This window comes from Sitophilus oryzae, unplaced genomic scaffold, assembly GCF_002938485.1.
Source record: "Sitophilus oryzae breed Bouriz unplaced genomic scaffold, Soryzae_2.0 scaffold_1393_pilon_pilon, whole genome shotgun sequence".
Lineage (NCBI taxonomy): Eukaryota > Metazoa > Arthropoda > Insecta > Coleoptera > Curculionidae > Sitophilus > Sitophilus oryzae.
The window spans coordinates 2,234,440-2,306,528 of record NW_022146052.1 but is presented as its reverse complement, the minus strand read 5'-3'; the positions used below and the strand labels follow the sequence as shown (position 1 = coordinate 2,306,528).

Genomic DNA, 72,089 nt, shown 5'->3' with positions numbered 1-72,089 from the left:
ATTGTCCCAATAGGTGAAAATCAGAAAACTCTAATATATGGGCCACGTAATGAGAGATACAAGATACAAGCTTCTACAACTAATCATCCAGCGTAAAATAATAGGGAAGAGAAGCATAGGAAGAAGACGGATATCGTGGTTTCGAAATCTCAGAGAATGGTTCGACAGTACATCAAACGACCTGTTCAGGGCAGCAGTCAACAAAATATTAAATTAAAAATTAATAAAATTACACCTTTTCAAACCATAAAGAGTTATCGACAAGAATGTTTTAATTTAATATATTCGGCCGCCTATATAGCGCCTGTGCCGTAAAGCAAATAAAACGATAGAACAGCTGAAAGCAGAGAATGTTTTGAAATTGTTATGTTTACTAGTTTCAAAGTGTTTTAAGTTTATGCAATTCATTTTTATTTATAGTTTAAGAAGAAAAAAAAACGCTTTAACGAAGATTGCCTTCCCAAGTAGATATATCAGTCAAGAATCAAGTCTCTAAAACAATAAGCCAACAAAAGCAAACTTTTACCCCACATGCCGACATAAAAAAGGTACAATAATCTTAAGAAGGCGATTTTACAAAGATAAATTTTGTTAGTAAATATGTACATTTCGTGAGTGTTTAAGGAAATGGTTAGTGAAAAAGTTAGAAATGGGAATATTAGTTTTCCATGTTCTGTGACATGTACAGATATGGCAGGACTTGCACGTTAAGAATATAATAAATAATAACTTAATGACATAATATTCTATTTAAATATCAGAGGTAAGCTTTTGCTAATTTATTATGTGGGATAACAGTGCTGGCGGACATCATTAAACAAGAAACGCGCCTTTGCAATACCTTTTAGATGGCGTGTAATAAATACGAGTGCCATTTAAGTAAAATTTTAAAATTTTCAGTTTAAAAATATAATTCCTTAAAAACGTGACAGCATCGGTAGTAGATTAAAATTAGAGGAACAAATTACAGAAAAATCCGGTTGCTCTCAATTTTTTTTCACAAAAAGTATTTATTTTAATTTTCAAACTTGAATAACTCGGTTATTTTAGACTTATTTGAAAAACGGTAAAGAGAAAATATCTACCATCCCTAAAAATATCCGCTCTTATTTAAGACTCATCCTGTATATTTTTTGATTCTTGAACTCTACTCGAAATTATAAACACGTTTTGCGTATAAATTGATTCTGAAAGAACAGGACAACTTCAGGACAGTAGTGATGGGCAAAACTGTTATTTTTAGATAACAGTTGAAACTGTTATAGTTATTTATAAAAAACAGCTTAAAATAGCAGCTTAAAAATAACATGTTTCTTTATTTTACTGCTAAATATCTGAAAGAGTATGAGACGCTCACCGCCAGGCGTATTAACGCAGTTGCAAGTTGCAACAATGACGGGCTCGGTGGTAGTATTTCCAGGGTGTCAAAACATTTCTAAATATCGATTGTTATCTAAAATACCTCTCTAAAAACGGTGGTTATTTACAAATAAGCGCTGTTTACAAATTGCGATATAAAAAAAGCCAAAATTCCGCCACTCGTCTATACCTGCACATTGCGATCTACCTACGCCCTGCCCCTCGATCCGCATAGATCCTGAATTGCGTAGCAGTGTACAGGGTGCATCTCACTCGACGGGCGAGAAGCTCTTAGTTATGATTTTACCATTTGCGGTCAAAAATAGCAATATAAGAAAATGTGTAGTATATTCTTCATAAGTAAACCAACTACACACTAGAGTTCGAATTAATTTTACACTTAAACTAGCGTGTACCCGCGACTTCGTTCGCGTCAAAATTAATAATTTCTAATGGTGATGATAAAGCAAAACAAGAATTTCCATTGACATACAAACTGGATAAAATTTTCTCACATTTGCCAAAAATAAGCTTTCTAACGTCGAGCAGTTTAAGCAGAATCGTGGTTAATCAATTACTCAACTTTTTGGAACACCCTGTATGATTTTTTAAAAAATTTCAAAATATGTAAAAAAAACAGAATAAATTATGCGTGTCCAGGCGTTTTCCCGAAAGACTAACCGTTTTTTAAATAACAAATATTGTAATATTTGAGGGGCGTTTTCACCCTGTTGGAATTTGAGATTCGAGAAACCCCTCCTTATTGAACCTCAACCCCACAGTCAGTCCGTTTGCAAAAAATCAGCTTTAAACGTCCAGCAGTTTAAGCAGAATAGTGATTACTCAATGGTCATATTTTATGAAACACCCTGTATATATTTTTAAAAAATCTTAAAATATGTAAAACAACATAATAAAATATACGTGTTTTTAAGAGTTTTTCCGAAAAACTCACCGGTTTTTAAATAAAAAATATTCTAATATTTCAGAGTAGTTTCACCCCCTTAGAATTCGAGTTTCGAAAAATCCCTTCTTATCGAACCTCTACACACTAAAAGTCAATCCGTTTTCCAAAAATCAGCTTTTTACGTCAAGGGCTTTAAGCAGGATCGTGATTAATCAATGACCAGATTTTTAAAACACCCTGTATACATTTTTAAAAAATCTTAAAATATTATTCTGAAAATTTTTCAGAATAAATAAATACCTAAATATTGAAACTTAATAAGTAAGTACTGAACCATACAGCGCCATAATATCTCGACCTCCGCCCGTTATGCTCGTAACAGGTTGAAACAGAATGTATCTAAAACAACTGATGGCGTTATTCCCCAACCTGTTTCGAACCTCCATCGACAATCGACCGATGCAGCAGCGTTCCTTTCCCACACCGATTATCTCGATCGCCGCCCTGTTATGCTCGTAACAGGTTGAAAAACGACATATCTAAAATGACTGCTTCTCCAACCCGTTGCGAGCCTCCATCGACAATCGACCGATGCAGCAGCGCTCCTTTCCCACTCCTGTTATCTCCACCGCCAGGCGTTATGCCCGCAACTAGAGATGGGCAAAAGTAACCGGTTTTTTGAGTAACCGGTATTTTCCTCTAAAATAACCGGTTATTTAAAAGTAGTTTTTTTTTCACCAGTTAACCTAATAACCTTGCATTACGTTCAATAACCTATAGCTGGTTATTTTTTAAAAAATCGTACTTGTTTAAAACAAGTAACCATTAAATATTAACTGTTTGAATCGTAAATTTCGAAGAAGCGAACGGCACCGATCTTCCAGATATTACGACGATAACGGGAGATCCCGCTCCCACTCCCAAAACGAAAATATAATATCTATATCAAACATCAAATGTCAAAATTAAATCAGGCATCAGGCGAACCCTGATGATAATAATCAAAACAACGGCCGAATGGCCCTGACAGGTCAGGCCGTAAAACAAAGTACTAATGGCATAGACTACTACTAGCCACCAGCTAGCCAAGTGATACGAACCTAACTTCAAATAGATTCTCTAAATTCTATATTTAAATTTTAACCGACTTTAACGGATTTTCAACGGTTCTTCAAATGGTTTTTCCATGGTTTGGCCCAGTTTCACCCACGCTTCGCCGTAAATATATTTTATTTGTAGTTTGAAGTCTCTCTTGAAGCTTAGACTAAAGAATACAAAATTGAAGTTCAAGTAATGAATGAAGATAATATTTCATTAACTATTCATTCAGTCTTCTTATTTTTCTTTGGTATTTGATTAAAATAACTTGGTTGTAGATTGTAGAACTTGTGAGTTGTGTGGTTTATTTGAACGTTAAGTAATTACTAGTTTTAATATCATATCCATGTCTACTCAAAAAAGTGAGGATAGCATTTTTATTTAAATTCATTTTGTACATATACATACTTACATTGCTACAATCTCTATTTAATCATGCGATTTAACTAAGTTTATTATCTAAATTTGAAGTAGACCTATGGAGTGTAGAGGTAAGTAAACCTATAGGAAAACTAAATATTTAGTTTTGCTATGTTAGGTTATTTGAATAACCGGTTAATTTGTGTCGGTTAATTTTGTCAAGTTATTATTTTTTAAAGATAATTCCGGTTAACCTGTAACCGGTTTTTTACCAATAACCGCCCATCTCTACCCGCAACTGTTTCAAAAAACCTGCTTCTTTTATATCCTATTATTTTTAAGCTGTTGTAAATACGACCATCGACGGTATCGACCGAAGCAGCTACGTTCGCCGCAGCGCTTTCCCCACTCCGTTGTCCGTTGTCTCGCCGCCTGTATCGATAGTTGACGAAATAACATGTTTTCCATCCATACTAGTTGTTTTTTGGAATTGCTTCGAGCAGCATAGAATTTCATGGTGATGTAGAGCGCCGACTTCGTTTTTCGTTTCACGAGCGGCCGATCTCTACGTGTCGTTATTTTATATCTGTTATTTTTTAGAAGTAGTAACGGTTGCGTTATGTTATTTATAAATAATTGTTATAAAATAACAGATAGTTAAATAATAACCCATCACTACAGGACAGTGTATACCAAAAACTCATCAGGATACTATAAAAAAGAAGTACAGGCCTTGTCCGGGTTAAAAATTACATGTCTATACCGGTAAAAATGATCGGACTTGTTAGTGTAAAATTTTATTTTCCGGACTGAAGTCAGGTATATAAAGATGTGTTTTACGGTATATCATGAAATAAAATTAAGTTAACTCACTGTCATTATATACAGACAAAAACCGAATTGTTGAACCGGTGCTTCGAAAACAGCGAGAAATAATGTTTACCCTTCCGATGACAATCTGATACAGTAAATTTCGCCAAACATAATTCTGCACTTTATTTAAAGTAGCGGCCGCAGAACAATAGAGAAATTAACACGGAAACGGGCGTTATTTGGTAAAAGATGTCGCGACGTGCACACAAATACAAAAACAGTTCGAGACCTCGGCCATTGTTCGGCCGAAATTAAAGGGCTTCTCGCCACAATGCGATTATATCTTCCCTATCTAATAATAAAATATGAAAGCGGTAAAATTGTCGTTTTACAATGAGTGTCTTAGTGGTAGGTATTTGTGTTCTTTATATCGTTTGGGTGGAATTATTATAGTCTCTGCGAACTCGTTATTTTTATCGTGTTCTTTATTCTACATTCAAATATGTTCAAGAATATTATTAGATTTCGATCATTTATTAACCATATGATGGATTTTAAAATTGCGCATTTTTAAGCATAGATAAGGGAGCACAGATTGAAAAGTGCCTATAAGGAGAATATAGATACTATTAGGCGCTGTTCTTGCAGCGGACGTGATTTTCGAATATAAAATGAGTGGAAGGGGGATTAATCACCGCGTCGTTTCACAGTTCACACAGCAGTGTTTAAGTTTTTGAGTGCCAGTTATAATTACGTGTTTGTGTAAATAAAATTTAAGTTAAAATGACAAAATCGCAATAATAACTTTTAAAAAGGAAGCTTTAAGGTATTTTTTTCAAAGGGGGCGTTTTAGATTTTAATATATACCGGGTGCGTCTCAAACGTAGCTCACCCCTATAACTTATTTGTTTTTTTCAGATAAGAAATGAGATTTGGTTGATGTTAGGATATGACATAAAAATTAGGATTGATTAACGACTTCAATTATTTTTGGTCACTTCCTGTTTCACCGAAAATAACTAAACTTTTGATTTTTAAATGGCACCATCGGTATATTTCTACTTTATTCAGTAGAAAATGACACTTTGAATTGGACGTCAATGAAACTCGATAAAAACTTTGAATTGAACAACATCAACAACATTGACAACATGTCATATGTCTCTTTTTGATATTTTCGTTTAAAAAAAGTAATTAAAATTTCAATCTAGAGTGTCATAACAGAGGAGATGATAATGAGTGTGTTAAAAACACTAGTTTTAAAAGATGCCCAAATCGTATTGTTAATCGTATCTCAATTTTTTCAAATGGAACATGGGTGGCTCATTAGCATATTTGGAAAAAGCATTTTTTACGAATAATTTGGTATATCACACACTTGGTATTTCAAATCAAAATATCGTTATGAACCACATGTTACAATTTCAAATAAACCATATGCGAATACGTCAAAAGTTGACGTATGATATTCTATTCAGAGTGTCATTTTCTATCAAATAAAGTAAAAAAATATCGAGGGTGTCATTTAAAAATCAAAAGTTGTAATCATTTCCGGTGAAACAGGAAGCGACAGAAAACAATTGAATAAATACGTCAATTAATCCTAATTTATGTCATATACTAACATACCAAATCTCTTTTTTTTTATCTGAAAAATTAAAAAAGTTAATGGAGTGAGCCACTTTTGAGACGCATCTGGTATAAGTATAATTTTTGAAGATTCTGACTTCACTAAAAAAATATTTGTGTCCTTGTTTTCGCTTGTTTTTAGCAACCCCTCATCGCCCTATAATGGACGCGATCCAATACAATAATAATTATAAGTTTTGGCGGAAAGTCGAGCATTCTGTTCTAAATTTATTTCCTTTAAGTATCTATATTTATAAGAACGTAAAGAAGTCAAAATTATTTCTTGATTTACTAATTCTCCAATACAGTGTGCCTTACAAAAAAAAAATAAAAAAGTTATAAACATTTGTACGGAAATTACTAAATCCTGTAGCAAACATGATATTTCAGTCCGGTAAACTAATTTTTACAGCATAAGTGAGATGTTTATGTCAGAATTTTGAAGCGAATGCTATGAAAGAATTGCTATTAATTGCGCCCGATTGACATACGTCCCTTTTTCGTCTTTTTTTTTTCTTCGAATAGAACATGCCATTTTTTTCAAACGTCACCAATAACACAAGTTTACAAATTCGGGTCAACTTTTGGACCCGAGCAGATGAGAACGACTGTTAACGTTATTTGATGCCTTGAACTCAGATCTTCAATCCATTTGTCAAGATTGACTAGTTTTCGAGTTCACACATGGCCGTAGCACTGCGCTCTTATAACGGCCCTGGTAGTTGCTGCACGGTCAGTTGACGACATTTCATTTGGATTTGTATTGTGATTGTGCTGCGGAACGTGTGAAAATGCAGAGATAACGTTGCAAAGTTGATTCAAAGCATAATGATCATCTTTATGTGAGAAAGGTGTGGCCGAATCGTACCCACTATGAGCCAGGACTACAAAATGTGTCCTCTGTACCACTTGTAAACCCACAGGACGTTTTACTGCCACCTCTTCACATTAAACTTGGCCTTATTAAGAACTTTGTCAAAGCGCCCAGTCGCGAAGGACCAGCTTTCCAGTACTTAACTAAGTTGTTTCTAAAACTGTCATACGCAAAAATCAAAGAAGGAATATTTGTCGGACCTGATATTCGAAAACTAATGGGTGACGCAACGTTTACAAAATGTTTAACGCTTGATGAGGCAGCAGCATGGGCATCGTTTCAAAGTGTTGTTCACAACTTTCTCGGTAATCATAGATCCCCGGATTACAAGCAAGTAATCGACATTTTGTTGCAAAATTACCACAAGATTGGAGCTCGAATGTCTCTCAAGATACATTTTCTGCATTCACATCTTGATTTTTTCCACAAAACTTGGGCGACACGAGCGACGAGCAAGGAGAGCGGCTACAGCAAGATATAGCGAAAATCGAAAGGCGATACCAAGGATTTTGGGACGAAGGCATGATAAGCGATTACTGTTGGACTCTAATCCGTGAAACAGATCCCAAGCAGTATAAAATACTCAGTTCAACCTCTGCTCATTTCTGATTTATATTGTTTAATTCTATAAATGACCGTTAACGGTCAAAAATAGTAAAATAATGGATTTATTGAATATTTCGAAAACTAGAACCAATCTTAAAAATGGACTGCTGATTCGGATTCAGCTCCAAAAATTATCTTAGAAATTGCTTTTAGTTGCTCAGGTCTAAAACCGTGTATAGTTGTGTAATTTTTTAAATAATTTCAAACGTTGCAACTAATATTTAAAAGTAATACCTTGTAAATAATTATACAGGGTGTTTCCAAAAACACGTGCCATATCTCGTGGGGACATCCTCATGTAAAAATGAGATTTATTTTTCATTAGGAGACAGAAATCGACAAAATATCATGATAACTTTTAAGCGGCATGTGTAGGTCGTTTAGACCTACACAATTTTGCTAACAAGAGGAAAAAGTTAGTGGCGCACATGTTTTCTTTTAGGAATTTTAATTTTTAAAAATATTCCAGTGATAACCCCTAAGCATGTCCCTCAAACTGAAGACTTTCACCCTCCGTTTCTATGAAACAAAATCGAATCGGTCTTATGTTGATATGATAAATAAATATTATTTTTATGTGAGGAATCTCCCCACGGCATATGGCACATGTTTTTTGAAACACCATGTAAGTATATCGAAAAACTATGGTTACACACGTTGAATTTGACACTTTATAGCAGTTTAATAATGTATTTTTGTGGTTGGTAAAAGTGCTTTACTTTTATGCCTAGGTAAGGCGCGGAAAAGTGAAATAGCAAAAGCGGTTCCGCCGTTTCTACGGAAAATTCAAATAAAATAGTTCCAGCCCTGCTCGCTAGATGGTAGTACAATTATTTTTTAAGTTAGTAGTAGCTACTAGTTATTGTTAGGGGCGTTAAATCAGATTTTTTTGTAGTTTCCAAATGCCCTTGTCAAAGATTTTTGTCGTTGTCATAACACCAATCATAATATCAAAACGATCTTCAAAGTATAATTTTTATTACTTGGGTTTTAATTAGAGATTTTTTATATGTGGTCCTAAAATATAATGTAAGTCTTTTAATTTTTCACTCATTTAAGTGCCTATTTATATTTATTTAATACATTTACAAAGCTTTGGCTGCACTACGTTGGTCTTGTTTTATTATAATAAATGATGTTTATATATTTGACTTCTATTTTTTGTACGTATAAATTTGACTCTTAGACCATATTTTTTACACAGCACATTGTAATGTTTCGCATTAGACAGTTTCAGTTTTTTTCTTGGTATATTCTTTGACCTAGATAGTAAATGACTTGATATTATCAATAACGTAGCAAAATTAATATTTTCGTCACATTAAAAAAAACATTATTTCATTCAAAAACATCACATTTGTTTCAAACATTTAGAAATGCTTTTTCATAATGAACAGAATTATTTAATTGAATACATTAGTATTCTTATCAATTATTCAAACATAAAATGAAGCGAAGCTAATCTTGCATGAAAGAATAATGTGGCAATTAAGAATGGACGATCAATGAATCCGTCTCTTAAGATATATATTAGTTATTTAGTTGGATCGAAGCTCCTTGATGTCTGTTTGTCCTCATCTTTCCCATTTCTCTTCTGATTGTCTACCGAAATTGACTTACATAGATATATTTTATGCTGGTATTTGTCAAGGCACTCAATTGTTAGAGAATTCAAGAGAAAAATTGAAAATAATAGTATTTGCAGACTTAGGTACTTAATACTAGTACAAATAGATTTGTCTACACTAGCCCCTTTTATTAATTATTTTCAGGTAGTTTGATTTGCTTTCAATTGAATTAAAAATTACATGAAGGATAACTCTGTTTCTCTGTACTACTTCTCTTAGGTATTTGTCAAATTGATCAATTAAAAAAAAAAAATCATGTTTATAGTCGTACTAGCTAACCTATAAAGTAAACAGTGAAGTGAAGTGAAGTGACAGCTTTCTCGTCAGTCTTGTGATACTGATATTGATCGAGCTTATGATCGAAAATTATTGAGATCAATCGATTTGACAGGTTTTGTTATTTGTTTTTTATATTTGTGTTTACATTTGGAAGTATTTTCTATAAATTTCAATACATTTCTATATGTTAATATGCAATTTTTCTACTATTTTATAATTTTTTTATAATTATAATGTCTAGTATGTCACTGATTTGCAGTGGATATTAATTATTACAAATAAACTATAACGTGAGTGACGTGAGCGATTTAGGAGATTTGAGGAAGATGGCGGAGTTCCAAACCTAATTGAAGACTTGAAGTAAATAATGTTCTAAGTGCCAAAAAATCGAGTTGTCATGTTTTATTTGTAAAATGTTCTAAGTTCCATAACCAACAACATATATAAATCGCTAAGTGCCATGGCTATTAAACTGTATTAAAAAAAATCTCAACAGAGACACCGTCCGTTCTTATACATTGGTTATATAACAAAAAATGTTGTTTATATCAAAATATTGATTTTGGCACTTAGAGCATTATTTACTTCAAGTCTTCAAATTTATCTATCTGTATATTTTTTTCTTGAATGTTTCGAATAGTTTAAATAGTTATACTGCTAATCGGGGCTCAGATGAATCCAATCAGAGATCATTAAAATCGGTCTGCTCATTATTGAGTTATAAATTGTGTAAGTAACCCAAATTTATTGTATTTATTTAGATTTTAAGTGAAATTTGACTTGTATTGAGTTTTAATAAAAATTATATAAAGAATATCCTGTTTATTCTTACTAAATTGCTCTGGGATATACAGCATATAAAATTGAACATTTAATAAAAAATAAATGATCAAAAGCCTGTTTTAAACGCCCTGTACATTGTTCGCGAAATAGCGCGAAGTGTATCAAGATCGAATAGTAAAGAGGGATCTTTCGTATTTCCTCGCCTAACTTTGTCTCGTCTCGGCTTGTTTTTATTATAAGAGGAAATATCACTTTACTATTCCACATTGACATATTTCGGGCTATTTCGCGAAAAGTGTTGTTTATTAAGTTATTATAACATTTTACAATTGTTTTTTGACAAGATTTTTTCCAGGAATTTTTATTTGTATCGAATTTGTATCACCCTGTATCCGTCACGGCATCGCCCTTTGTTGTTTTTAACCAGTCTTGATTGGTTTATTTCAAAAATGACAGATCATATTTCAAAATGATTGGAGTGACGGAACGATGAACGACGCACGGATGCAGATATGTAGAACTCGATTTAAGTTTTTGACTAGTCATTCGCCCTTGTTTCTTAACTGCAGCCTACTGAGGTGTTCGTTGAGGAGACCTAGACAGTGTACTGTTAGAAAGACCATCCGAAGATTGTTAACTGGTATAGAGCAGTTTCTGTGGATCTGCCGGCTCTATTTGCATGCTGACTATCGTGCAGTGGTTTAACCTTTAGATGATTTACTCTAATAGGGTTGTCGACTACTTTCTCCATCGTTTTTAATATGAACGATGTGAGGCTAATAGGTCTAAATGATTTAGGGTTAGACCAGCCAGTTTTGCCTATTTTGGGTATGAAGATTACTTTCGCTCTTCTCAAGATGATTGGTATATATCCCATCGCTAAGCTGCTTCTTGTAATGTTTAATAGATGGTGTGTAGTTACCTAGTCGCTAGACTCTTCTTTAGAAGGGCAGGAAAAATCCCACACACGATAGGTAAATAATAATAGATTTTAGTAGAGAGAGAAGGTCAAAAATTACTGGCTTAAAAACATTAAAATTAAAGTTAATTAACCAACTTTCAAAGTATAGAATTTAGTAAGTGTTTTTATAAGTTATTAAAATTATTATTAATAAAATATTTTGTTTTATTTACTCCTGTATAATATTAAAACTTTTAAGTCAGTACATAAGGTATATCGATAAATATAATAATAAATGCAGGAAGTTTTTTGAAGTTTGAAAGTAAGAAATAGTTCTTTTTAATCGATTTTTTGTATGTGGTGTTTTGTTAAATATACATCCTTGTTTATTTTGTTTTAACACACGTCGTTATATTTTTTTAATAAATTAACTCGATTAGATTTTTTCAGTTTTATACAGATTTCATAACATTTTGAAGTAATCATTTATCAGTAAAATTCTAAATATCTATGTAAAATAAAATAAACTACTTTGAAATTAAAATAACAGACACCTCTATCGCAAATGCCTTGTCAGACCTCACCATATATTGAAATGAGTTCCATTTCCATGCCTCCCATTCTATTCCATAATGAAGAGACTGGAACGGTGCCTTTAGGCTATTTGACTGAATATTACTGTTTGCTTGTTGCAATTTTGAAAATTTTCTTAGAACATCTAAAGCATATGAAAGTCTTGTCAAGTAAGCTGTAGCATATAAATGCGTTTCCAAATCGTTCTTTTTATATTTTGTTTTAGGATATATTCAGGAAATGTATATTAATATCTACGGGGTATGTTTGAGTTGTACATAAAAGCACTAAAATTATATCTAATTGGATTTTACTTATTTAGAAAGTTTCTTTTGTAATCCGTATATCTCTAAAAGCATTAAAAAAGATAGCAACAAACTATATTTTTAAAACAAGAAAAAAATTGTTTTGCAGCATCCAGTTATGAGGTGTTATGGTGTTTCCCCATTGTATTCATTCTTCATGCTTTAAAGTTAACTCGCCAATTACGTTAAATATCAAACTTTGTTTTGACCATCGACCGGGATGAAGATAAGCCATGATTATATACGAATGTCAAAATATGTCGATTTTACAAATAGCAATATCATTTTGTACAATATGTACAATATGTAAATTTTCAAGCAGGTAAAGAGAAGTCAAAAATTGATGTAAAAGAATTGCCATAATTTGATCAAATTTTTCAATCGATAATTTGTTTTAGCATCAGTACCAATAAGTAATCCTGAAATCCTCTAATACGTAGTATATACTAGTGATGGGCATTATGATTCTTTTTAGTGAATCGAATCACACGATTCAATTTCGCATATTGAACCGACTCCTACGATTCTTTCATTTGAACGAACCACATGCACAATTTACGTTTCATAAAAACAAGAATCGTAACTGGCACTACCGGCGATAATTTGGTAGGACAATTAATTAAGGGAACAGAAAAAGAAATATACAGTTCTTTAATTTATTTTTCAACACTTTGTGACACTGGCGTAATTGAATTGATTATTTTACCAATAATATTAAATTATCATTCCAATTTATATATATACTATTTATTAAAGACTGGACTGAAGAGATGGACTGCCAACTGTCTTTCCATCTTTTTGGAGGTCTTCCCGGCTGTCTCTTACCCATGGGTTTACCTTCAAGAGCTATGTGTGGTAGCCTGTTTTCTTCCATGCGTTTTACGTGTGCGAACCATTGTCATTTTTTTACCTACCTCATCTCAATACATCCTGTATTCCACATTGTTGTCTGATATTTGTGTTTGAAATTCTGTCTCTTCTAGTCTTCCCCATTATGGTTCTTAGGTTCTTTATTTCAGCGAATCTTAACATGCTTTTGGTCTTGTTTGTTTCCTCGCGGATTTCTATGCCATATGTCATTATTGGTCTGATGCAGGTATAATGAATTTTAATTTTGTTGTCTGTTCACATGAAGGGGTTTATCCACACTATTTGCTTCAGACATCCTGATGGCCGTTGCTCTGTTTATCTGGCTTCTCAGATCTTTCTCTGGATCATGGTAGTGCGACATATCTATTCCTAGGTATCTGAACTATGATACTTGCTCAATAATTTTGTTTTCTACTACCAGTTTGCATCATATATCTACAAAATAAAACAGTATTTTTATAACCACCACTGTGTTGAATCCAAACGAAAACCGGCATGTGTGTGTTTTTTTTTAGTAATAAAATAAATCTGCCCAACCGACAAAAAATGCTTGCAATGGCGAAAAACCTAGACCTATTTTAGGAAATTATCTTCTACAGCCAATGTTTAATTAGGCAACTAGTGGCTAAAGCTAAAATATACCTGGGCACCTTGTACATGTCTTTCCTGTTTGTAATTACTAAATAACTTGAAATGATCAACTCAAGATTGAGCTTGTACAATTCCCATTAAAATCATCATAAAACTTGTTGCTATGTAATACAAGACCTTATATACGCTACGTAAACTTTTTATTAAGTTAATTTGAAAACGAAAATAAAACCTGCTCCCATATAATACCGTTCTATATCGAGAACTGCCTTTCCCCCCATTTAACATGCAACGTTACAAAATCACCTGTAATAAAATTTTCAACCTCGAATCAGAAATTGCCTTGCATGCGAACAAATACTAGATGAGTTTTATACGGGAATGCAATAGTAATATTTTAATAGGTTTATAATTTGGGGTTATTCAAATAGGAGCAGTAAAATCGGAATGTTCTTTTACAAGCAGCTAAAAATTGAGGCGTTTGTAATATATTATATTGCAGACAAAAATTATTTTCCTTAACCGATGACTCCAATATCTTAAATGTTATTTTAAGACAAGGTAGTAATAAGTAATCCACTTTTAGCATTTGGCTTAAAAGTAATTTACTTTAAAAATGTTTACACCTCATTTGTTGGAATTATTTTTCTTGCAAAATTTAAATGTGAGAATTTTTTGTTTTTCCCCTGTTCAGCTTTTTATTATTATTGGATTTATGCAAAGTGTCTAAAAAAATTGTGTGTGCACTATGTGCGCATATTTGAAGTGTAGCTTGTTACTAACAGCTATTAAACTGAAGAATATATATTTTTTATGAATGCTTTTTATAAACTTCAAAAAAATTAGAGTTAATATAAAACCGTATACTATTCTAGTTTTATAATCTTATAAGGTTTTTTAATTTTTATTAAAAAACGTTTATTCACTCGGCCTGATATACAACTGATATACAGAGAAGACCAGGCTACTAGTAACATAGCAAGTTGCCGGGCGAATTTACGTTTACCCGTTTTGTGTTCGTAGTCGAGAGTCACTGACGGCTAGTCGGCTGGTCAGGCAGTACGCAGTTGCAGTTGTGCTTGAACGGGTCGGTCGTGACAGACTAGGAATATGACGCGAGGAGTGCCGTGTATTTATTATTTTCATTTTATGTGTTTACCTTCACTTAAGGTAACATTTAAAATAAAAATACTTAAATATTTGAGTGTGTTTACAAGCCAAAACTAAAAATAAATAAATTCTCTAAACCCAAAAAAACTATAATATTACTCTAAATAAAAAAAAGTTATAACAAGTGTTCAAAAAGACTACCTTCTTGTGCTAGACAGAAGCCTAGGCGGTCGTAAAATCCCCGTCTGACATTGGCTAACATATTAGGGCTGATAGTTTTATAAAGTCTCTCGTATTTTTACTTGAAGCTCATCCAGATTATTAGCCCTATTATGACCATACACTTTGGATTTTTCATAACCCCAAAAAAAGAAATCATTGGGAGAAAGATCTGGTGATCTAGCGGGCCACAAAATAGTTCCATATCCACTAATTAAACGGTTGGGAAAAGTATTGTTCAAATATTCTTGAACAATACGGGCATTGTGGGCAGGGCAACCACCTCAGCAATTTGATTACTTAAAAACGTGGGATTTTGATCCGCTGTAGCACAAACGAACACTTGCTTTAACTCCCGTTCTTCACTAATCAACACATCAGGCTTTTTGTGTTTTTGTGGGGACACGCACCCATGTGTTTCAAAATTATTAATAACTCTTGATATAGTAGATAAAGATGGAATTGGCCTATTTACAAAAGTTTGTGGAAAAATTGTTTGTATATCCCGATAAGACCTATTTTGGAAATACCATTTTCCAATTTGAATTTTCTCACGAACTTCATAAATATCCATTATTTTACTTAAAAAATAAATTTTACAGGAGAACTGTCGCGAGAATCTACGTATTCGTTTTGGCTATTAAAACACGAATAAATACAAATTCTGAAACATTCTTATCACATATCGACCTATTTTTATTTTATCGCATTTTTTCTTCTGCTTTTTATGCGGCGGACGGGTATACGCTAATTCGTCCGGTTCTGCCTATGTTACTACTACAGTGGTCCGATCGGTATACTATATCACTCGGCCGGATAGCCTGGCAGCTGCGGCCATTAAACCAAAATACTACTACATCTATAACTCTGACTACTACTAACTGCTTCTAACCAACAATTTGTTTTATGTGGTCTGTGGTCTGTTTCTGTTTAAATATTTTGTTCATTATTCATGTTGGGGATTTATTTTTAAATTAATGTTAATCCTTAGGCAAACTATAGAATATGTATTTCTTTTACGCAATCAAAATTGTCACTCTAAATTTCATATAACCAAATTTTCACACTAAATCGCTGTCTTTTTTATAATAATATTTTATCACTCTTACATGATTACAATTTTTCTATTGTAAAATTTTATTGATACGCCTTTTTTTGTGTTCTGAAATGTCCATGTATGTTTTATTTTATTTGTAATTTTAATGACGTAAATTTTTATGAATTGATTTGTATTGTTTGATATTTTTTTATTATTTGTATATTCTTGTGCTTTTGTTTGTTTTGTAATGGCTTTGTCGATGAAGCTATTTTGGTTTTTTTGTAAAATAAAGCGTTGTTTATTTATATTATTTATTTATTTATTTAGACAGATGTCACTTGTCTTGTCATTATTCAATTTATTATTCTCACAATGTTGTTAACAAAAGTTTCATCTTAAAAAAAGTTTTAATCAATCACAATTGTTTTTCTCCATCATTTATAGGATTAATAATACAAAAATTACAGTTCTATTACAAACAATTCATTATTTATAGTGATTTACTACTGTAAATAATTTTATCATATTATACAAATATTCTCGTTGATTATTGGTTTCAAATAAATATAACAGTGTCCTCCAATGAAAATGAGAGTTACTAACTCTAAATTCTAATTCTAAGCTGGCAAATGAGCTAGATGCTTTATCTAGATCGTTATTCAGAATCCAATGACATTTAGAAAGTCATTTGCAAATGTTATGATAATATTGAAAAGACGATAATTCTAGTATTCTATTGAAAACTTAAAAAGTGTTAAGAGAATATCACGAGGGATATGACTAGGGCTATCTTTAGTGTAATAATTTTTTTTAAAGGTACATAATTATAATTTTAGAACACGTCCATGAAAATGTAAGCACTAGTTGATTAAAACAAGTATACTATTAATATTGATTAAATTATATTTATCCTCACAATATATTTCTATTTAATGTTTTGGCCATGTAATGGGCACTTTGTTTATTCAGTTATTTTTTCGAACTGCCTGAATCCATTTTTGCTTTCGATCAAAGCGTTGTGATAAAGCTGAGAAGTTGTAAAATTTGGTTCCGGGAGAATTGTATTGAGTGTTATTGCACCCATCAGCCAGGCAATTATGGTCTCCTTTTCGTTTTGACATTTTTTCGGCAATTTTAATATCATTTCAAATTGTCACAACATAACGCGTCATCCAGTTTGGATTCTTTTTCACTTAACTCTTAATACCCGAAACAGCGATGTAACACAAACTTTGAGCCTGAGAATTTTATAGTTTCAGTAACTGCACTAGTCAAAACTAAAATACTTAAATATATGACAAAGACAATATTTCAAAATTATCTCAATGTGATCAACAAAAAAAGGAAAGTTCTAATTCGTGCCATACTGAGCGCTGCTGTGTCACGAAAAATGTGTATGTAGTTCGGTCAAGTAATGAATCGGAACAATCAATTCAATTTGCAAAATTTAATTGAGTGATTCGATACACCTAAATGAATCGTAATAAATATTACTATTCCATAGTAAACATGCACAGTCGGTTTGCCATTTCCCTGATAAAATATTAGCAATTCTCTAGAAAATCTCCATAGATGTAAAATAAGTTAGAAATAAGCCCCTGTTTATTCACTAAAAATCTGGCTATCAATAAATCGAATTCGACTAGTTTTTCCCTCTCCAGACAACTTCTGTCTCATTCTATTTCCTCGCTCTCCCTCACTTCTCCATCCTTTTCTATCCTTCTCCGTCCCATTCCTGCAGTCTTCGAGTCTCTTTTGTTATTCTTATTAGCCCGCGGCGTATTGTACGAAGCGCCGTCGACTCAAAATTCAACAGATTAAGTGGCGCCAACGATGACGATGTTTTGCTTTCGTTTTCGCCAGCCGTATCCCCGCTTTTCCTCTATTGTCCGCCTGTGTCTATATGTGTGGAACTAGGACGTTTTATTGTTATATGGCTAACTTTTCCCCAGCTTTGCCAAGACTAATAAAAGTTGATGGAAAAAGGCGATGAGAAAATATTAAATATCAACAGGGTTCTTGTTGAACTTCTGCCATTCTTTTTTGTTTCTCTGGCCTCGGGTCTGCCTATAAAAAAAGGAAAGCGAAGAAGTTTAAGCAAAAATTGTGGGGTACTATAACGATACTTTTTTAATGGAATTTAAAAAATAATTAAGATGGTTCAGTGTAAATGATTATAAAGAGATTGTAATGCTGAAGTTGATAGTAAATTTCTTATTTTAAATCTGTAATCCTATTTTTTATTAGATTATCTATAAAATTTTATGAATTCTGATAACAAAGACTCTATACCTAAACCGTTAATGAGAAATTGTTTTAAAATTTTCAGAGTAAAAAACTGCCTGCCAAAAAAATGTATATAGTCTAACCATCAAATTTAGTGATTACTACAGCCTACCTGATCTAACCAACTGTGACATAAAGAAAAAACATGTGGCTATTTCAAAAACGGAATTGCCCGAATAATAATGTTGGCCGTAGGTGTCATAGAGTTGAGCCATTAAAAATATTTCATAAATAATTTTTTTATAAATAGAAACCGGCTTTTTTTATTTCACTAGTGAAAAGGTTCTTCAATTTCTTACTTTTTGATTATACATATTCCTATACCTAAAATAAATCGTTTTATGTTATTTAAGATTTAGTTTTAAAATGTATAATTTAATCAGTAGTAGCCTCTGACCAAAGCGCATTTTATTCTTTCGAGAGAAATGTGTTCTAGGTAACGTTGTTACGTTACCAGTCCCTTCTTTTGCGTCAAATAACACACAAACATAAAAGTGACGTGCCTAAGTTGGCTTAAAAAAGGAATAATGTGTACTATTACACAAAATAGGAATTGTGTTAACACAATTAAAATAATTACACAAAAGAAACTAAACAAAATACGAGAAGCGGAAAAGGGGGTCCAAAAAACCCCACATATATGCCCATTCCCCGCACCAAGCTCATCAGACCGAGGGCCGGTTTCGGAATAGCATTTGAGTACAAAACGTACTACTATGACGAGTGCTAGACGCTCTACGCCATCTATCTTGATTGTCACAGCTGCCGCTAGATGGTGCAGGGAATGGGCAAATATATATATATTATATGTGGGGGTTTTTGGCCCCCTTCTTCCGCTTCTCGTATTTTGTTTATTTATATATATACCCTACCAAAACCTTCTTAGCTCCATCTACGGTAACGTGGATGAAGCAAGCACAAAAGAAACTGTTACGCGAATGCAAATAATAACTGACATTTAGTAGGAATGGTGTTAAAACAATGCCGCACCTGTGTTTGTTCCTTTAAAAGACACAAAACCATTATTGTGGAATGCATAGTGTTAAGAATAGTAGAAACTATGTTCTTAAACTCATAAAGTTCATTTGTACCTCGATTTGTACATCACGGAAAAGAGTAACTGGACCTAAAATTTGTATAAACGGTCACAAGTAAGTTCTGCGTAACGCTATAGGCATTTTAATCAGTAGTTAACTCGCACAGTAGAAATTAATCGATCCAGATCGAGAGAGGTTTATTTAGTTTTGTTTTGATCTGTGTAATTTAAAATATATCGCCATCAAATAAGAAACCCGTATGTTCTGCGATATTATAAAATTACCTCTTCTTCTAAGCACATAAAAGTAACAGTTTCGAAATATGTATGTGCAACTGGTCGCATGAATAAAACGCAGATACGTAGATGTTACTTAAATTTGATGAAGTATTGCTCACTGGGCTGTTTTAAAAAATCAATGTTACCGATCGTCAATTCCAAGATAATTTTTTGTCGTTTTTTTTTAATATACGGTATATATTATTAATAATATGAACTATGATATAACTAAAGCGAAAATACGAGATATAATTTTAGATTAAGATAGATTTTATAAATACACTTTATAAAATGTAGCAAAACAAAATCAGAAAAAATTTTAAGCAACAAAATTCAAATAATTAGTTTTCTGGCAGAAGGAAATAAATTGTTTGACACTTAATATCAAACAAAAAACTTGATATCAAGAAAAAATATACGTTCTAAAATTAAATCTTAAAAATTAACCTAAAAAAGATTTATTTTTGTTTTACTCAAAAAGTAACAAACTGAAAAACCTTTTCATTAGTGAAATAAAAAAAAAGTTTCTAGTCGAAAAAAATAATTTATGATTTTTTTTAATCGCCCAATTTCATGACAGCTACGGCCAATATGATATTTAAAAATTTAATTTCTGAAACAGATAGCTACATGCCTTCTCTTTATGTCCCAATGACTGCAGTGATCTCTAAATTTTACGTTTAGGCTATATTAATTTTTTTGACAGGCAGTTTTTTTCTTCTAAAAATTTTAAGTATTTTTTCTCAAAAAAGGTTAATGTTAGAATTAATAAAAAGATGAATGCATAGAATTTTACGGAGAATTTAACTGTGTAATAAAAAATGGGGGACTTATTTAAAATAAGAAAGTACCTGTCAACTTCCGGTATTTCCGAAAGTTCCACCTTATTGAAAATATTTTAATCAATAGATCTCGTTGTGAATCAATCATGGGCAATAAATATCCGATCTAAATATTGTAGTTCTCTAGCAACTTCTAAAGCACGCTCAGCCGGGGACACCCAGTTTAGTAATTCTTAATTGTAATGCCACGGCATAGAATCTAAACGGAAACCAGCTTTTTAATGTTTTTTCCGCATATAAATTTGCGTAACAAACAAAAAATCGTCAATGATTTTAGGAGTATAACTTCCCTTTAGAAGCAAAAAAACAAAAATAAAGTAAAGTTATTTAAAATGTCTTAATATAACTAGAACTTGGGAACACTTTAACGACTTGTTTATTTATAATTTTATGTTTTATATTGTAACATAGCAACTCAACTAGACAAAAAACAAATAAATTTATAAAAAATAGCTCTGTCTAAAAAATATTATTTACAAATAATTTATAATTATAAATATTCTGTATTTGGATATTTTATATTTGCAAAAATAATAAATATGCAGTAATAAATTTAAAACCGTTATTTAAAAACAAGCAATTTATTTCTCCACATAACCCTGCATGATTTATACAATTGTTTTATATTGTATTTTGTTCTCTACAAAGCGTTTATAAATCACAAAACGTCACAAAAGGACTGAAACAGGCATACACAAAAATATTTTTTTGCTCAGAATCCTTTATATTACATTTTCGGCGTATTTATGTTTTTATCCGTACAAAAATCCGATGGACAAAAAATAAAAAGACGAACGTAATAAGCTCGGCTATCTTCTAGAAAAATACCGAAAACGATAAAACGAAATCCGATTCTTTATATTATAGAAGTTTTATTTAAAAAACTGTTTAAATCTTTTGCTTGAGGGTCGACTGCTGGTCTCTCGTATATCTATACTCGACGAGTCGGGGCTATCGAAATCGCAACATTTATAATACTTGAAAAGTTGGCAGTCATCGCCACTTGTGCTTTTCCTTTACTCATTTCATATTGGAAACGATATCTAAAGGTCGACCCACACGGTCGGATCAATTTAAACCGGGTCAAACTTTTATTAGTGCTGAAGTTTATTGCGTTTTTCATAATATCGGATTTTGTGATACGCATTTTATAATATTACGTTATTTGGTTTATTTTATAATGTATCGGTTTACAGCATAATCAATCACCAATTCACTATTTAATTTATTTTTATTGAAGTAAGTATAAAGATGGTTTAAAAATACAGGGTGTTCTTTAATTACATGCTAATATTTAAAGGGGTGATTCTTGGCGCTATTTTAAGAAATAAATGGAGATCATATGAATGTATCTCCTAAACTACTTAAAAAAATCATAATAACTCCAAGGATATAATAGATCTTGCACATACAAGACATGTATCAAATTTTATATATACCAGGTGGTGACACCCCCTATAACTTTTTCATTTTTTAAAATAACGATATTTGGTATGTTAGTATATGACTTAAATTAGGATTGATTGAAGTATTCAATTGTTTTCGATCACTTCCTGTTACACCAGAATGACTACAACTTTATTCGATAGAAATCACATGTCAACTTTGATATTGAGAATCATCACATGTCAACACTTTTGATATTTTTGCTATAAAAAATCGCATTTTAAATTTCAATCTAGAGTGCCATGGCTGTGTTAAAACACTAATTTTTAATCATGGAGCCTTGGAAAAATATATTTTTTAATGTTTTTTGTGTCTTGTGCTGGCCGGTTAAAAAATGCCCAAATCGTATTTTTTATCATATCTATTTTTTTCAAATAGAGCGAGGGTGGCTCATTAGCATATTTGAAACAAGATTATTTTTACGAATAATTTGATACCACATGCTTGGAATTTCCAGTCAAATTGTCATATATGTTCAAATAAATGCAAATATGCAATGTTCATATACGCAAAACTGTCATATGTCAAAAGTTGACATATGTCATTTAAAAATTAAAAGTTTTACTTATTTCCGGTGAAACAAGAAGTGATCGAAAATAGTTGAATACGTTATTTTTTCTGTATTTATTTATGTATCAATTCTGATTTATGCCATATTCTAACGTACACACGTTGTTTTTTATGTAAAAAATAAAAAAGCTATAAGGGTGTCACTTTTCAGAAACACCCGGTATAAATACATGACAGTTATTATGATAAAAAGTTTTTTTAGCAAACTTCCCCCTTATATCTCCAAAGTTACGTTTACTACATACATTCATATGATTTTTTTTTCTTAATATAGGTTTAAGAATCTACCCCCAAATATTAGCATGTCATTAAGGAACACCCTGTATAATATATAAAAGATCATCTTTTACATTAACAAAAATTGACTTGAAAAATGTAAAGTTATGTTACAAAATTTTATACAACCTAATAATTGTATATAAATTCTACCTATTTTGAACCCTCAGTAAATTTACTTTGAATTTTCACTATGTGGTCCGTCGTTTTTCATACATAGTCCTAACTATTTCGCAAGTAATAATGAAGTTAATCCTGAATATAGTATTCAGAAAAAAAAGTGATTACTTTTTAAGTGAGATAACGAATAGTTTGAATAAAACTAGCAATAATTTCTAAACTTCATACAAAATATTGGACCACCATAGAAAATCCTGATAACTCTATATTGCCCTTGATAACAAAAAAAGCTTAAAATAATACAAAATATTTTTTAAAGAATATTTATGTGATAAAGTTGTGTTGTTTGAAATTTTGAAAAAAAAAAGATTGCCATACCTTACTAGCATCTACATATGAAGGGTTCAGAAATGAACGGGATCAAGCCCTAGAAAAAATTATGAGAAAATGAGAGTTAAAGTTTTTTAATGTTACTTAATTAAAATAAAACAAGCTGGAGAAGAAAACTTGACACGATGTTTTATTATATATTTAAACTGTATAAATGCAACCTAAAGTAACTCAAAATACAACTAAAGTAACTCAAAATACAACTACAGTAACTCAAATTACAACTGTGGTCACTTTTAAGAATGTCTATTTATACTTTTGACTTGAACCATTTTATCTCTAAAAATATTTGAAATTTTAGATATAAATTGGTTCAGCGGTACATTCTTCTTTGTTGAGGTATTTGTTGACTTCACATTGTCTATTAATAGTGTTTTCTTCGATTTTTATAAAAATATGGTATATAGGCGGGATAAAGGGGAGAAGATCTTTCATGTGTACCTTTTAGAGTGTGTTACGTTACGTCTATATGAAATGATAAGATTTTTCTTCCTCGTGCAGTTTTATTCAGACCAACAATATGTCAGATATCTAAGTAATTGTAAGAAAAAAGCCTAACTTATTGATGTAGTAATAGTGTAAATAATGATTAGTCAAACTATACTTTTAGAATCGATATAATCAGACCTTTCAGTTGGCTGATAATCTGATTTACTTGGCGCAAATGGCTTAAACTTTGTTTCATTATCATCCATTTTATCAAAAAAATAATTATTTTAGCTCTAAACATTAGCACATGTGTTAAAATCGCGCACAGCGTTAAATTTTATGGACTTGGTCCAGTTCACTTCTGAAAGGAATCAATAGAATATTGAGAAACCAAAGAGAAACAGGCTATAGCTGCTTAATGCGTGAAGTATGACTTGATTCATTTCTCAACTGGAAAAAAACAATATTTTATAAACGTAAAAAGACGATTGTCTTAAAATAGTAGGAAACTGGACTTGATCCATTTTAATTCTGACCACTCCATATGCCGGAGCAATACGTTTATTTCTATTTGGATGAGTTGTGAAAAGCATCTTTTATAATTCGATGCCACAAAGCTTTTGAGACCCACGTCAGTATTTTTCTCTTATTTCTAACTAAATTATGCAAAAACTCAGCTACCCACACGATTAAATATCAGCGACACGAGAGTTAAAAGTCGTAAACACTATCATGGCTAATGAAAAAGAAAATGAAGCTATATACCGGGGTTAAGTAGACCGTAAGTCACAACGACCAGCTAAACGCGTCCCTTTATCACCGTTTCCACGCTCGACTAAACAGGAGCTTTTATTAGAACTCGCACCGCATATAGTGTAGGAAATCCTTTATCGGGAGAACATAAAGCGACAATCCTAGAATATAATCAACATTTTTATGAGGCCGGAGCCCCGAAGGCCACATAAAGAGCGAATATCCGAAAATGACGGATGGACACAATCGAAGCGGAGCCGTTAAGCCTTCGACACGAAGGCCATTTCGGTAGACAGGCTGCGTTTTATGACGGATAAGGCCCAAATAGAACCCATCTGGACCGTCGTTCCTAGTTTTAGTGAGCTATGCGACTTTAAACTTTGATGGGGAACGTCATTATATCGTTTTGCTTCCGGATTTTTGAATGATTTCCGTTTCTCCTCTTTTAAATTGCAGTTTCAATTTCCGCTTCATATTTTGCTTCAATAACTCTATTATATAAAACACTTTGTATCGTGTATATTTTTACAGCTTAGATCCATCCAAATATGTCATTACAACTAAGTTTAAAAATAAATTTGGGACCAGAGATCTTTAAACCGATTACTTCAGAGTGGTAAACAATAATGAATTATGTCATAATATATATTCTGTGACTGACACTATCTTCAATTTTGAAAAATTTGCAACGTTTCATCAGCTTTCCGTATGTAAGAAGAGCACAATGCGTTTATTAATGTACTAAACAAAGAGAGAATAGTAAAAATGTTGCCAAATCAAGAGTAAATAGAGACGTGGACAACAGATTCGTTGCTGTCGACCGGTCGACCCAATCAGTACTTTAAATTCTCGGGAAGAGGGTACGTCATTCGTTCAGCTTCACGATTTATTACGTCTCGTGGTACTTTATTTGTTTATTTCTTAACGAGTCATTGTAATTTTTCCTATTACTTGTAATTTTTTAAGTACAAATTAGAAACATTTGCGCTTTGGTAAAAATAAGTGGAATTTAGTTGGTGTTCGAGAGTGGTCGATTTCGCTATTAGAACTCTGAATTCAAAAATCCATATCTCGAAATCCATTAGAAATAATTGATTGTAATTTTTTTCAAAAACTTTCGTAATAATTCCGCTATATTTTCTTCACAGACAATATGCGAAAATCTTTATAAATAAAGGTTACACAATTGCTGAAAATTGCAATGCACTAAAAGTAAATGAATGGGGTTTTAAAATTTTTGAATGAAAAAAAAACTATCGAATTTTTCTTATTTAAATATCTTGTAAAACAAACTTCAAAATAAAAAATAAGTTTCAATATCTAAAGTAGTTCTTGAGTTATAGCGTGTTATGTGTGTAACGTAGCTCTTGGATGCCAAATTTGCAATGTCCCTGCTCTCGGACACCAAATTTGTAACGTTTGCTTCTTCCTGAGCTGTGTTACTGACGCTTAAGTTTCTTGTATTGTTGCTTAGAAGATCTCGGGCGCCACCTCTAGTTAATAAGTGGTTAGAGGCCCACTAGGGCCGGTTCGGGTAGCTTTTAAACAGTGGAGAAGTATGGCAGTGTTACAGTTCTTTTAGCTCAGAGGTGGGGAAAATAAATTAAACGATAATTAACAGTTATAAAATAAAGGGCAGGTCGTGTTTTCCGAAACTATTTACAAGTCAAAGCTTTATTTTAAATGCAAAAAAAATGTCTGTCTTCTTCGGAAAGTCAGAAGGCACGGCGATGTGTAGGTGTCTGGTTGCGACACCCAGCGCCTAAATTGGCTCCAATACGTAGAGTCTCGTCACCGGGTTGGAACAAATCTTGCGGGCGGTTTCGGAGCGACGGCGGATTAGAAACGACGGAGGACGGCAGGCTTTCCAACTGCTAGGCGGCGGCTGTGTCTCGGGGCTGGCTTCTGCTTCGCGGACTGCGGCGACTGTTGCTGCTGGTGCTGGTGCTGTCGGTGGTGGTGGTGTAGGAACTGCGGTGGCTTCTTCTCGGTTGGTAGCTGGGTCAGGAACTGCCTTCCTCTGGCTGGCGCGTCGCTTCTTATTTTTCCCAGTCCTTCTCTCCAGCTGAAAACTGTCGTGGTGGCGGCGTGCGCCGAGCGATGTGCGCGTCTCGATACACTTGGTCGAGTACCAGCGGTACCAAGCGGGCTGCATCGAGCGCGTGGAATGCGTTCAAATATTAATTAGCGCTTAGAGTTCGGTTCGTACGTTAATCCAACAAATAAAATTTTATTTAAAAAGTACTATCTTCTCGAAAAAGAATCAAATTTTTCTAATGTACGGAAGAGTAGAAAGATAAATTAACTAAAGAAAATTCGTAATCGGCGGAAAAATCGAGAAAGAAAATTAAATATATATAAAAAAAATAGTAACTTCGTTACATGTGCTAAGTTGATTTTTTAAATTATCGCGATTACTGATGTTTTCTCGTTATAAAAAATAAACATCCTAACGATATAATTCCATTTCAGATGCTCAGAAACATCTAATGATTTTATCTAGTTATCTTTTCGAAAAAAAAGTCTTTTAAAAGCAAGCGATTTACGATCGTGATTTTTCTTTATTTGATAGGGAAAGGCGTACCGGAGAAATGTGACAACGCCGCAGCAGCACACCGTCGCATTTCTCGCACTCCGACTTAATAATATCCCTACCTATGCAATTTACTTCCACACATGTAAGTACTGACCCAAAAGTAAGAGTTGCCGGAACGGTATACCTTAGTACACTTTTTGAGTCTGGATCTAATCTAAGAAGAGTTTTAACAAAAAAAAAAAAGGATTGAAAATATCAAAACAACAAAAAGAGTGCATATACCAGGTAGCTTCTGAATACGGTGCGTTATATATTAGATACAAAACGTCCTCTAAATGTACGACATAACAAACATAGTAAACATACTTGTAAGTTTGCTTACTATATTTGTCATTCATTCTAAGTTATGCCGTTTGCTGTTTTATGTATAAAATAATTAAACAATTAAGTCAACTTTTACATAGTACTGTTATGTTTATATAGACCATGTGTGGTTTAAGCAGCATAACATAAAGTTATAGAAACTCGAATTTTCCACAAGAAACCTTACTGGAAAAATGAAGACTTAGATAAGCCGTTTTTATATTGAACCAAAATAATATCTGAGTATGGAAATTTCCACAATATGGCAACCACTTATTAAACGTACCAATGCTCTTATCTTTAGGAGGAATTGCTTGCTCTAGTATATACCTAAGATTAATAGATTTAGGATTTAGATTAGTTCATAAGTGATAAGGGTGAGTGGAATATCTAACCGACATGTATACTTACAGAAAAGTTTAGCGATGTAACAACTCAAGGGCGGAGAACTTTCCGATATCTGTCGTACAATCTCTCACAATCTTACAATCTCAGTGTCACAGTCGAATTCATGACACGAATGGTTGTCGCCTCGGTGTACTCAGTGATTAGGTATTCTGATGTTTCTCCATTTTCCCCACAAAGTGTGCATTCGCCGTTGTTTCTTAGCTTTAATCTGCTGAGATGGTCGTTGACGAGACATGACAGTTGTTAAAAACCCCACGACAATTCGAAGATCGTCTTTACTTAAATTAACGAATATCTTTGATTTTTCTCAGTCATAAGTTCTGACAAATTTCTTCGAGTGCCTTAGATCGTTGGAGAATTTCCATTCCAGGTTACAGATGGAATCTATTAGGTTAGACTTGGAGTTGGACGAGTAGAATTGTCATTGGCGGCCGCTGACAATCTGTATAGAGCTTTGCTTTGCGGTTCTGGTCCAGTTAGTGGAAACCCCCGTGTTTACTCCTTAACGCTAGAACGTTTGTTTTTGCATTGCCTTCTATCCCTTGGTGGGCTGGCAACGAGAGTAGGAGGACTTTATTATTTTTGCCTAATTTGCTCAGCTTTTCTAGGCATTTTTTCTTTAGTATTCAGTTTGACTAGCAACGATGGCTATTTCTTGTTTCCGATAGTTGATTATTTAAGATAAATTATGCGCATCTTTTGATAGCGTAGATTTCTACTTTAAAGATGTTGGGATTAGATTAAATTCCTAGAGGTGGCTTTTGGCCTGATCCACTGCGACCTTCTATTGTGGTCCTCTTCTGATCCTTAGGTTACAATTCTCCAGTCCAATCATTTTCACAAAGTTTAGCAACTTGGAGACTGAACCCTCCATGTAGCTCCCTGGCAATAGCCTATCATTGCCTATTACCGACAACCGCACATTTGCCAGGTTGTCGCACCGACATAAAATGTGTTCTGTCGCTTCTTCTTCAGATTGGCAGAAACTACACATAGCTTCGTCCGTCAATTCCATTAGCTTTAGATGCCTAATCACCTTACAATGCCCTATTAGTAGACCCACTACAGCTTTGACTGTCTTTCTGTCCTTGCTTATCAGGTCTACAGGTGTGTTACCTTTAGGTAGGCTTACGTGGAAAGATCTTCCTTGTTTCGGAGCTACTATCCCAGCAAGTGGTCGGGATAGGTGCACATTGGTTTGGAGTATTTAATTTTTGGCCTAATTACTCCTATCCCCTGTTCCTGCTATAGTTTTGGAAGCATTAGTGTACCACGTGATGATATGATCTTTTCCCTGCTGAGCAAACGTTTCTTCTTCCAATCCTATTTATTGCTCAATACTACAGTGAGGTGTTTCTCAAAGTTGTACATTCTGGATTTGTCATCCACTGGAAGTTGGAGTGCAGACGACCAATGCTCTGTATAGCGCATGGTATTGAATGAAGAAGAAAGTGCGGATGAGGCAAGATGATCAATGAATCGACAATTAAAACTGATCCCATATATTTATATTAGCGCTAGCATAAAAAAGACCCTTAATAAAAAGTGTTATTTTTAAGAACTCTAGCAGATTCCAATAAATCCCATGAAACAATTAATTTGTTGTTCGGCCACTTAATTAATTTTGACGCATAATTTGGAGCGTTTCGAGTGGAGGGACCCGACGGCCTGTCGTTCCAGTCCTCCATCGGAGCGTCACGCTGCCCGTCGCCATCAACCGCTTGCTCCAGCCCGTGATTCGCTAATCGATCGATTGATCGCGTTCGACCGACCGTTTTGATTAGATTAGTTAGCGAAACTGTGCTCGGCCTGCGGACACAACCAACGACCGTTATTTCCTGTCGTTTAATTCCGGCCCGGCCGCACTTCTTCCGACCGGCGACGAACGGGACAGGAAAGAGCAGGAATGGAGTACGGGTTCAGGGAATCGATGATAAATTAAGGACTTACTGTTACAGAAGACAATTTAAAAATATAGAAATTTCTAAAAACTTTTATACCAAATTTACTTCAAATATGCTCCGATCTTCTTCTATTTTTGCTCCAAATTTGGCGGGTTCTCATACTACCTATCAGTCATACTGAAGCTCATATCGATCGAAGTCTGACTATTTTATTGTTACTGAACGGACTTGCGGACGACAGGGATGTTGGAAGAACTAAACAACGCTTCAGGCCATGCTGGGTTGGAGATAAACCTGGAAAAAAATAAGTATATGACCAACCTTGTTACGAGCAATTGCCTTATGGTGAACAACAGTCCAATAGAACAGGTTTCTTCCTATCACCTTGGTCATGAAATTAAACTAAATAGAGACTACCAAACACATTTTTGCATCAAACATCCCGTTATGTCTAAAGAGAAAGTCCTTTGATCAGTGCGTTCTCCCGACCCTCACGTATGGCGCGGAAACTACTCACATTTACTAAACAATCTATAAATAACTATAAACAATCTATAAATATAATAACTAAACAATCTATAAATATAATAACTAAACAATCTATAAATAAAATCAGAATAGCACAGAAGAAGATAGAGAGAGCCATGTCGAGAGTGTCCCTGAGAGACCGGATTGCCTACAACATAATAAGGAAACGTACTGGCGTGACCCATGCTGTGACCAGGATAAATTATTTGAAATGGAACTAGACCGGTCACGTGGCAAGCATGTTCGACGGACGATGGACGAAGAAAGTCATAGAATGGAGAACACGAGGTGTATCGAAATCGAGGGCAGCCACCAACCAGGTGGACAGACGACCTAAAACGAGTGGAGATAAAAGACAAATTGGATGCAAGAAGCTTAAAATCGAAATACTTGGGCACTGTTACGGGAGGCCTATGTTCACTAGTGGATAAGATAAAAGGCTGGATGATGATGATGATGAACGTGAAAACACGTGTTCTGTAAATTTGATCAGTATATTCTCACTACTCAGTAAAAGTAAAAGCTAATTTTAATTATTTTAACCAAACAATGAATACAAACTGAAGTGTAAAAACGTAATTTTTAGTACAGTTTCGCAAGTTTTAAGGAAGTATAGACAGATTTGCTTTTCAAAAGAAATTCTTTAAATATATTTTCTCTGTTCGTAATGCTCTAAATAGAATCATTTTTGTCTATCCATTACACTGTAGACGTAATTTATTCAGTAATTATCACAACATTCCAAACCAAACCAAAACAAGCTATGCTTCTCTGTACTTGTCTCAGTACATCTTAATTCTAAGCCTTACCATAGCCTGTTGACTTATGATAATTGGCATGAATATCTTTCTACATATACCATGTGGTGGGTACCATGCTGTAATTTTTGTGGTCCATCTATCGTCCGTCCTACTTGCCAGGTGTTCTGCCCGTTGCCAGTTGAGGGATTTCATTCTGTAGGCGACATCTATTACTTGGGACCTTGAAGAAGTCCAAATCTATGGACCACAATATTAGGAAATTAGCAGGAATAACTTGGGCCCGCATAGCCAACAATAAACAACAATACGCTCAACTACAAATATGATTTGTACTTTATATACTCTCGTATATAAATATGCGAGGGGATGCAAAAGGTGAATATTTGAGAACAGGTGATTACCAGATATTAGTAACTAGAAAGCTGACTAGTGCTACAACTAATTTAGTTAGCTTGATGTCTCTCCGGTGCAGTAGAATTTACTATTATTGGTTTCTGTAAAAACTTGGTCCTGATACCAACACAAGAAAGGTTAAAAATAAGGTTCAAATAATTATTAGTGAAATCTTAAAATACATAGAAATTGTAGTCATTAATAAAAAAAAATATAAAATTTTTACTTCTTTTAACTTCATTTGTTAAATAACAACTTATTTCAACAAAGGAGCAAAAATCTCAGACTGTTTTTTTTTCAAACATACCCCATTTTTATTACATTAGAAATGGATTAGAAGTTGTTATAACGTTACTTCATTTCTAGTTCATTTTATCTCCAAACATATTTTAACGTTGTAGAATGTAGAATGAGTGAGAGGGGATTCTATCACCGCCGCCGCCGCCTTAAAGATCTATTGTGTCCCTTTTTCTTGAATTATATCTTATCATACAGTTTATAACTCATCATACATGGGGATTTTCCTGTTGTAGAAGGACAGGGTATTTCCTATCCTTCTCTCACAACAGATGTTCTTCCTATGAGGAGTGGAACCCACACCCTTCTACGGTTGGGGTTTGGTCCTCTGTGTCTTTCACAGTCGAGTAGCTGATTTCCGGCTGAGGTACTCATGAGGTGGAGGCTAGAGGATCTGTCTCCATTTCCTCCACCTCTTTAACTTGGTCTCTCCTCAGATATTATACCGATGTTGTCTTGAATCTATAATTGAGGATATATCTCTCTTTTTCTATTGCCTTCTTGGATTTGATGCCAGTTCCTATAGTGAAGACCTCCCCCCTCGAGTTGATCCGCCAACTCGATGTCCTTACATTGGATTTCTGAGCCTGGATAAAGCTCAGTAGGTAGGTGGTCTTTCCTTTGCTCATCCACAAATGGAGTAGGAGTTATTACAACATTTCACTTCTACTTCATTTTATCTCCAAACCTATTATAGCGTTTTTTTAAAAACTGCCACTGCGAACGGCAGCTTTTCATCGGAGAACAGTCGTGGATAAGGTGGAAACTGGAAAGAAAACTGGATAAACTGGAAAGAAAATTAATCAATAACAATAAACCAAAAATATAGATATTGAGCGCCAGGCATGTACAGAGAAAGAAAACACAGTTGTATAATACTTAAAACTAATGACTATATTTATTCATGGACTCTGATGGTAAATAACATTGTAAAATTCTAATCATTATAGTGGTTATAATTATGTCGAAGAAAGTTATGTTAAATATAAAATTAACTACGTTCAATGAAAGACTATGGAAAATACCATATAGATAGAGCTATTAAAAATATAAAAAAGTAGCATTACTTTATTAGTTTGTTAAATTTTATACGATATTAAATCTAAGATGTTGCAAGCCGTAGGTTCATCTGTCAAAATGACGCTATTTTTATATTGAAAGTAATCCTATTACAAAGATAATGTTCGTAGAAGCTAAAGATCTAAATCATATTTTAAATACGAAATCAACATAAATAAGTTCTTAACAATCTGACCACTAAGCATGGTTTGTACGATATTATTTAAGGCTGACATGTAAAACGTAAAATCTGAACTTAGAATTAAACTTATCTGCGTGTTCTTGAGGTAATCCTGTTTCAAAGAGTAACAGCGTGAGGTGGGCTCGTATCTCTGTACTGTCTCTCGGCCAATGCAACAAAAGGGGCCAGGATGAGGACACCATAAACCAATACAGCTGTAACTACTGACTAGGCATAGAAATAGGAAAGAAGCAGCATGGGGCTCAAGCTACATCCACGCTGGGGCACTCTATATATAAGATAAACCATCCCTACATGGGACACTCGTCCACAGGACATCCGTACATAGGGCATCCAAGCATAGGAAAACGGTACAGGGGAACACTACCCGTACTTTGGAAGACTACTAGGACCTTGGATAATGCCCGTACCTTGGACCATAACCTTGGACTCTAAAAATACGAAACTCTTGTTTAAAACCAAACAAGGTGTAATAAGCAAAATAAACCTACCTCGAATTACTTCCGAGGGCTCAATAATAAACAAAGAAACTGTCCTTTCTTCCATGTAACATTCTGGAGGACAAAAGCAAAAGAACACCAATGTGTCAGCAAAATACAAATACGAGTTAAGGTGGGTCAATCCAAAACTCTACCCTAAAAATATTCAATAATAATAACGAATCTAATAAAGATAATATCTCATCTTTACCTGTTGCTTTGAAATAGCAGCTGATTCAGATTATACAGCAAGATTTAAATAATTACTATTTCCCAAAGCCGAGTTGCTGAAGTGAGGTTACGGCGCGGAGAGCGAAACCTTGGAGCAATGTTGACAGCGTCTCCACAGAGCAGTGAAACGATAACAGGGTTGTGGACTAGAGAACGTAAAAATTACGCCAAGCGTGCCAAATAAATTATCAGGCCTGAACGATACGGAATCCGATGACGATACGCCAGACATCATATATATCATATATAAAAAAGACATGTAACGAACTAAAAACGTTACACTATTTTAATGTTACTCCAATAACCAATGATGACTCTGACACACGCCCTCGCCGGTTAGTCCCACTGAGGCCGTGAGATTAAACGAATAATGAACATAAGAACTCATTTTTTTGTGAAAATAATTAGTAGGTTTACACTTAATCAATTAACGTGAATAACTTATCAATTAAAGTGAAAGTTAATTTTACTTTTGTTCATTTTGACTCAACAATGAATAGGAACTGAGAACGTATTTTTTCGTTAATTTTGCAATTTTTGAGAGAATTGGCATCCAAAACTAATTCTTTTAGTAGAATTTTACTACCCACCCGATTTATTTGTAATATTCACTGTCTGGCCCATCATTTGTAACATTTTCGTCGTTTATTAGACAATATCTCGTAATTCACTTTTGTAGACATTTTATGTCATAAACATCGAAAGAAGTTTATACCAACTGAGAAAAAATAAAAATCTTATATTTGTTAACATTTAAACAAAAAGTTAGAAATATTTTTGAGTCGGGATTATTTACAGTACACGTCAATAAGACATAAAGCAAACATGTAAACCAATAATATATAAACATGTAAACATGTAAACAAGTAAACATGTAAACCTATAATATATCAAATACATTTTTCAAACAATTCCAACCCAATTCAACTATATAGATTTATTAAATCGCACAATGCTTATTCAAATATTTCATTGTAGCGTTAGAGACCAATGACAATGGCGCTGCACATTCAAGATATCCCCCCATTCATTCCTCGTACACAACAAGGAATAAATTTAAGCAGCCGCTTTATATAATTCACCGATTCCATTCTAAGCTAAAACAAACATAATGGATTCAATCATGTCAGTTTTAGACCTATCGATCTCTTTTCAATTCGATTTCTAGAGTCCTTCAGTTCTCAATTTAATTTGGAAATGGGAAATCCAAGCGATAGCTATCGTCGGTTCGGTGTTGTGTTAGGAGGAGTTCGACGTTCCAGATTGTCCTTCTGGCGTTCGGTCTTGCTCGCTTGCACGGCTTTTGGCCTAATTTTGTTGTTATTTACATAAAATACGTTAGAATTATATTATTAAAAAATGTGATATTCAAATCTAAATAAATGAAACAAAGTCGGTTTACATGCATACATGCATACTGCCATTACTCGCTGACGAGTATTTGACACGCATCAGAAGATGGTCACGCAAGGCGTTTTCTTTCATGAGATTTTCTGTAACTGAAAAGCCCGATACGTGATGTTATCTGCCTACCGCACTCCGGACATTCAAAAATATCATTGCTTGTTGACTTTTTACTTTTTGGTTGTTAACTAAGTTTACAATTCTTTTCCATTGAGTTCTATTGTGAACTGCTTCTTCCCACTCATTCTGACAAAGTTTGTTCAGATCGTACAATCCTAGAACTGCCGGCGAACTGTATGTGAATGAGACCTTTAGTTACACTATTTATAAACGGCTGGACCGGGTCCGTCACGAATAACAGAGTAAGTAAAAAAAAATAATTGAATAAATTCAAGAAAAAAATTATATAGAAAATTAATTTTTAAATATATTAGGTTTGGAACTCCGCCATCTCCTGCAAATTGACAGTTCACGTGACGAACGTTGCTGACTTATGAACTTACTTTGTAAGTTATCTTAATTAACAAAGGTAACAAATATATTCCTGTTTTAGGCGGTATGTGACTAACCACCAACCAAAAGGGAATCGATTTACCGCCGAGGTGTGGGGTTCGATGCAAGAGTACGATATCAGTTGTTGGCATTTGCCGCCACATAATAGCCACTGAACCCCTTTCCTATGGATGTCGATCGCCGTAAGGCATACAGATGCATCTACCCCTACCCTTTACCCTATACTACCTAGTTTGTATATCTTAGATGCAGTCATGTTTGTTTTTGATAACATGAATGTTTGTAAAAATTCAACCCATACGTACACTACAAGAAATAAAAACAATTTTGTCCCAGATAAGTATAATTTTAGTTATTTGCAGGGGAATGTTGATTACAATGTTAATTCAGATATTCAATTTCCTTCCCGAAACGGTTCGACAACTGCCTAGAAATAAGTTAAAAAATGTTTTAAAAGAGTTCTTGTACCAAAATGCCTTCTATACACTGGATGAGTTTTTTGAATCGGATGTAGATTTAATTTTTAATTTAAAATTTAATTTATAATTTTGACGTGATGTAACATTTATACTTACTTTGCTTTCATGTCTTGATTTTTTCCTTCTTGTATTTTTTTTCTTTCTAGCTTTTAAATATTATTATAAATATAATGTCAGTTTATAGCTAGAATTTAGTTATAGGTATAGATATTTGTATATATCATATTATTAATTCTTTTTCTCTCTAGCTCTTCTATAATTATGTCCCACCTGGCCGTGTTAAACGCATTTTTCACGTCAAAAGCTCCCATCAGGCAGGCCTCCCTGTGCCTGTATCCGCCAGCCTTCGCGCCTCTCAGCGAGCTGCAAGATTCTCTCAAACCCAACCTCACTACGATCCTTTGCGAGAGCCGACTGCTCTGGGTTTAGTTCTTCAATATTCGCTGATATATTTTCCTCCAGTCTGGTACGGATTATGCGCTCAAGTAATTTGCCCATCGCGTTGAGTAAACAGATTGGTCATAGGCCTCCATCCTCTCTTGCATCTTTTCCCGCCTTGGGAATCACCCTGAATTAACTCCTGGCCTTTTCCATTCATCAGGAAAACATCCTTCACGCAGTAACTTAGTCATGGTCTCTGCCAGCACTTCGGGATAATCATTTGTTAAAATTTTTACCGCCTCTGCAGGAATGTTGTCAAGTCCTGGAGCCTCGTGACTTTTCTGAGTGGCTTTCGCGATTTTGTTTCTCCTTTTGTTCGATGAGAAGTATAATCTTTCCAACTCAGAAATATTTCCCTGATATGGAGACAAAGATATTATAGGCATGTATACAGACAACTTTCATCCCCATTACCTTCTGAGCTTTAATGCACGTTCTCTAATAAAACAACTACATATTATGATTTATAGCGTTAAAATCTAGATCGAACAAGCGCGTTCGCATAACAATCTATCAGACAAAGATCGATCAGTTTAAATTCAGAGGCTGTACGAGCGACGAAGCGCGTATAGTGCTCCTCTGCTTCCTGCGAAACTTAATCCTGCCAGGAGGATGTGCACGCCCGAGCCACTCGATCATACTATTAAAGTCATTGTATGCAGGATAAAGCATCGCGCTAATACTTTTCGAAGAGCTTATTTAAAATGCAACAGGGCTTGCAGGCAGCTTTCGACTACGAGACGACGGTATTCCCGTTCGTGTCGAATATCGTCGGAGTAGTGATTTAGACGCTAGACGAGAACGTTGTTTTAAGTAGAATAAATAAATCATGCGGGAGATTAAATTTCGAAAGCTTAGCTATTATCGAAGAGGAAGAGCTTTAAAAATTAAAAAGCGATAATAGGAGTTTGTGTGTTCGTTTGGATTTGCTAATCGCACATTTAATAGATATGATTTCGTATCAAAAACTTCCTATTGTAGTTAGTTAGTGTTTAGTTAAGAGTTTAGTTAAATCTACCAGAAAAAAATATTTAGTTATTTAAATATTATTTTTTTTTAATTTTAAATAGTCGAAATTCATAAATATATTCAGAACATCCAGTATAGCATGTAACTCAAATATATTTACATATATCTTTTTCTTTGTGTCTATAAAACTATCCTACCAAATTTTAGTACTCTAATTTCAAGAACAATAGCATTTTTTAAGACACTGAAAACAGCCTCTAGACTATCCCTGAAATGTTTTACGAAATATTTTTGGAAATATTGTACCTGTGTAATGTAATACCACTATATTAAACTGATATGAAATTCTAAAAACAGAACATTTAGAAAACAGTTAGCGATGGTAGGTTAAATTGGCTATTCCTCTAAGGTTACACAAGAATATTTAGTTTTAATCATTGTCTAACCTTATTAATTACAATATAGTAAAAAAATTATAAATCCAAAACTTAAAATCGTAAAACTGGAGGGCAATACTGTTCTGGCGGTCCGCCTTTTGGTTATAATCCACGGTGTTAGACTATTTAAAAAATCGACTAATCATTTCTTATTTTTGAATGGATTTATATCAAACCATGTTATTATTATATATAAAAGTATCTTTTATTGACATCGGGCTAATTGATCATGTTGCCAGTATTACTCATCAAGCAATATTACTGTTAGTAGTATTTAGAAGTTTTGTGTTCTTAAATATTTATTCTACATATTATAAACGCGTGTTTAAAAATTAATTTTGTGGAATTTATATCAACATAAAACGAGATGTAATTAACGAAATATCACAGTAACAACAGCTATTTTGGAAACGTCTAGGTTTACTTATTTGACTGAGGTTTATGAAAAAGAAGTCCTTTGCCTCGAGTACAGATACCGCCACGTTTTGGAAATAGCTCAAAACGAAAGAAAATTGAACGAGGCAACAGGAAACTCCAAAAAAGAATCCCCCGTGCCTTCTTCACGAGTAGTTAGTAAGTCGAGGCAAACCGAAGTGGGCCAAGACAACTGGAAATAAACCGAAATGCACTTAAGTTGGGCGAGGAAGCAAGGAGTTTTTCGCATAGTGTAGAGGCTGTTTTATAAAAGTTTCACAGCATCCAAAAATAAAATAAAAAATAGTGTGTTTGGTTTGTTTTGTATTAAAAAAAACATATTTTATGTCCGCCACACTTTTTTGAAACACCCTATATACTAGTGTTAACTTATAACTTTTGGTATTTAACAGTTTTTAATAATTCTGAAAACGAATGAAACAATGAACTTTACTCTATTGTTGACTCAGCATGTATAGGGTGTCTTATTTTCGTGTTTTTTACGGGATTTCTCGTTTATGAGTAGAGCCACGACGATGCAGTTTTCACATCACTGAGCTACATTTTTATGGAACTAAAGATGTTATACACAAATAATTTATCTTATGCCTCTTGGTTTTTTTAAATACAGAGCGATTATAACGTAGCGTCTTATAACTTAAAAATACTTAACATCACAAAAAGACGAGGGGCAAACCGCTGCCAAAAATGGTGTACAATAAATATCAATTTTGGGAAAAAAGTACCAAAAATACCAAATTATTTCCAAAAAAATACCAAATTAGTACCAAAGTCTGTCTTAAGCAACATGTTTAAAAATTTGTTTGCTGGCATTGATTCTGGCCTCGATTCTGGCTTATTCTCATAAGGTTCATTCTCGGGTTCATTTAGACAAACCATCATCGTTTCCTTAAGACCTTTCGCTATTTCTCCATTTTCCTGAAGAGTAGAATTTATTTTCTCTAATATCGAAATAAAGTTGGTTATAAGAGGTTTATTATACTGAAACTTTTCAATTTTTCTTTTATTCCTTTGCGAGTGGCTGTATTTTGTAGACTTCCAAATTGAATTATTGCTTGTTGACGGTAAGGTTGAAGCGGCAGCTGATAATAGTAGTAAAGGGGTAACATCGGGGAGATAATTATTATTGCTCGAGGATGGTACGGCTAAAGTGGCGGCTGATAATGGTAGTTCCGAGGCTCGTTTAGTTGGGGGGATAATTACGCAGTCTAGTATTTTTACATTAGGATTTCTTTGATTACAGGGAGCTGCACATATTATATTAGGGGGTACAATTTTGCTACACGAGGGTTTGCATGCCTCTGTAATTTCCTCGGTTTTTCCGTAGAAGGCTCGGTAGCAGGCTTTTTTAGAAATGAAGTTATTTTTGGTTGTGCCTCAGAGGTATTTGAAGAATTATTGCTTACCTCTGATTTAACCTCGGATTTAACACTGCGATTATTACTGATTTTTAGTATAAATAATTTATTTGTTATATCAAAATGCTTTATCAAGTGTGTTTGAAAATTTGAGCTTATCCAGCGTGCCCTTGTAACTCTTGTTTTTGTGGTTTTTGTAGAAGGATGATATTTTATTTGTAAAGTTACTTGCTTTTTACAAAAGCAGGTTATTTTGCATATTAAAGTCGATCCCGAAATCGAGTTTGAGTCGAAGTTTGCAGTAAAATTTGGAAGCAAAATTGATGTGCTAAAAATAATGTTATTAAACAAACTATTGCAGTTTAGAGTGCTCCAGAGTTCATCACCAATTTTTGACTTTAACCATTGCTTTAGTATTTTAGAAACTATATTATTTTCTTGAGTATAATCGGTTTCCAAAATATGTAGAGTGGTATCTTCTGAAAGACTTCCAGAACTAAACGATTTTGTCAAAGCACCTTTAGATTCCAGATATTTTTCAGTATTAGCTTTAGATGTACTTGGAGTTAGAAATATAGATATTTTTCAGTATTAGCTTTAGATGCAAATGGGCTAGAAATGATGCAATTAGCTTCCCGGCTGTCGTCGCCACGTGCGTCTAATCCAGCGTTGCCAGATGTCCAACAAAATACCTGTTTAATATCAGTTTAATACCAAATAAAACCAGTTTACTACCAAGTAATACTAAATTAGCACCAAAAATACCAAATTAGTACCAAAATACCAAATTAGTACCAAAAAAATACCAGTATTACCAAGTGCTTGTACAATAAATACCACCAGCGGTTTGTCCCTCGCAAAAAGATGGTAAAGTAGATATCGAGATTTTTACGTAAGACTCAGTGGCGTTAGATTTTCAATGGGAAAAAAAATCATTCTTGAAATATGACCCAAACTTATGCCAGCTTTTTTTTCAAATAAAGTACCCTGTGAACTATTTATGTATTTTATTTTATTTGTCTAAAAAACTTTCTAAAAATATACTCAGTATACTCTAAACTTATTTAAATAAATGACGTAAAATGTTGCAAAAAAAATTAACTCTTTAACATAGGTGGCGAGTTTAAATTAGGTAAACAAAAGAATCAAATAATATATTCGACGTCAAATTTATGTTATTTACTATTACACGCACTTACTGTGTTTAAAATTAGTGCATCAAAAATACCAATAACTCTGATTGATAGGGTGTTAGCTAAAAGCTGCACAAGTTTATTTTTGGTGCAGTTGGTTTTTTTGGTGCAGTGAACGAAATTCGCCTTGTATATCAAGAACTAAGAAGGCTAGGACAAATCTATGTAAAACAACTTTAGATTCATAAAAAAGTAGCACAATGAACTGAAAACCGCATCTTTGTATATCTACCCATAAGCGAGATACTCTGTAAAACACACGAAAATGGAGCACCCTGTAAAAATTTATGAATTTAGAATATACACTATTGATTTTAATTACCGAATGTTCAAAATATAAAAAACATCTATAGTGGCAGAAAAAGCTCGATTCCACGGAGATTTACGAACGACAGCAAAAACTTCATTTCGTTCGACTGTGGTGGTCGGTGCGAATCGCTGTTTTGGCAATATTTTCCGTACGGGAAAGCGGGCTATACATATTAGCCGGAGATCGGCGTATCGTTCCGTTGTGGCTCCGATAAATTTTAACTATTGTAAAGCCCCGCGACGTGCTGGCTGGCACCAGGCCATTTCCAGACCGCAAGAGTTTAAGGCCGCAGCGACGGTACAGAGTGGCCGAAATTTATGCAGGCTGCTTTGAGACTTAGCTCGCTAAACTCGAGCCATTTTTTAATTAAAACAGACTTAAGAAAAAAACAACGGATACGAATGTTAACCCTCTTGTATTTGCGCGGGGTATTTTAATATCCCACACAACATTTTCCTCAGATATCTTGATATCATATCAATATTCAAGATATCAATCTTGATGTATATTCGTTGTGCCCAAGTATTCCAATTCCACATACCTGTAATCTTTGTTATTTTAAATTCAACCCTAATTATATATTAGGTATATTATCAAAATAAATCAATACACTAATATATCATGCAGAGAATATTACTAATAGAAGTTCGAATATTACTACGATTTTTCAAAAATTATTAACATTGCTATTGAAACTAGATATATATAATTCATTATTTGTTCTTGCTTTTTATTTTCATTCTGACAAAGTGAATCAATAAGAGTAACAGCAAATTTACACTAACAAAAATTTGATTTTACAGGTAGAACACCAGTAGAAAAATCAAAATTTTGTAGTGACTGATATGTGCTACTCGTACTTACTTACCCCTACTTAATGCAAAACTTATATAACAATAGAAATTCCACTGCTAAATAAGTGAATGACAGCCTCTACACTATGCGGAGAACTCTTCGAAACGGGTGAAGGTCGCATTTTGTCGCCCAACTTTGCCGCATTTCGGTTTATTTTCAGTTGTCTTGACCCACTTCGGTTTGCCTGGATCTAGTTTCGGTACTTAAAGGCGCCTGAAAACTACTCGCGAGGAGGGCGTGGGAGATTTTTTTGGCGTTTTTTGTCGCCTCGTTCAATTTTGTTTCGTTTTGAGCTATTTCCAAAACGTGGCTGTATCTGTACCCGAAGCAAAGTACTTTTTTCATAAATCTCAGTGAAATAAGTAAACCTAGACTTTTCTAAAATAGCTGTTATTACGAAGATATTTCGTTAATTACATCTCGTTTTATGTTGATATATATTCCACAAGATTAATAAATTTGAACACGCGTTTAATAATGAATAATAAATAATCTACTATGAACTTTCTTGCCAATCTCTGATCTCATAAATTCCCCCATTTTAGAAAATATACTATCATAGACTTCTTATAAAATATTATTCTTATTATTTATAGAATAATAATTTTATATTATTAATACACAAATATGCCCTGATTATAAATATTAAAGTATATATTTTTGAGTTATGTTCAAGTGCAGGAATTGCGAAACGCTGTCGAAACAAATGAGGCGCTTAGAAAAACAAGCAGTAAATCCAAAAGGGCGAAAGTTTTTGAGCGCAACCACATACATATATTGAAAATTTTACTAGATCGATTTCTGTTTGTTGCGCCAGACTAAATAAATCAAAAGTTTACTGTGTTTTCGGAGAAATTTCGTGATACGAAATAAAACCGATAAGGAAATGGCGGAGGGAGGAGGGTCTAAACCAGTACGACTATAAATAATAAATGGAAAGAGGGTTTAGTTAAAAAAATATATGTTAATTGTTGGTAAATTTGACTCAAGATGGTGTGCGATCGAAAATATTTATGGTGAAGCGTTTTTTTTGTTAAATAAGTAAATATTACTAGAACAAAATAAACTTTGATGCAAGAAAACGCAACAGAAAAATGTTTCGTCCAATTTAAAGTGTATTTTTTATTTTTAGCCTTATTTTCATGAATCTTTTCGCAATTTGTATATAAATATTGTGGCCGGTCGTAGCACAAGCAGTTAGTGTGTCGATCTGCGGTGCGAGAGATGGGATAGTACTGGGTTCGATCCTCAGCCAGTACGGTCGCTTTATTTATTTAAATAAAAATATTTATTTATCTAAATAGAGCGACCAGCGAGCCTCAACAGTTTAGTCAACATATTTTATCTATGTCAATGTGTCAATGACGACACATATTTATAATTACGATTCCAAATATCTCGAGAACCATTAATCGTAGCGATTTTTATCAAGAGATATTTTTTTACGTAAAAAACGTCGTCTGAGTCAATATATTAGTTCATATACTAGTTATTAGTATATAATATATAGTTTTATACAGTAGGGACGAAAAGTGATTACTGTTCAAACCAGTTAAAAATATGTAGGTGGCGCCCTCTGTAAGTAGGAGTCATATTGACATCAAAATCTAATTTCTCATGTCAGTATCAAATTCATACACCAATTTTCATCCAAATATTGACGTTACTTCAGAAATTATTTGGAAAAAATCGAAATAAAAATGAAACTTCCACACCCTGTATCTCCGAAACTAAGCATTTTAGGTTAGGACATATATTTATACGGACTTTTTTGCTTATTTTTATTTGCAGAATATCGCCACCTCAAGGAAGGCAATGGCAAACTACCTTGAGTATATTTGCCTTGTACAGCCTCTCAAATAGTGCCGTTCGGATTCGGCGATAAATTGTAGGTCCCGTGTACTTGTGAAACACTGATGACACACATCACAAGTACATGCGAGAGGTAGCCAACGCTCTGTATAGAGTATGTAACTGTAAGAAGAAGAAGATATAAATATACTAACTTTAATTCGCAAACTCGGTTTTTTCTAAACTTTAGTATTTGGCTTATACTGGGTTAATCGACCGGTGGTTTTTTAACATCCTATGCAATAATTTCGTGGGCAATTTTTCCGAAAACATTATTTTGTAGCCAGAACCGTGATTCCTGAGCCGTTGTTTTTTTATTCATGTTAGCACATACCAGGTTAATTTTAAGGGCGAAATAAACTTGACTCCAGCAATCTGCAGTTATTTCAATTATCATTAGTTTTTGATGTTTTTTTATAACGAGGTGGCTTCGGTAACTATTGTCAGAATGGCATATTGAACAGTTACATTTTGTTTACTTACGATTCGACAAACTGTTAAAACCTCGGTTAATACACTCACATTCTTGGTTCGAACTTCCTGTGTTTTAAAGTTAGGGTAAAAATCAACCCTTCGATTAACCCTGGACAAATTAGTTGGTGAATGGCATTGTGTCGATTCACTAATTAATAGAATTCATAAATACTCCTGAATTTATCTAGTCTTGGCTGTTTATGGGGATATGTTAAAGGCAGTGTTAACAAAACTCGACCAACTATTGTCGACATGAGAGAAACGGCTATGGCTGTTTTTCGAAGTAGAACTCCACGTATGCCTTTTAACATGAAAAGATCTTTTGAAAAGAGAATTACTTTATGCAGTAAACAGGAAAGGAAGCATTTTGAGCATTTGATTTCATCTAGCTAATTTTTGTTACGTTATTATAAGTTTATATCTAGTTTTAATTTTATGATAATTAAGATGTGTCTTAAACTTATCTTTTTATTACAGTATTTTACCCTACATTCTTTGTTGAATGAACACAGCCACCCTAGATTTTTTCAAATAATATAGATCTACTGTCGTAAAATCATAAAAATTAAAATATCTAGGAAACTCTTTGTTTGAGGGATAGGCAACCTTAATAATATTTTGAAGATATATGCATTGAACACCGGAATAATATAGTGGGTGTTCCATTTAAAATAAAGGTGTAACCTGCTTTTAAAAGTGACCAATGTTCAATATTAGTTTTGTCTCACCCTGTATAACTTTTTGTGTCAAATTTTAATTTGGTTTTTAAATCCAATGGTTATTGTAATTAAATATTAGGCTATGCAGGGTAAATTACAATTTAGATAGCTGTTATTGAAATTTAAATTTTATTCTTCATTTTCACAAAATGTGAAATATGTCAAAATCCTTACATTTTAGACATATGCTTTTTTAATAAAGCTCACCTTTAGTTTTTTCCTAGAATCCCAAGAATCAATTAATATATAGTACACTATTACAAGAAACACAACTTTGATGTGTAACTTTTTTGGGGACAGCCTGTATAACTATATATATTTTTATAAAATTCTTTCAATTAACCTACATAAGCTCCCAAAGTTTTATTTCGATATTTTAAACTACCGTTCTCCCTGGAGCCTCCGCGTCGTATGAGAGGCGTCAATAAAATGTAATGATTTAGACATTATTTCAAATGAAAAATAAAATTTTTAATTTTTCAATAAGAGCTATTTAAATTGTATAAGCCAAATACTAAAATTTGTAAAAAATCTGAGAGATATATGTATAAACAATTTGGAAAAAAAATCATTAAAATAAGGCTAAAATTTAAAAAATAATACTTAATTTGACGAAAAAAATTTTCCCCTGCGTTTTTAGCAGCTTATATATAAAGGCGGACTCTTACGAACATTTATTGGGATATACAGATAGCATACTTGTCAAGTACACAAATATTGGCGTTTTTGTAGTACATAATAATATTTAATGTTTTTAAGTAGTCGAAAGCGGTGTATGGGTTGATAATATATCAAAACATATTCAAGTGAAAGGTAAATAATTTTTTAAACGCTCGAATATAATCTGCGAAATTCCATTGTCCTTATCAAAATACTTTACTCATCAGCAGGTGAAATTAAATCGATATTGTTGTTAGTTAATTAAATATGGCGGCTCAATGGTCTAGGGGTATGATTCTCGCTTTGGGTGCGAGAGGTCCCGGGTTCAAATCCCGGTTGAGCCCATATTTTTTGACAAATATAATAAAAAAATATATTTTTATATAAAATAATACCTCAGTGTTTGTTATATGTATAGACAAAAAAAAATACTTTTCGGTCGCATGTCGCATTTTTCATTATTAAATTACTAGTAATAAAGGAACCTGCACACACACACAATGTTTTGATTGGGTAGTAATTTTATGAGTAGTACCGATTGTTCCATTAACTCCCTTCTTTCTGTCAGCCCTTGTATATTTTTGCAAGACTGCACTTAACTGCAAAATCAAAGTCCTAATAACTTTCTCTTCGATTTTTTATACATGTTGATTTGAGTCTACATAATTTTTTTCTTCGATATTCTTCTTCTTCTGCTGCTATCCATTAATGGATGTTTGCGATCAGTTCTGACCATCTTTCTCTCTCTCCGGTGGCGTGAATTAATTCTCCTGTAGTTCTTATTCCCGTCCAATGTTTAACATTTCGGAGCCACGACATCCTCTTCCTGCCCAATCCCCTTCTTCCTTCTATCTTTCCTTCTATTATAGTTGGAGTAAATGGTATCTCTCATTGCGCATAACATGTCCCAGGTACGCTGTTTTTCTGCGTTTTATTGTGCTTAGCAGTTCACGCTCTCTCCCCATCCTCCTCAGGATTTCCTCGTTGGTCTCTCTTGCTGTCCATGGGATTTTCAAGATTCTTCTGTAGACCCACATCTCGAACGCTTCCAGCCTGTTCATGTTTCTGACTTTCAATGTCCAGCCTTCCATACCATATAGTAACACGGACCATACGTAACATTTTGTAAATCTTACTCTAAGGTCAAGGTCAAAGTCAGAGTTGGTTAAGACGTTTTTAAATTTCATAAATGCGCTCCTCGCTTTTTCTATACGGCACTTGATTTCCACGTCCGAAGACCAGTCTTCACATACCCAAGTTCCCAGATAGCTGAACTTTTTTACCCGTTCTATGTCTTCCCCATTGTGCGTTAGTCTTGCATTCTGGTAGTCATCTGGTTTGCGGGTAACTATTAGGAATTTTGTCTTTTTTGTGTTGATGTCAATTCCCATACGTCGGCTGTGTATTCCAATCATGTCCAAGAGTGTTTGGAGGTCATTCATGTTATCCGCTATCAGGACTGTGTCATCTGCGTACCGTATATTGTTGATCCGTATGCCATTTACTTTGATGCCTATTTCTTGTCCTTCGAGCGCTTCTTGGAAGATGTTTTCTGAGTATAGGTTAAACAGGAGTGGGGAGAGGACACATCCCTGTCTTACGCCTCTAAAAATTTGCTGTGCTCCTGTAATTTCATTGTCAACCCTAACTGCAGCTGATTGGTTCCAGTACAAGTTCTCAATACAGCGCACATCCTTCTGGTCTATGTCTAGCCGTCTCAGTATTTGAACGAGTTTCTGATGTCGTACTCTATCGAACGCTTTTTCGTAATCTATGAAGCACATTGCTACGTCCTTTCTCTGGTCGTAGCAGTTTTGGACCAACACCTGGGTTGCGACCAGTGCCTCTCTTGTACCTAGGCCCCTTCTAAATCCGAATTGAGAGGATCCAACAGCACTTTCGCATTTTGTGGAAATTCTGTAATGAATGACCTTCAGAAATATTTTCAGAGTGTGGCTCATTAAACTGATTAATCTGTGGTCTTCACACCTTGTTGTATTGTTTTTCTTTGGAAGTGGTACGAAAAGAGATGTAAGCCATTTAGATGGGAAATTTCCTGTATTGTAAATTTGGTTGAAGAGCCTTTGCATTATTTTAATACCTTCGTTGTCCAGTAGTTTGAGCAGTTCAACAGGCACTTGATCTGGTCCCACCGCCTTCTTATCTTTGGAGCTATTTATTGCTCTAGTAATCTCTTCTATTGTGATTGACGGTCCAGTCAGATCATCTTCTAGGTTATCCTTCAGCTGAGGTCTTTCATCTGCAAAGAGGCTGCCAATATATTGTTCCCAGATAGATTTTCTCTGTGCGTTATCTTGTGCCATTTGTCCTTTTTCATTTTGTATGTTGGAGAAAGTCTGCTTCCTATATACTCCAGCTGCTTCTTTTATTTTCTTATGTAGGTTATAGTCATCGTTCTGCTTTTGTAAACGTTCCATTTCTTCGCACTGTTCTCTCAGCCATTTATTTTTTGCTGATCTTACTGCCCTTCTTATAGTATTTTGCAGCGTTCTATATTTATCTCGACTGCCTTGATTCTTGTACTTCCTTCTTTCTTCAAACATTTTTAGTATTTCATTTGTCATCCAATTTTTCCTTTTGATGTTTTGTCTATATCCTATTTCCGTTCTTGCTGTATTCATCATTATTTCTTCCATGCTGTCCCATGTGTTATTAGGATTCGTCTCTTCAGTTGGCTGTGGTATGACTAATGTTGCCAGCGCTTCATTTAATTTTTTGCTTACATTATCTTTTATGCATTCGTTTTTAAGTTTTTCATAGTCTATTCTTGGTTCTTGCTTTTGTTTTCTTCCGTTGGTGATTTTAATTTTTATTTCTGTTATAAGAAGGACGTGATCAGATGGGACGTCGGCTCCCGGGTATGTACACGTTCTTGTTACTGATGTTCCAAAACGTTTATTGATTAAAATGTAGTCTATTTGATTTCTGATTAGGTGTTCGGGATTGTCTGCTGGTGCTCTCCATGTGTATAGACTCTGGGTGGCAGTCTAAACCAGGTGTTTGTTATTTTCATCTGTTCTTCTTGACAAAATTGGTATAGCCGTTCGCCTCGTTCATTTCTCTCTCCCAATCCATAAGGGCCCACCAGTTCGTCTCGTATTCCTTTTCCAACCTTGGCGTTGAAGTCACCCAATATGAGGTTCATTTCATGTTTTTTAACGTTTGCCTGTGTTACTTGTCTTAGTTCTTCATAAAACCCTTCGACTTCATCTTCTGGTGCGTCTGAGGTGGGGGCGTACACCTGAATGATATTAAGATTGACTGGATGTGCTTTCAGTTTAAGCAGCGCAATGCGATCGGAATGTGGCAGGAAGTTAATTATTGACGAGGATATTTTTTCTGGAATTATTATTCCAACCCCTTTACGATGGTTTTTGTCTTGGTTTCCTGAATAGAAAAGAACTTTTCCCTGCGTTACACATTTTCCTACGTCTGGCCACCATGTTTCTGCCACCCCCAGAATATCTATTTTCAGCCTGTCCATTTCTTGCATTAAGTTAGCCAATTTCCCAGCTTCATATAGACTTTGTACGTTCCATGTACCAATCTTCATCCTATTTCGCAAATTCACCCTGATTTCATTGTTTTTATCATTTAACGCTGTTCCCCCCGGAGATCCGATTGGGGAACTATTTTTACCTCCGGAAAATTTCGAGTTAAATGAGGTCATTTTGATTCTCTTGGGATATCTTGGTGATCTTTAATACAGTGGTTTCCCGTTGGCTTCTGTATTCTTATGCCGTTGACCTGCCTCATGGTTCATCCGCCTTTAGGTCCAGTTTCCCAAACCCAGGACAAAAGAGTGCCCTTCCATTTACTAGCTCCTCCACCCGAGGCTGTTGGCCAGTAAATGGGGATTGCTTATACCGGCAATCATTCGGACGTCAGAGCCTCGTCAGTCATCTAACAGGGAGTACCGGGTAATTAATTACCACTCGTGAAGGTGAGGTTGACATTTGAATAGGAGAGGCTATTTGAGACGCATCCTATCCCAAACTCCCCCTTCGATATTAGGAGAGACCTAATCTTAAATTGAAAACCGCGATGTAACTGTAGTTTAAAACCTGTGTAGCTACTGTAATTTTGGAGTTGCGATTTTTCAAAATGTTTAACCCCCTCCCATACCCCCTTACCAAATACTCCATTACCCCCCACCCCCACCAAAAACTAATGGCCAAATTCTCGGGTGCCACAGCATTTTTGTGCCAAATTTGGTTAAAATTGGTTTAGCGGTTTTTGAGTTATCGTGTTACAGACAGACGGACAGACAGCAGACAGATATACAGACACCATGAAAATATTTTGTACTTAGGTCATTTATGACCCAAATAACTCATTTTGAGTGAAATTAAAAAAACGTTTTTTTTGCCGATCTTAATAGCATATCATACCTGTTGGTATGGTCGGCTAAAAATATCTCTTTGTAAAAATCGCTACGAGCAACCGATCTCAAGATATTTAGAATGGAAATAGTCAATGCATGTCATTATTGACGAAAAATAAACACGTTGAGTATATATAGTTATTTCATTGAAATAATAAATTTGGGAAATTTTTATTTTTTTAAATTAATCATAATTTTTTCTGCAAAAAAATGATGACAAAACAGTTTCTGTTGAACTCTTGGCACAAAAACATTTCAAATTTATGATCTCAGTCTAATAACTATTTAGTCAACATGTTTAATTTATGTTAATGATGACAGGTATTGATAATTTCGATTCCAAATAGACCTTTTTTACGTAAAAAATGTCGCAAATGTATATTTTTTTTACTCAGTAGTTTTATACAGGTACGGACGAAAAGTCATTACTCGTCAAACCAGTTAAAAAATATGTAGGTGGCGCCCTCTACTAATAGGAGTCATATTGACTTCAAAATCAAATTTCTCATGTCAAAAAACTCCCAGACATCAATTATTTTCATCAAAATATTGGCGTTACTTCAGAAATTATTTGGAATAAATCGAAATAAAAATGAAACTTCTACACCCTGTATTTCCAAAACTGAGCATTTTAGAACATATATTTATACGAACTTTTTTAATTATTTTTATCTGCACAATATGCTGCCGAAGATTCCGGAATACAGTTCGGATCACCCTGTGTAAAAAATATAAATAAACACCTACTTTATATTGAGAAATCTTCTAACACGATACTTTGAACTAAAGTTAAACGCGTGAGCATTGATGGACATAACTTATACTACCGAATGACCATATTAAATAGGGACTTATTACCAACTTGTCCGTTAGATGGCGTAAGTGAGAATGGAAAAATGCGAGGGATGATTTGACCCCGGAGGATCTTTGTCCCGGTCTCCCCTATCTGAATAAGAAAAAGAACCATTTTTGTAAACTTTCCAGTAAATACTAGAGATCAGGGAAAATTAGCAATTACTAGTAAAAGCTCACATTCACTGATTTGTTAACACTATGCCAGTAAAAGTTCAACAATTAATTTTGAAACAATCTTTTTATAGTTAGTAGAAGTATTCACTAGAACTTACTTACTAGTGAATTCTAGCATACAAATTTGTTTTGCTTTTTGCCTCTATCTTCTAGCAGCTGCTCCTAAGCTACTATCCAGAACTTACAACCAGAGCCGACCGATACAGCAGCTGACTGAAAATTTGAACAAATTTGAACAAAAAGTGTAACATTTAGTGTGAAAAGACATTCAAAGCAATCAAATTCGTATTAGTGTTAAAAAAAGTGACCTAGGGAATCAAAAAACAAAGGATAAAACCGAAGCAATCAAATATTTATCATTTGAGCGACTTTGTGTCTATTGAGAGTCAGTTACTCGGTCGCGGCTTCATGTTTTTGAGATTATGTATAAAAGAAAATATTTTAATTTTGGCATTTCTGTTTTGATATCGTTTTCTTGATATTTTAAGATGACTACCTATGTTTTTAAAAGCTTTGTTTGCTCAATCCACCAACTCGCAATTGCTTTTGGTGACAATCTTTAGTAACTATTACTCTCGCAACTCGAGGGAGGAGGGTCATGGTCAGGTCCTCATAATAGGAATTGATCTCAAATTCAAGGAGGCAATAGAGAAAGAGGAACATATCCTCTATTATAGATACGGGACAACATCGGTATCAGGTCTCAAGAGAGACCAAGGCAAAGAGGTGGAGTAAATGGAGACAGGTCCTCCAGCCTACACCTCACGGGTGCCTCAGCCGTTCATCGACTGTAAAGGGCACGGAGGGGCAAATTCCAACCGTGGAAGGGTGTGTACCCTCGGAGGAAGGACCTCTGTAGTCAGAGGAGAATAGAAAATACCCTGTCCCCCTACAACAGGGGTATGATGAGTTATAGACTGTGTGATGAGTTGTAACTCAAGGAAGGGGGGCACAATAGATCTTTAAGGTCGCAGTGATTAACCCCCCTTTTCACTCATTCTTCATTCTACAACTATTGCTCTCACTAGCAATCGCTAATAATAATTACTACTAGACGATGACAAATTACTTTAAGATATACCTCGAGATATACTTAAGATATTTTAAGATATGACACCCACTGGTCTAGTTTGTAATTGTTAGCATTTCCTAGTCACTGTTAATATTTACAGGATTTTTGAATTTATCAGTAACAGATATAATACCAGCATTATATAATTCTAGTACATGTTGTTTTAATTAATCTGCAACAACCATCCAATAAATATCCCCTTTCCCATCGCTTTATCGCTCATATTTTTCCCTTTCCGGCAAAAGGTTTTTAGATATCGATCTCGCTAGTTTTATTGGCCCCATCCCCGGGCCCCAATTTCGCGGTTAGCATTCCGCAGCCGGCTACGATTCCATTCCCTTGTCAAGTTTAACCGAGAATTATTTCGCGTTCCGTCGCTATTTCACCGAATCATTTCTGGATCTCGGCCTCGACGGGAGTTTGTTTTCACCGACCGCGCTTTTCCTGGTTTTCCCTCTCTCTGCACCGTTGTGGGATTTTTTTAGGTACGAGTTTAACGGCCACGCAGAAATTCGTAATATTCGCGTTTTGGGGGTAATTTTTGCGGCCTTGTTTTAGCGTATAAATATTTACGCGGTTATGTAGGTGTAGAAAACACATAAGTAAATATTTGCTTGGAGTTTTTTAATACTTTTTAGTGTAGAAGGATAATCAGTATCAATAAATGTGGTAGAATTGAATATCATAAGATTTACGATACGACTGTACGTACCACCAACTTAGTAGGCTAGGAATTATTCTACCTATAAATTTACAACACCATTTTTAGGCGTGGTAACCATGTAAAGAAAAAGGTTTTGAAGATAAGAAGAACAAAATCCCGTGGCATCTAGGTAGTAGAGGTTTGTGAGTTCTGGTGGGCACAGTCTCCACAAGAACTAACCTATTTTTTTGTACATAAAGTATATTCTTCTAATTCTCATGCTAGAAATGACTAGAATTATTTCATCGCATAAGTGATAATATTAAAAAAATATTATCATACGCTCAATTATATACCTCTATTTCTTCCCATATACAGTGTGGTCCAAACTCTATTCCGGAAACTTCGACAGCATATTCTGCAGATAAAAATAAGTAAAAAAGTTCGTATAAATGTATGTCCTAAAATGCTTTGTTTCGGAGGTACAGGGTGTAGAGGTTTAATTTTTATTTCGAGATTTTTTCCAAATAATTTATGAAGTAACGTCTATAATTGATGTGTGGGAGTTTTTTGACATTAAAAATTTGAATTTCAAGTCAATATGACTCCTACTTGTAGAGGGCGCCACCTATATTATTTAACTGGTTTGAAGAGTAATAACTTTTCGTCCGTACCTGTATAAACCTACTGAGTAAAAAATATATTTACGATTTTTGCTACGTAAAAAAGATCTCTTGGTAAAAATCGCGTCAAGTAATGGTTCTAGAGATATTTGAAATCGAAATTATCAATACCTCATCATTGTCATCATTGACATAAATTAAACATGTTAATTAACTAGTTTAATAACTAAAAAAATCATTTCATAAATTTGAAATGTTTTTGTGTCAAAAGTTAAAGAGAAACTGTTTTATTATCATTTTTTGGCAGAAAAATTTATGATTGATTTAAAAAAAATGTAAAATTTATTATTTCAGTCAAAGAACTATCTACTCAACGTGTTTATTTTTAGTCAATAATGACATGTATTGAATATTTCCATTCTAAATATCTTGAGAATGGTTGCTCGTAGCGATACTACTAGCCTGTTCTATTATCATTCATATTTTATTTCTGTTTGTCCAATTGTTGTTGATATAACATCCTAGGTACTTGAAATTGTTAACTTGTTCCAGATACAGACCGCCTATGTGAATAAGTGCATCTATATCGAGGGTTCTGATAATTACCATCACGTTGGTCTTATGGATATTAATGTCCAGGCCCGCTTCCGTGCAAGATTCAACGACGCTGTTTTCAATATTATTTGCAGTTGTTCAAGGCTAGTTGTCAGGAGGACCGTATCATCTGCATACTTACAAGTTATTGATCATTTCAGTCTTCCTCTCCATTCACAACAAATCCCTGCCTTAATCCATCCAGTGCGCTTCTGAAAATACTTTCAGAATAAACACTGAACAGGGTAGGGAAGAGAATGCAACACCCTTCTTTAGTGTACACTTATGGATGATACAGTTACCACTTTGTAAGAGATGATCACTAAGTGTAACAAATGTAAATGATCTCTTGGCATCATAAACAGATGATTAACCATTTTCTACTTTTTGACTCTTGATAGGTATTACTGATAGTGATGTCAAAATGAGATATAATCTTATCTTCTGATGATATCATAGCCCATGACATGGAAGGCATCAAGAATGTGAAAAAGAATGTGATTTAGAGAAATGTGGTTTAATTATGAATTTTATTATTTTTATAAGCTGAGAATTATAATTTCCAAATAAAAATAAGCTTTAAAGATTTTGTTAATTATTAAATAAGATAGAAAAACTGAAACTTAAAAATGTCTGGCTTAGTAAGCTAGGAATCTCAAATAGCTCTTACATATATTATGACTTGCTATTTTTTTATCAGATCACCAAACTTTCGTTGCAGTTGCTGTTTCATAAATGACATAAACTTTTCTGTCAACTTTGTTTAAAAATAAAACTTAATAAATATTATTTTTTAATATCTCAATATTTGAAATAATAATTGTCTTTCGTTCTCTACAACATTTTTTTTTATTTCTTTTTTTTTCAGCTTAAAGCCGGTTGAGCGGACGATAGAACAGGTAGAAAGAATTGTGAACTTCTGCATGGTAGAGATGATTCTTTCCGCGTTGTGAATTTGGAGTTTCTTAAGGCTTTGAACAAGGTTTACGTCTACTAGGCCGTTACAGGTAAGTATTATTGGTAATATAAAAGTCTTGCTCAAATCGTATATGGCTTTTAGTTCTTGTGCCAGTGCTTCATATTTTGTGATTTTCTCTTTTCTTGCATTTTTCTTGCATATTTTCGTCTAGTTGTATTGTGATGTCCAGCAGGTAAGCATGTTTTTGTTTTTTATAGAAGACTACTATAGAAGACACTGTACACTATATCAGGTCTATTATGCTGCACAGTACGATCTGTGATGATGTCAGTCAAATATTTTCTTTTTTGCAAATTTCTTGGTGTAGAATACAAGCCATCCGGTTGTACCTGTCCAGATAATGCCGCGGTGCAAGATAGGTACGTCCAGAGCAGATGTTTTGGATTGTTTCCGGAAAGACATTGCATAGTCGGCATATGTCATTAGGTAAGTCCTTTTTGGCTCTTATTTTGAGGAAATTTTTATTTTTTTTTATTATTGCTTTTTTATTATTTCTAGTTATTTTTACTAATTCTCTACAACATTGGTAATGTTATATGAGTATCGTTTATATCCAAATAACAATTCTAAATGTCCCAGTAAGTATTGTTATAATATGATGGGGTAAAATTCAGTGGCGGCTGGTTAGGGTAGGCAAGGTAGGTACGCCTAAAATTTTGGCGTATTTAAGCGGTTTATTACATTACATTATTTACTATTAATGTTGCCAATACATAAAAATACTGTTAATACACGAAAGTGTGTTTTAATAATCAATATTATTTTAATATTTGTGGTCTTGTATATTAAAATATTCACTATCTCTAGAGTACGCTGACTGTGCCGCTGCGAGAAAAAATAATTTTCACCGTTGGACTCCGTTGGAGTGCCTTTTTTCGGCGATTTCTGCATCGCCTACTATCAGAGTCGATGCACGACGTACGGCAGTCTTCTGTCTCTGTCTAACTCATCGTGCGGTAGCGAGGCGACGTAAGTCGGAGTTTAGTATCGTATTAAGGCGGGGCTTAGGCAAAATCTCCGGTCGCCTTCGCATGAAGTCGTGGAGGCTCGGTAGGCTTAGAAGTTAAGGGGATATTCCCGATATTTCATAAGGGAATATATCACATTTCGTTAAGAGGATATTTCATATGATTCATTATACGTAGCATTTAAAACTTTTATATGAAAATTCAAAAAATGTTTAAAGCAAATTGGAAACATTTTTCGGGTTTGTCCGAGATTATTCAAAATATATAACCGGTTGTATTTCAGAACACGCCACAGAAATAAAAGAATCCGAAATAAAAAAGCGCGTTATTTTATTCGGTGCAAGAAAACGATACAACAGATATTACAGAAAAGTCTCAGTGTGCTATTTCAATTCGATATGTTAATAAAAGCGGCTAAGTCAAATATCTTTGCGAATTTTATTTTTATGATATACTAGATAACATTGTTATACATTTACAAATAAGGTTTGCAGATAGGTACTCGTATGTCTCAATTATTTTTATTTATCTCTTGCGGATCTAAAATTTAAAGAATCCTATAAAAAAATTCCAACGCATTTAACATCTGATTTAACAAACTTGTTATATTGATACATTTCCAACGCATTTAATAGTGATTTAACAAACAAAAAATGTTATTGACCAACGTAAATTAATGAATAAATTGCAGGTATTAATAATAGATACGATAATTTCGATTAAAAAATAATTTAAGGAGAATAATCCTGGAAATATATTTCCAGAGGCTTTCAAATTGTTTGTTTTGTTTGTTACTACACCATTTACAAGTACTTGGGTTGAGAGACATTTTTCATGTTTGAAATGCATTAAAATTTATAGTAGAGATTCCATGAAAAATAAACGTTTATCGTCACTTGCCTTACTTTCAATCTAAAAAGATCTTTTCGCAGCTCTTCAACAATCTGATGATTTTACTGATATAATAATAAATAACTTTTCTTTATTAAGAGACCGACTCATCAATTTAATATATAAAACATAATTATTCTTTCTCTCAATACTACCAATTTTTAAGTTTACGTAAATAAATAAAAATAAAATAAAATGCTATGACGTACTCCATAGTAATAGATAAAAAAAAAACATATACATTATGTCAATCATTGTGTCATTACGGTGAATGCTGTCATTTGTGCTTTAGTTTTGTCCTAAATATTCTTGAGCTATGTTTTTAACCCAGAGATAACATATTTTTACAAACTGGGTTAGAGTATTATGTAAATTAGAGGGGGGGGGGGGGCAAATAGACGCAACTAAAATTTTGTCGCCTACCCAGTCACAAGGGTCACGAGCCGCCACTGGTAAAATTAAAGGAATTCACTATTAAGTAATTACAGATAGAAACTTACTCTAGTATTTAATTTCTAATGCTAGTATTCAAAGGAAACAGAAACTAAAATTAAAAGAAAATTAGTTGATATTTTCCAGCAACCTATTAATTTTTTAATCAATAATATGAAAAGACCATGGTTGATCTCAGAAAAAACAAATATCGAACTTTAATGTATTAAATTATAAAATAATTTTCTGATCAATCATTTAATTAAAAATATTTCAAATAAATATAATTTCGTAAGACTCGTGTGGAAACAAAAATTAAAACAGGTCTGAAGTAAATTTTAAAATTCTGCAAAAAAAGTCGTCAGCGATTATTCTCCCAGATGAATTGTCAACTTTAATACACGACAAAAACAAAAAGTAATCGGAAAAAACGGAGTTCTGGAATTAGTGGAGAGAAGTTTTCACGTTCAGAGAAAACATTTAACAAAAATCTGACGTTACTTGTATGAAAAGTTCTGTTTATTTAGCTGAATTCAAAGCAAAATTTCTAAAAATATATTTTCATATAGCTAGTTGGATTATTTATTTTGGTTATTATATTCTGAACCAACATTTTAATTCACAGGTAAATTAAATTTTCTGTATTTTTTTTGATGACGTCTTTCAGAATATTTTCAGGTGGTTTGGACAGATTTTATTTATATCATTGTAATAGCCAAAAAAACTAAAATAGCCTAATATTTTATTATTTATAATATACACCTATATATTCCTACCTTATAAACAATAAGGTATTTTTAAACTGTGAAACTATTCTAAAATGTGTCTTGACAAAAATAAGAGCAGAAACATCGCAACAAGAAAAAAGAGAACATTTACCAGATACCTTATGAATATTGTTATTCGTACACAGGATAGAGACATCCTCTAAGTGTAAGACTTAATGATCATAAAAAACACATGCAAAGATGTGAAACTAGATGTGTTTTAACTACAGACAGTTACAGACAGTTATATACTTTTGCTTCACTGTTTAAAATAATATATTGTCAACAACGGTTTATTAGACCTGAACTTGACACGTATTTAAACTAAGAAAGCCACTATTACTATTTACGGCTTTGCAGAAGAAATAGAAATTTACCAAAGTCTGCGGACTGGATAGTTGTTTATATTCGGAATATTTAGGTTGATCTATTGAACATCCTATATATTTATGATTTAAGAAACAGCAGGTTTAGTCCTGACTGAAATAATAATAAATAAAACTACTTTTCAATTTGTCAAGCTGTCGAGAAATTTATTCCCATCATCAAGACAGTTTGATGAATTAATTAAATAAACAACACCCTTTACACAATAAGGCCTTACACATTAACATCATTGGACATTGGAATCACCAAATCACAAAAAAAATATTTATAAAATTGTTTCTAAATAAACTTACTGAAAAAAGAAATTGCTACATTGTTGTTTCGAGCTCGATCAGACAGTAATTCTATTTTGAATATTTTTATAAAAAAATCTTTCGTAATTCTAGTGTCCAATGTCGTAATTCCAGTGTCCAATGATGTTAGTTTGTAAGACCTTATTGTGCAAAGGATGAGAGCAATAAAAAGTATTGGAAGAGAGAAACGTTTCTTCAACATGTAATACATGGTATACTGATACTTCAACCTAACATGGTATACTGATACTTCCGAAACCAAAACAGGGACAGGGATAGGCCCTACCCCAGCTTGCTTCAGTCAGAAATCTGCGCTATCGAAAGATGTGTACAATTTATCTTAGATAGAAACTATCGAAAACAGGAAATATCCATAACATGGTATACTAATCTTATCAAATAGTCAAGCAGCACTAAAAGCGATGAACTCAGTAACCATCAATTCGAAGTTGGGCTAAGAATGCCTAGAGAAGTCAAATGATAAAAATAATGACCTCTACTATAGGTGCTCGCTCGCCAAGGAATAGAAGGTAATGAAAAAGCAAAGGATCTAGATAGAAAAGGAGCAAACACTCCATTAACTGGACCAGAACCATTCTGCTTTTCAAGAGGAAACCAACTTAAATTAAGAGGAAACTCAAGAACCTGGAAGACTCCATCCGTAACCTGGAATGGGAATCCTCCAATGGTCTAAGACACTCGAAAAACTTTCTCAGAAATTACGACCGAGGAAAATCAAAGACTTTCCTTGATTTAAGTAAGAACAAACTCCGGATTGTCACAGAGTTTCTAACAGGACACTGTCTCATAAACGAACCCCTCAGATTGAAGCTGGGAAACAACGGAGAATGCAGATTCTGTGCGGAAAATGGGGAAAGACAAACATGTCATTTGTGCGCTGGGATGACAATCATAAACTTTGGTACGGCTAATGTCGGAAATAGCTGGCCTCTGTGGAACCGTCTCACATACTGGCTTTTATCAAAGCCCTATAGACCAAGAGACTGTATGATTAGTTAAAACTCGTTATAACTCAAGAAAGGGGAACACAAAATAGATCTGTAAGGTCGCGGTGATTAACCCCCCTCCTAAACATTCTATCAACCAGATAATAAAGAGGTACTGTTTAGAAACTGGTGCAGTAGAGGCGACGATTCCTCTACTACAAAAATATAATTTAAATAAGAAAATACCGTACGGTCGAAAAAAAACACGGGGTCAGGTATGGCTTGAAAACTAAAATCGTTATACATTTTAAATGCAAAATTCCATGGGGAATGACATCAATCATCATTTCTAAGTCGGCTTTTTCTTTCGATCATACTGTATTTTACGGCATATTCTTTCTAAAAATTAATTTCAATGGAAAAGTATTTTGGAAATATATATTTTTTTTTTACTTTTTTCGAGACCTCCATATATTTTCGCAGCGATAATATATTAAATGTCCGCCAGAACATAGCACACATTTAAAATCTGGAAAAGTCAGCTCGTCTAAATGAAAAAGCCGGTAAAAACTTCCCAAAATGAGGGAAAAGTTTTTTGGCGGCGCGCAATCAAGGGTGGAAATAAACAATGGCCGGCAAAAACTAGCGTTTTATCACAAAGGACTAATTCCACCATGTCAGATTGCGAATGCTTGAAACTAATTTATCATTGGGGTCGTACAACAAAAGGGGACGTGGGTGTTCGTCGGGCAGAGACTTTTTCTGATTTATTTTCACGATATTTTTGGAATTTTTTTTCGTTTACTCTTTTCAGTATATCCTTTTTGTTTTTTTTTTCGACACCAGTGATGGGATATGATCAATTAATTGAGTTAAATATATGCCAATTGTTATATCATAATTCGCAGCTTATTCAACCATTTCCAATTATGGTGATAACATCCCTCACATCTCTTCCAAATAGTCCTATGGGTGTTTTGCCACTTGTATTGTAACAATATTTACAAAATAAAATAGATTTTTTGTTAACACCGTTGCGTTAATCCAACAAAGACCAACTTGTCAGCGGTATTTTACTAATAAAATAAACTTGACTAAAAATAGTCAATTTTATTTTGTAGATTTTCTTACAGTGCAAGGGGCAAGATACCCAGAGAACTTTATTGAAGAAACGAATCCGCAGGGATTTAGACATTTTTCATCCCTTATATATTTAGATTAAGATTAAGCATAGCCAACAATAGTATCCCTGCTAATTTCCTAATGTTATATTCCCATATTAGGTTTGGCCTTCTTCTAGGTCCTTTAATTCCTTGTGAGTATTGTAATTTTTATGGTCCATCTGTTCTACAGATCTAGCTAGGTATCCTAGCATGGAGTGGCATCTATTACCTGGATGTTTTGACGTATCCACTCCCTTGTTTACAGTCTTTCTTTGGTTATTAAAGCATATTTCGGTCCATCGAGTGTTGTGAGACAGGCAGTGTGACATGCCTTATGATATCGGTTTCAAGTGTCTGGGTTTCGCGTGCATAGGTCATGACAGGTAGTACACATTGATAGAATGTTTTTTTTAGATAAAGTTGCGTTCTGGATTTGAATATGATCGAGTTTCTTTCATACGTACTCCATACTAACTTAATACTTCTGTTGATTTCTGGTAGAAGAGATCATCAGCTGTGTGTGTGTACGTTTTATTTTGAGGAGGGGAAAATCCATAAGACACCGTAGGGTAGTATTGGATTCCTACCAACTAAAATAACTCTCCTCGCATTCCAACGCTCTATCTATCAGCCTTCCAGCTGAAAACTGTTTGCGCATTACTTCAGCTGGAAGGCTGTCTATGCGGTATGGCGTCGCATTCTATTTTCTTTGGTTTGTATTATTTATCGAATGCATCTATATATAATTTTCTATTATGTTTTACTGCTTAACAGCTCTTGCATCATATTTTTAGCATTGACTACTTGTCCGCCACTGTTCTACTGGAATGACTCTCTGAACTGCTTCCATTCATTTCTGAGGAATAGTATGTGTTCGACTCTATCAACTTCCTTGCAATACATACACAAATTTATGCAAATAGATGTTAAAGTAACCATGCAATGTCAATGCCTGAGTCAGAAAATATTCTCCCCAAAACTCCTGTCTAACCACATATTAATGTTAACGGGTATGAGAGGTGTCCGTCTACCATATCTATCTAGATCCCACTCCTTTTGCCATTCATTCACCTTCTCTCTCTTCTTTCCTCTACAAGTAGGTGAATACGAGGCACCCCGGATATGACATTTAATGCTTCAGCGGAGACGGTTCTAAAAAATGCACTACAGATCTTGAGGTTCAGTTTAAGGTGTATAGCTTTAAGTTTATAAATGTTAAAAATTACTAGTAAAAGCTCATATTCACGGATTTTCTACCACTAAGCCAGTAAAAGTATAACAACTAATTTTGAAGTAAACTATTACTAGTGAATGTTAGTGAATTCAAATTTGCTTTGCTTTCTGACCATCTTCCAACAGCTGCACGTAAATTATTATCCGGAAATTACGATCAGAACCGATCAATACAGCAGCTAACTGAAAATTTGATGTAAAAGACTCAATTTTAAAATCTAGTTATTGAAAATACTCAAATTCGTATTAAAATTATTAAAAAACAAGAAAGATCACAAAAAGCTGAAACCAAAACAATCCAAACTGCAATTTATTCTAAAAACTTTAATTATATAATTTCTTACCTTACTATTTATGAGAACTTACATACAGAAATATTAGGAAAATTTTCATGAACTACAGAATAAAATAACCATTTTTGTTATATGTCCACGTTATGTCTAGATAATCAGTTTGTTGGTTATGATTTTTCGTAGTGACAAATATGATTGATGTCATGTAGCTTATATAAAGTATGGATATGTTACAAGGAAAAAAAGTTATATCCAAAGATGGAAGCTTCCATCCTGTTAAGAATGTGCTGAGAAACAAAAAGATTGTAGTCTATTTCTTCAGTTCATCAGCTGTAAATAGACCTGACCTAATGCAGAAACTGAGAACTGTATACCAAGAGAACTTAAAAAGAGGTATGTAAACACTTATTTTATATAAGCAATATTGTCGTATAACATTTAGATACAAACAGTGTTAGGGCGTACTTCAATACTTTGATGATTCACAACATAAGAAAAAAATTGTCAGGCTGTCACGCCTAAGAAAAAATGTCGTCCATATAACGCTACAAATTATATGATCTTATTTTACTAGAAAATTAAATAGAAACCCTATCTACTTAAAGGGCACGAGGATTACAATGCCATTCATAGGCCCAGAACCCTTCTGCGGTGTTGCAAAAGCTAAAATGGAAAAAAGACTCATCAGGACAGAAACAGGTAAAAAATTTCATAGTAGAACATTCGCCAACAATCACGGCAGACCTGATAGGCCAAGACAGAAAGACAGTCAAAGCTGTAGTCGATCTACTAAAAGGGCATAACTAGGCATATAAAGCTAATGGGATTGATAGATAGAACAAGATATGCAGGTTCAATACTGTCAATCTTAAATAAGAAACACAGTTAAAACACATTTTATGTCAGTCTGGCAGCCTGGCAAATGTGCGGTTCTTGGTAATAGGCAATGGTAGGCCATCGACAGAGAGCTATATGAAAGGTTCAGTCTCCAAGTACTAGACTTTATAAAAAGGATACGACTGGAGAATGTACCGATGGATCAGAAGAGATAATATCATCTGGAAAGTGCACGTATTACATGTGCATTCGAGGATTCGAGGCAGCGAAATACATCGAATGTCACTAGAGTGTCGTGGGGGGACAAAAGATAAAGTGGGGGTAAAGATATTAGCAATTAGATCTAATATTCGGATTTCTTTATATTAAGATAGTAAAAGGGGATAATACAATAGAAGTTAATAGAAGTACAAGACAAAGATGTCCGCTTTCTCCTATACTTTTTAATATATATGTGGACCAAGTTATAAGAGAATGGAAAGAAATGGCACCAAGAGGTATCCAAATAGACCGACAATGTTTTCTGAATATTTATACTACTGTTTAGAGACGACCAAGTGATAATCGTACCAGACGAGGATACCGTACAAAGGCAGGTTCATCTCCTAGACAAGATAATAATAAAATATGATAGCACAATGTCTACCCAAAAAAACAAAAGTGGTCGCATACTGCGGCAAAAACGATATCCGCACAAAAATAATTTTAAGAAATAAACCACTACAGCAAATATCGCACTTTAGCTTCTTGGGATACGACGTGACCTATGATGAAGATAATGACTACATGAAAAAAAAAATAAATTCCAGTCAATATGTAGAACTATCGAAAAAACTTTTAAAAACAAAGCACGGCTAGAAACGCAAGTAAGACTATATAATACATTACCGATAGTATTATATGGAAGTGAAGTCTGGACTACTACAAAAGTTAAAGAACAAGGACTCAGAACAACGGAGATGACATTTTTACTACTAAAAATAAAAGGAATAATTAGAGAAGATAGAATAAGAAGGTTTTTAAAGGCCTGTCTATGCTAAAGACGTATGCCAAATTTGTACAATTTTGGACAAGCTGATTTTAAGTAATATAAGAAAACTGCATCTACTTTTAATTTAAAACTGAACAGGAAACAATGAAAAAGCATGCAAATGTTTTTATAGGTCTGCCTATGCTGAATACGTATGCCATCAGTTTGATGAATTAATTAAATAAACAACACCCCTTACACAATAAGGCCTTACACATTAATATCATTGGACATTGGAATCACCAAATCACAAAAAAAAATTATAAAAATGTTTCTAAATAAACTTACTGAAAAAAGAAATTGCTACATTGTTATTTCGAGCTCGATCAGACAGTAATTCTATTTTGAATATTTTTATAAAAAAAATCTTTGTAATTCCAGTGTCCAATGATGTTAGTTTGTAAGACCTTATTGTGCAAAGGATGAGAGCAATAAAAAGTATTGGAAGAGAGAAACGTTTCTTGAGAAAGTAGAGTTTGGAGATGACATTTTTACTACTAAAAATAAAAGGAATAATTAGAGAAGATAGAATAAGAAATGACACAATAAGAAATGAACTAAAAAACAACCGCAGAAGAAAAAGTAAAAAATATAAAAACAAATGGAAGGAATATGGAGAAAGAATAACAGATACTACCGCCGCATACTACGGTTCTCATATATACACCATACTACTAACATAGCGATTCAAAAGACTCAAGAGGAAAAGAAAAACAAATTATTACTACCATAAAAACCCGAAAACTAGCATATTTTGGTCAACTTATGCGGAATGATAAATACCGACTGCTACAATTAATCCTACAAGGCAAAATTGAGGGCAAGCGTGCTCCTGGTTTTAGGCGTATATCTTGGCTTGACAATCTCAGAAAATGAATAGGCCTAACATCAATTGAATTATTTCTGCAGAAATTGAGCTGCAGTTAACTAGATAAGATGGTGTCAAACGTGGTCGCCAACATCATTAGAAGATGGACACAGTTAGAAAAAGAAGATATTTGTTGATCTTTTTTTATCTAAAGAAATAAGGATACGGTTTTATATTATTTTAATATTTCACGTAACTGATTACTGATTGAGAGAATTGGTTAACTATTTCTAAATGTTTTAATTTATTCATTATTAAATAAATTAATATTATTTTAGCTACCGGGATAGAAGTAATATACGTGTCGTCTGACATAGACGAGGCTAAATTTAAATACGATTATACTATACGACAAGGACCATGGCTTGCTATACCATTTAAGGACCCCTTGGCAGATGAGCTGAGGTATTTTTATGGCGTTAGCAGTTTGCCAATGTTAGTAGTGGTAAAGAAGGAAGGTGATATTATAACAAAAAATGGTAGACAAGAATTAGAGTCATTGGGAATTGATGTCATAGTAACTTGGACCGAATACATTCAACAATAAATTTATATAGTGTATTTTACATGTCTTTTATATAAAAAGTAGCTTAAACTATATTTTTATGTTTCTATTGTTAAAGCTATTTATTTACTCTACTTCTTCGAAATCCATACCCTAAAATTAAGTCGAAACGCATAGGTAAAAAAACAAGTGGGCAATCTATTTTTTGTTATTCTGATGTATTAACATAAAACTACTCGAACCTGTAACATTGTTTACAGGGTCAACAATCTGGTGTCGCCATTATTTTATTGAAGTGGATTGATAGTGAAACAATATACGATAATTATTAATAATTAATTAAATAAGGCGGCTCAATGGTCTAGGGGTATGATTCTCGCTTTGGGTGCGAGAGGTCCCGGGTTCAAATCCCGGTTGGGCCCAATTTTTTAACAAAAAGTTTTATATGGTTCTACAAAGTATAGAAATGTATTGAAGGTTGTTTTATACCAAAATTGGAAAATGTTTATAAAAAAATTAAATCTAAAAAAAGAATTTTCATTTAAAGTTTTTATTTTCAACTTTAGGTATATTTTAAAGGGTCGCCATATTGAAAATGTTAATTTAGAAGTGGTATTTTGATATTGGATGGATAAAAATACTTTGGTTAAGGTATAGCATTTTTCGAAAACAGAAGTGGCAAGAGAGAGTAAAGTAAATGGTATGTCTCTACAGGGTCGGACTGGGCAGGAGGGGCCCGTGTAGTTTTTTGCATATTTTTTCGCCTTATGTTTTGGACAATTTTCTCCTATCGATTTGTTTGTAGTGCTTGGAATCGGAGAACTACCAGTAATGCAATGCAAATAAAAATATTGTTAATCCAAAAAAGTTTTCCGGATAACCTCAGAATAATAAGTCACTTATTCATTTTCTTTCGTTTATAATGAACTATTTTACATGTAGATCCTAAGATAGAAGGCTCGCGAAGGCTGGGGCCCGGCTTGCAATCGCCACCCTGGCTAGACGGCCAGTCCGACCATGTGTCTCTAGTAGTTGGCTATGTCCACCTTGTATATCATGATATTATGGCATTTTTAAGATAAGTAAAGACAGAAAAGCTGTCAAAACTGTATTGAGTCTACTAGCAATGCATTGCAAGCTCAATGCAAACATTTAAAGCTGAGGGTATTGACTGATGAAACCTTGTACAGATTCAGGAGTCGGTCAGAAGAAAGACAGAACTGATTTTATGTCAGTATGATAGCTTGTAACATGTCCGGTTCTTCGTACTACTAGCTTCGTAAACTAACTTTTTATAAAGAATGGGACTGGACATTGTATTCTAATGCGTATAGGTTTCGCATGCATAGATTATGACTGGTAGTACACATTGGTCGAATGTTTTCTTCTTTAGATAAAGTGGCATTCTAGATTTGAATACGACTGAGTTTCTTCTATAAGCATTCCATGCTAACTTAATTCTCCGGTTGATTTCTGGTAGTAGAAATCCCGAGCTGTGTATTAGTTGTCCCAAATATATGTATTTATCTATTATTTCCAATTTTGTTCTATTTATTAGAATGTTTTTTCTGTCTACTAGTTCGTTCTACAATACTTTAGTTTTTGCTAAATTCATTTTGAGACCTACTGTATTGCTGGCAGTAATTGTAGTTCTTCAGGACTACTGGCAATTAGGACTATGTCATCAGCAAATCTTAGATAGTTAAGATATTCTCCATGTATTTTTAATCCTCTACACATTCTAACAAATATTTATAAATATTTCATATGCTACTTAAATATACATAGATATAACGGGTGGTGCATCGTCTTTGAAAACAAAAAAATTTTCGCAAATTTTAAATTATCCAATATTGGATCGTCTATTAATTTTACAGCTAAGCCGTAAATAGGTTTTTAAAGGCCCGTCTATGCTGAATACGTATGCCAAATTTGTACAATTTGGGACAAGCTGATTTTAAGTAATATAAGAAAAACTGCATCTATTTTTAATTTAAAACTGAACAGGAAACAATGAAAAAGCATGCAAAGGTTTTTATAGGTCTGCCTATGATGAATACGTATGCCAAATTTCAACAATTTTGGACAAGCAGATTTTAAGTAATTTAAGAAAAACTGCATCTATTTTTAAATTAAAACTGGACGATAAGGTAAGAATGCAAAACTTATGAAAACTTAGGATTTTATCGCTGTCAAATGTAATGTGTTGTGCTGTTTACAAACTCCTTATACTATTACGTTTTAGTACGATCAGTGAGTATCTTTAAAATGTATTTATGTAATATAAAACCGGTTTGAATGAGGCAAAAGTACCCTAAGTTTAGTAGAAAATACTATTCACACATTAACAAAATTATAGATTGGCAACTTAAAGTATGTATATTATTTGCCTGGATGTGCATTATTACCTATTCAGTTTTAATTCGAAAATACATGCAGCTTTTCATAAATTACTTAAAATCGGCTTGTCCAAAATTGTTTAAATTTGGCATACGCGGACCTCAAAAAAATTATTTACCATTTCGCTGCAAAATTAACAGGGGAGCAAATATCTGGACATTTCAAAATTTCAATGCGATTTCCTATGCTTCAAACGACGTTGCACCACCCGGTAGAGAGATTAGAATTATGTAGAAGTCTTTGGTAGAAGTTCTGAAGGAAAATAGTATTGTATTTAGACAAAAAAAAACAGATATTTTGGAACACTCTTCCCCTACTATAAATTTAATCAATAATGTTAAACAATCTTTTATTGTTTGAAACGCCAAATAGACATAGATGATTTTGAGTGTTAAAATTATTAAAACTATTTCATTAAATCCTTTCAGAAATAAAATAATATTGTTATTGTTTGCTTTAGCTAAACTTATGCTTTACATGGAATAGCAAAGGAAAGTAACAGCTTCTTTAGATTTATTAATATAAAAGCTCACTTTTTGTCATAAATTCTTTTGACGTCAACGCACTTCAAAGGCGAATATGAATTAAACTAATTTAGCTGAAAGGTTTTCGCATTAAAGTTCTGGTCTAAAACATTCCAGCCAATTTGTATAATATATTTACCTAGTTTTTTGTGATAGCACACAAAAATATAAATGAAAAGGATTTTAACCAGAAAAAATACAATATCTAATTTTAATATTAAAATTTCTAGATTACTTGTTCTCTAATTTAATGATAATATCTTATGTATTAAATTGTTTTTATTTCGGTATTTATTAAAAATGTATCTATTCTATCAAGAAGAAAATGTTCTTGACTGATTAATAATTCATGTAAAAATTGGATAATATTTATATTCACTTTTACGGTACTTTAGTAGATATTTTCTATTTTTTTTTCTAAATACACAAATTTTCTTTTCAGAAATAGTTATCTAAACCACTGGAATTGTCTTATTAAATAATAATGACATTATATACCAAAGTAGCAATTACGTTTAATAATATAATAAATATAATTAATAGAAATTTTTTGTCTTCTACATAAACTTTGAAAAACTTTCGCCAAGTTCCTAATGAATATGTTTTTTTTATTTATCTAGTTGGTGGTAGTAAAAAACTTTAAATGCAGGGGTTGTAAGATTTTACTAGGTCTGCAAAAAAGTGAAATAAAAATAAAAAAGACGACCAAAAAGTTGAGAAAAATTTATAAGATCAGGAATACTTCTTATATTTTAAGTTTTTTTTTAATGAATTTTGAATAAATTTTGTTACGATTTCAAACATATACAGGGTGAGTCTTAAATAAGTGCGAATATTTTTAGGGTACTATATTTCAACTCCACAAAGACGATAGTGATTTTTTTGCTATTTTTTTTAATTATGCTACGCTCTACTGAACAAGTCGTCCCACTCAGGTCCCTCTACTCGTTGCCCAATAACTATATTCGACTTGCTGATGAATGTCACCCTGATATATTATGCTTAAATTATTTACCTTAACAGTCCTGTAAAATTACATATTTCTAAAAAATATCTATACCTATATGGCGGATTCATATCTCCAAAAAAATCCTATATGGGTATTTTCGCACTGCAAGAAAATCTACAAAATAAAATAGGTATTTTTTGTAAACACAGCTGCGTTAATCTAACGGAAACTAATTGTCAGCAGTTAGGTTTACTGATAAACAAATTTACCTAAGGAACAAAAAAATGCTTAACGTTTCGGAAAGTTTATCTCTTTCCTTCTTCGGAAGCAAAAAAAAATACAAAGAATGAAGAAAAAAGCTATTTAAATATAACTATTTGAGAAGCCTAATTTTTTTAAAACAGATACGTTTACAAAAACCGTTGACGTTCTGTTAAAATGACATTATATCAAGGTAAACTTCAAAATTAACAATTACTACCTGATAACAATTTCTTTTTATATAACTACATATTACATATTTATATTTATTACATTTTTATATACGTCATAAATTGTTTTGTTTTACCTCTCTTAGATACGTTTTAGCAAAGTCTATTAGTTAATAACCTTTCCCTTGTTTCTCAAAATCGGGAAAACACGGATTTCCTATTGGAAAAAAGCCATCAGCCCCGAAAGGGATGATGCAAAAGTGTTCGGCAATTTCTAAAACGGATCGGCGTTGGCGCTACGCTGATACTAAAAAAAGCGGGAGTGTATGCGGCCCCGCTTTGGGAGTGGAAGTAATCACTGGATACATCACGTCATTTGCTTAATGGCTTCCTGGATGTTAATCTGGTATCGTCGCTAGTTTGCCGCGGCGTTCCAAGTCTGACAGTGGTGGAGAGATAGCTGAGAAAAATAGTGTTCGCATATTCTATGTTAGTGATCTTTGTAAAATAAATAAATACCTATAACGCGTTTTGTATCGCTGACCTGTATGTAATAAAAATAATACATTGTAGTATAACAACCCAAATTCGTCAACAAAGTTGAAGAGGTAATCAACAATTTAAATGAACAAACAATTTAAATGAAAGAAAGGAACCTACGTTGTGTTAAATATTTTTTTTATTGCGATTACCTCGGATGCGCCTCGAAGTATCGGAAGAGTTTTCAACGTATGACTCTCATTATAAAGAAATATTGGGACCATTTACTCCATACTTTGGATCATTTACATCTGAAAAAGTTATAAAACCAAAATTACAATTTACTCAGTTACCCTGTTGGATCCGCATAATAAGTTGTCATCAGCTTTTATCATCCAGTATAATTCGTTGGATATGTATAAATTTCCTAAAAATTTGTAAGAGTTGTATCCATCTGGAATTACAACCTTTAAAACAGCAGAAATTGGAATTGAAAAGCCTAGATAAAAAAGGGCCCATCCGTGCAATTTGTGCAAAACCAGTTTTTTCCTAATTGTGATTCTTCATTGAAATCCGCATCTACCCAGTAGGAGAAAGGCCCACTAAACGCACTCTAAACGTATTAAAATCAGCTGTGTGTTAATCGCTTTGAAGAACATGGGCCCATCTGATACATTTGGGCCTTTGTTTCGCTAAGTCAATATACGTATAAGTTTTAGTCTGTAGTCTGTGTTGAATTTGGTAAACATAACCCCAAAATAACAGTACAGTTTATGTTTGTTTATGAGACGTGATGGATAATTCAGAGAACGAGGAAGCAAGTATTATAAAATTAAAAAGAAAAACGAATGTTGACGAGTGGAAAAGTGTTAAAAATAAAAGGTTAAAGGCGAAAGGATTAGAGTACACTGCAAAAAAAGGCAAAAAATCAGCTCGGATAACAGGTGAAAGATGCAGGTGAGGTTAGATGTAAATAAAACGGTAAATTTGTAAATAGCCCTACTTATTTTATTAAATGAAATGAAAGGAGTGCCGTACTCTGCCTGGAATTCACATGTAAAAGAGCACGGCAGAGAAAACCATGATCACTATTCCAGAGAATCTAACTATGCTGTTCTGAAATTTACTAAAAGGGAAATAATAATATAGAAACTGTCCTCATACCTAGGTTTATAATTTAATACATTCAAAACATGCCACATTTATATCGTTCAAAACTGAAGAGTTTTTGTTAGTTTAACGGGTCCCCACCCGTATGTACGAAGTCCCTTGTTGCGGAATCGACGCTAAAGTTGAAGGTTTGGTGCCAATATCTTATAATTTAATAAATTGTAAGTTATTCTATGAATTATTTTATTTATTGTTTTTGTTTGCCCTTTTGCGAGCTAAGATATTCGCCCATGCAAGGTCGAAAATTGTTGGTACGCTCAACAAGGCTCTTATTCTCACAAACCACAAACATCGGCACGAAGGAACAGTAAATGATTTTATTTAATTTACTTTTAAACTAAAATTATTTACAGCATAAGTAAATTCCATTAAATGCATACACATGTTATATATTGTCTTTGTCAGATCAAATGAATAATGAAAAAGCTTTAGAACAGAATTACAACAAGAAAACAAAATAATATGATTTAGTTATATATTATTTAGATTTTGATTTAGTTATATATTATATAAATTCGGGTCAGAACGTCCTACGACGTTGTCCGA

At 33.6% G+C, this 72,089-nt stretch overlaps 2 protein-coding genes and 2 non-coding genes across 4 annotated transcripts; 3 read left to right on the top strand and 1 right to left on the bottom strand.

Moving 5' to 3' along the window:
• The first annotated feature begins 45,902 nt into the window (after positions 1-45,902).
• Positions 45,903-45,974, top strand: Trnap-ugg. Its single transcript has one exon. It is a non-coding gene; the product is annotated as a tRNA-Pro (tRNA).
• A 2,606-nt stretch (positions 45,975-48,580) lies between these two features.
• Positions 48,581-49,321, bottom strand: LOC115875669 (craniofacial development protein 2-like). Its single transcript, XM_030891200.1, has one exon. It carries the CDS (start codon positions 49,319-49,321, stop codon positions 48,581-48,583), a length of 741 nt encoding a protein of 246 aa, XP_030747060.1.
• Positions 49,322-62,529: 13,208 nt separating this feature from the next.
• LOC115875612 (nucleoredoxin-like protein 2) lies at positions 62,530-65,650 on the top strand. Its single transcript, XM_030891114.1, has 2 exons — positions 62,530-62,742; positions 65,363-65,650. Exons 1-2 carry the CDS (start codon positions 62,571-62,573, stop codon positions 65,629-65,631), a joined length of 441 nt encoding a protein of 146 aa, XP_030746974.1. The 5' UTR covers positions 62,530-62,570; the 3' UTR covers positions 65,632-65,650.
• A 289-nt stretch (positions 65,651-65,939) lies between these two features.
• On the top strand, positions 65,940-66,011 carry Trnap-ugg. The gene has a single exon. It is a non-coding gene; the product is annotated as a tRNA-Pro (tRNA).
• The last annotated feature ends 6,078 nt before the right edge of the window (positions 66,012-72,089 follow it).

Bases quoted from the DNA above. Each gene is read 5' to 3' on its own strand.
- LOC115875612 (XM_030891114.1), top strand. From the start codon at position 62,571: ATGGATATGTTACAAGGAAAAAAAGTTATATCCAAAGATGGAAGCTTC. The intron at 62,743-65,362 runs GTATGTAAACAC...ATATTATTTTAG, and splicing joins CCAAGAGAACTTAAAAAGAG to CTACCGGGATAGAAGTAATA.
- LOC115875669 (XM_030891200.1), bottom strand. From the start codon at position 49,321: ATGACCTCATTTAACTCGAAATTTTCCGGAGGTAAAAATAGTTCCCCA.